At 33.7% G+C, this 63,511-nt stretch overlaps 5 protein-coding genes across 6 annotated transcripts; 2 read left to right on the top strand and 3 right to left on the bottom strand.

Moving 5' to 3' along the window:
• Positions 1 to 1,330: 1,330 nt before the first annotated feature.
• Positions 1,331 to 6,914, bottom strand: LOC109809556 (ATP-dependent RNA helicase HAS1). The gene is made up of 12 exons (XM_020372895.3): positions 6,369 to 6,914; positions 6,027 to 6,212; positions 5,432 to 5,617; positions 4,684 to 4,767; positions 4,371 to 4,412; positions 3,985 to 4,056; positions 3,605 to 3,904; positions 2,996 to 3,034; positions 2,782 to 2,886; positions 2,443 to 2,511; positions 2,226 to 2,351; positions 1,331 to 1,710 (listed from the first exon to the last, which is right to left on the bottom strand). Exons 1-12 carry the CDS (start codon positions 6,897 to 6,899, stop codon positions 1,537 to 1,539), a joined length of 1,914 nt encoding a protein of 637 aa, XP_020228484.2. The 5' UTR covers positions 6,900 to 6,914; the 3' UTR covers positions 1,331 to 1,536.
• Positions 6,915 to 19,781: 12,867 nt separating this feature from the next.
• Positions 19,782 to 24,137, top strand: LOC109807476 (kinesin-like protein KIN-8A). The gene is made up of 7 exons (XM_020370005.3): positions 19,782 to 20,709; positions 21,092 to 21,365; positions 21,585 to 21,635; positions 21,760 to 21,852; positions 22,160 to 22,525; positions 22,626 to 23,312; positions 23,751 to 24,137. The coding sequence occupies exons 1-7, from the start codon at positions 20,030 to 20,032 to the stop codon at positions 23,781 to 23,783; spliced, it is 2,184 nt and encodes a 727-aa protein (XP_020225594.1). The 5' UTR covers positions 19,782 to 20,029; the 3' UTR covers positions 23,784 to 24,137.
• A 9,500-nt stretch (positions 24,138 to 33,637) lies between these two features.
• LOC109807839 (MIZU-KUSSEI-like protein (Protein of unknown function, DUF617)) lies at positions 33,638 to 35,604 on the bottom strand. Its single transcript, XM_020370500.3, has one exon. The coding sequence runs from the start codon at positions 34,777 to 34,779 to the stop codon at positions 33,973 to 33,975; it is 807 nt and encodes a 268-aa protein (XP_020226089.1). The 5' UTR covers positions 34,780 to 35,604; the 3' UTR covers positions 33,638 to 33,972.
• Positions 35,605 to 35,825: 221 nt separating this feature from the next.
• Positions 35,826 to 40,331, bottom strand: NF-YB13 (nuclear factor Y, subunit B13). Of its 2 annotated transcripts, none has more exons than XM_020370501.3 (6): positions 40,174 to 40,331; positions 40,011 to 40,073; positions 38,731 to 38,820; positions 37,677 to 37,771; positions 36,653 to 36,721; positions 35,826 to 36,224 (listed from the first exon to the last, which is right to left on the bottom strand). In XM_020370501.3, the coding sequence occupies exons 2-6, from the start codon at positions 40,063 to 40,065 to the stop codon at positions 36,063 to 36,065; spliced, it is 471 nt and encodes a 156-aa protein (XP_020226090.1). In that variant the 5' UTR covers positions 40,066 to 40,073; positions 40,174 to 40,331; the 3' UTR covers positions 35,826 to 36,062. The 2 variants fall into 2 exon arrangements, with proteins under 2 accessions (XP_020226090.1, XP_020226091.1); XM_020370502.3 differs by having other exon boundaries at positions 35,826 to 36,221.
• A 4,572-nt stretch (positions 40,332 to 44,903) lies between these two features.
• Positions 44,904 to 56,641, top strand: TGH (SWAP (Suppressor-of-White-APricot)/surp domain-containing protein). The gene is made up of 16 exons (XM_083075575.1): positions 44,904 to 45,229; positions 46,002 to 46,092; positions 46,180 to 46,274; positions 47,058 to 47,161; positions 49,342 to 49,403; positions 49,484 to 49,558; positions 49,755 to 49,903; positions 51,285 to 51,360; positions 51,446 to 51,532; positions 51,659 to 51,736; positions 52,872 to 53,016; positions 53,258 to 53,744; positions 54,139 to 54,423; positions 54,504 to 54,632; positions 54,789 to 55,007; positions 55,288 to 56,641. Exons 1-16 carry the CDS (start codon positions 45,095 to 45,097, stop codon positions 56,140 to 56,142), a joined length of 3,072 nt encoding a protein of 1,023 aa, XP_082931701.1. The 5' UTR covers positions 44,904 to 45,094; the 3' UTR covers positions 56,143 to 56,641.
• The last annotated feature ends 6,870 nt before the right edge of the window (positions 56,642 to 63,511 follow it).

Below are 63,511 nucleotides of genomic sequence, written 5' to 3'. Positions count from 1 at the left end.
GAATGAGAGGGGAAGGGGCGTTTTTATAGAAAAAAGTAGGTCAGTACGGCCCGTATTGAAGTCAGTACGGCCGTACTGACCTTTCCGTTAATGTTCAAAAGAGGAGACCAATACGGACCGTATTGAATTCAATACGCCCGTATTGGTGGCCAGTACGGGCGTATTCAACTGGGTACGCCCGTACCGGGTTAAAGATATGTTCTTAACCCTATTTTTAATACGGGCCGTACCGAATTGGATACGGCCGTATCGGAGTTTTTTTTTTTTTTTTTTTTTTTTTTTTTTTTTTTTTTTTTCAATAAGGGTAATGAGATTCTCAAAACACACCTCATACATACGTATATATTTTACTAATGATCTGATATTATGATATATAGGACTAAATGCATCCCTCCATACTATTTTTTATTTTGTATTTACAAATTTCATTGTCAAGGTTATTGAATTGTGTTGAATTATAAAAATTTTTAAAAAAAAGGTAAAAAAAGCCTTTATACTCTAACAAATAATAGATTAAAATATTTCGTTTTATAATTTATTATATACAAATTATTTTTCAACACAATTCAATAAAAAAATTGTTATTTGAATTAACAGGCCTGGACAGAAATTAATTTTAACATAATATTTTAAAGATATTATTCATATGATCACTAAATTTTAATGAAATTACATCTGATATCGTTTTTTTTTTTTTGAATTACCTTATCCTCCCTTAATTCATATAAATATACTAAAAAAATGTTTGTGTAAATAGAAAACACAATGCCTGATAAAATAAAAAATAAAAAGGGTACATAATGTCATTATATAAATTAGGAAAATATTGCCTACAATAAAAGGTACACCATAAAAAAATGATAAATTGACAACAGCCTTCTTTAAATTCAAATGTTTTTTTATAACTCAGGTTATCATTTTTTCCTTAATTTCACCACTCACAACTCTTTATTACAAGAGAGGTAAAAGTTAGAGTCCTTCAGTACCATGCGGATTCAACAACCTAGCTATGTAGGTTCAGTAATTTTCCTTCGATTCACTAAAACGTATTAAAAAGAGCAAATATAAAATTACTTTCACAGTAGAAATTAAAATTGAAATTTCAATATGCCTCTGCAAGTTTGGTGAATAGTATTTCAAATTATCTTACTGTGGCCATAAGTTTCCTCCTGCATCCGGTGTGTAAAATACGTGTACAACTGATTCCCTTCTTTAAAGTACACATTACAATACGAGAACTAAATCTATCGGTTGGACGGCTTTTAGCAAAGTTCATAGTTCTTTCCAAAAGCTACTTATGAAAGTTAATGATAGAAATTACACAGGAGCATGATGAGAAACCAATGATTATGACTATTGCAGTTCAAGAATGCGCAGACAAATTTTCAGTTGAAGAACTGATCGCTTGAATAATCTAATGCTGTTACTTTAAACTAATTTACAATAGAATACGTCTGTGGCTACAAAATTAAGGAGTATTGGCAAAACTTTTTGTGGGTGTAGGAGATGCAAAGAAACCCACTGTCATGTCTACTGCTAGTACCTCACAAACTGGCGCTTGTCATCGGCATTTCTCTTTCCATAAGGATTGATATCGTCGAATCCATGCCTACTTCCATCAACTTTACGCATTTTCTTCCTTTGCTTACTGCTGTTTATGTTCAGAGTCACATTTGGTGGGTTTGAAAAACAGAACGAAGAAGCAACGGCCTGCTCAAGCAACAAAACTTGTACACATTATATGCTGCATGCTTTACAATTCTAATGATATAAACTTATGGCAATAACTCTTGCTTTTTCCCCTTGTACCTGTCTCAGCGTCTTTAATTATTAAGAAAGGAAAAAAAAATAATAAAAAAAATAATAAATAAGAAAAGGCTATCTATCAATAACATTAATTTTTCTTTCAAAATTTAGAGGATCAATCAATATCAAACTTTTTTTAATCTATATGATGTCTCTGATTATTTTTGCTCTAGTAAATTAATTCTTACCAATCAACCATTTCAATTTGCCCCCTAACCTGAATTTTTTGCTCAAAATGAACAGAGAAGATAAGAATTCACAGTGACATGATTTAGCTGCAGTGCCAGTGCACAATTGCATATAAAAATACAAAGTTACTTAGATCAACTTAGAAAATGTATTCCGCAGGCCTACATATTCGTGTAGTACTAAAAATAATTAAGATGAGAAAAAAAAATAACATACTGTGAAAGCTGTACCTGAAAATCAAGACGATGAACATTGAATATATCCTTCATGGAATGTGAATTGTATGCTAATAGGTATGATCTATAAGCTTCTTTTGCCATCTTGTTCAAATAAAAATTGTTGACAACCAACTTCTCCTGAATTATCCAGACAATCTTTCATAAGATAATCTGAAGTTGGTTACTATATTAATAAAATTTAATTAAGCATGAGGAAAAAGGAATGTACCAGGTAAGATTGTACATTTTCCACCTTCTTTTCATCATATGCATACTCTTTAACAGGAACCTTAGCTGCCTGAAATTAAGCATAAATATAAAATTATCATTAGGGATAAACCGAGAATAATTTAGAAAAATGGGGAAAGAGCCCTTGGGCCCGGGGAAGTAGCAACCACTGCTTCCCACTTTATATTCTAGGCATGATAATCACAAGATTTCCCAAAGTAAGCTATTTAGTAACCCTACTTTCTCAGATAAGTACATGCATGCAGTAGAAGCTTCTAATAAATTCTAATTAATCATCAGCCAGCTTACTAATCCCTATAGTTAAACTAAAGAAACTGACCTTCAGATAGCGAAGAAATTGCAATTCTTCAGGAATCAGGAAAAGCAAAGCATTTCCTTTTCCGCCTTCACCACGAGCTGTTCTACCAACCCTGTGGATATATTCCTGGTAGCAGCATAAAAAAATTATTATGATGAACATCAACGTATAAGACTGCCATGAAGCAAATGAAAAAAAAATAAAATTGATTGATAAATAGAACACCGGAAAGCACCTTTGGTTCATCAGGTGGATCATACTGCACAATCCAGTCCTACAACACAAATATGAAGAAAAATAAACAAAAATCTTATTATACATTTAATGCTTTTCAGTTAACAGAAGAGAATGCGGCATAAGTACATAATTTGTTCAAATATTGTTAATATTTTACAATATGTATAGAAGCCTAATTAAACATATAAATTTACACGGAGGATTAAAACAGGAAATAATCCCAACTTCTTGTCTTGCTTAACCCCCTTTGAAAATCTAGGTCCCCTTCTACCATTAGGTCTTCCATTTAAACCACAGTACTTAATACATTTAGCAAATAGTTTCTTGTAGGTTTGAAATCCAAACACAACTGTGCTTCCCTTATTCTGAGATTAGCAAGTTTTACCTCCATCTCCCTGCTGCTAGGTATTTGTGGTGTAGAAAGTTATTAAAACTTTCTCAAAAGTCATTAAGAGGTTTGACAGAGAGTAAGGAAGGCAAGATTTTTTGGGGAGCATTGTATTAGGGAATTTGGTCATGGTTAAGAAATGTTGATAAACTATACGTGGGTATGTCATGTTTGCCATTGAGAAATAGTCATGTAAGTTGATAAGGAAAATGAATATACCACTGCAGGTATGTCAAGTCCACGAGCAGCAACATCAGTACAGAGCAAGATCCCCTTTTCAGCTTTGCAGAAGTCAAAGAAGGTAGTTGTTCGGGTCTGCTGCTTTTGTTTTCCATGAATACTTGAGCAATTCATCCGAATGAGATTAAGAATGTCTGCGTGGAATTTGACAGAGTTGCATGAAGAGAAAAAGACCATCACTTTTTTTGACTGGTGCCTCTTCAAAAACGAATAAAGAACAATAAAGCGCTTGGCACAGGGAACAACAACGTAACCCTGAAGCAACCCTTCATTTGTGACCTGCATTCATGAAGGGTAATGATATTGATAATTGTTATTAACAAAATTCAGATGTTTAAAATATAGTGGGGAGACATCACCTTGGTTCTCCCGTCATCTACATCAATATAGATAGGAGTTGTCTGAAATGACAAGCGGGCAAGATCCTCAACCTGTATTAATATAATTAAGAACAAAAAAAATAGGTAATTAATATTCCCTTATTCTTTCTTTCAAGTAAACCACATATTATCAAGCATCATATTATAGTATATCAAACAAAGAACTACACATTCATAAGGGGAAAAAATGAGTGGAGAACTGCAAACTTATTATCAGGTAATGTATTATCAAATATCAACCTCTAGTATATACAAAAGTGTGTATGTGTGCATACATGTGAAAATCCCTAATAATTGAAAATTATGGAATAAGGATTTTATCTCAGAGAAACAACTTGGTGAAGGATGGAAAGTGAAGAACAGACCTTCTTTGTTTGCGTAGCCGAAAATAAAGCTGTTTGCCTATCCTGTTGAGGGAGAAATGGATCAATTAGTCAAGCCCACAGATATATTAATTAAAAATACATGCTACAAATAAACTTATTTATGCCCCTACGTAAAAATATGAGCAAGATTTATAGTTTTTGAAGTCCTTTTTGTTAGGTGTAGTCCAGCAAAACAATCCAATCCATAAGGGCAAATAGGGAGGACCCAAAGTAGAATCAGGACACCATTATAATTTCATAGGCTCATGTATCACTGAAAGGGAGAGGAGAAAGAGAAACAATTTATATATACCTTCGGAAGGATCTTAATAATCTGCTTCATTTCCTCCTCAAAGTTTGCTTCCAATATCCTGTCAGCTTCATCAATCATGAGGCACTGCCAAATCATGAAGGAAGTCAGAGTAAGCAAATAGCCTGAACCTGCACTTACATGTGAATCTAATTATGTAAGCATCTACTAGAATTCCAGATATCTCAATGAAAGACCCTTAATCCTAGATGCTAGAACCTTCAATCCAAAATGGAAAATAGAAAAGCCTCTAAGTCTCTAACACAGAAATTTATTTATAATATTTCAGCACTAAATAGAGATTCATGAACTGAAAATATGCAGGCTTTTTTTCCATCTCATTTTCTGGTTTAACCCAAAACAACAGGTGACAACAACAAACAGCAAGAGTAAGGACATGAGTAATGTTAAAATGGAATGTGAACATAAAATATCAGCCAAAATATAAGATGAATAAAGTTCCAATTGAAATATAACAGATATTTTGTAACGAAGAAGTCCGTGAGAGAGGGTTCCAAGGAGCATTTGTTAAACACTAAAATTGCTTGTTGTCAGTAATGACAATTAAACATGTACATGTTATAGTGAAGTAAAACAAATATGATAAGATTACTGATGAACATTAAAACACTGAAAAACCATTATGACCACCTAAAGACATATTGCTTGTTGTCAGTATTGACAATTAAACATGTACATGATATAGCAAAGTAAAATAGAGAAACAATTGTACAAACAATGCACAATTTACCTTCAAGTTTTTATATATGAATCCTTTTGTATTTTGCAGATGATCTAGAAGACGACCAGGAGTTCCTACCAATAGATTTATACCTTTAGCAATGCGTTCAGCTTCAATTTTTCTAGTTGAACCTCCAATAACCAAACCAAGAGTTTGTGAGTGGTACTTGAGAAGCTCCTTGGCCACAGCATGAGTCTGAATAGTGAATCAACAAATAAGAAAAATTATTTTAATCAAACCTGCAATCAAACGAAAAGAATAAAGCAAAGAAAATACTATACCAACCACACGGTTTATGACCAAGGACATGCTTGAGTAAACTTCTCCGGAAGCACTTCTAGGATAGAAAAATAGGAAGAAAAAAATGAAATGATCTTCTTCTTAAGCTAAAATTAGTGAACATATAAGCTAATTTGTAGAAGTTCTTTCCTATTAGCTTTTCTATAATCTTATTTTTACCTTATGTACAAGCTAACTTTAGTTTATGAAAAAGCTTATTTCAATTTATCTTTCTATTTTATTTTTTTATTTTTTTTTAAAAAAGTGCTTCCAGAGAAGATTAACCGAACAGTGGTAAAGTCCGCAAACTATCATAATGTTACACCTGTATTGCGAGCTCTCTAGTTGGGCATATAACAACAACACCAGCTCCATTGCGAGGTTTAAATTGCACATTGTACAACAGCTCCACAGCAGGAATTAAGAAGGCAAGAGTTTTCCCAGAACCAGTCCTTGCAGCACCAAGAACATCTTTTCCAATCAAAAGTGGCGGAATTGCTCTTGCTTGAATCTGCATTCGTGATTTAGAATCAACTACAATGTGTTACTCATAAAAAGCATTATCCTAAAAAATAAACCAAACAAAGGTTTGCTCAATAACTTCTATGATCGCAGAAGATAGAACAATTAAGCACCACTGAAATTTCAACGCACACAGTAGCATTACCTGAGTCATGTGGTTGAATCCCATATCCATAATGGCCTTATAAGTAGGTTGAGACAATCCAAGAGAATCGAATGACTCAGTGCTCATAATTCCAGACCCACCGTTATTCTTCACCTTTTTCTCTTCCACTTCGCTCTCTCCTTTCCTCTTCTTCTTCTTCTCCTTCTTCGAGGATTCGCCATCGCTATCTGAATTATTCCCATTCTCTTCTTCTTCCGGAAGCTCCTCGGTAGCAATATCGCGAGGCCTTTTTTTGTCGCGCTTCTTCTTATGTTTCTTAATCTTGTTTTTGGTTTCGTCCATGGGCGAGGCTTGAAGAGTGTCTTCTACTTCTGCCATTGTCAAATTCTGCAACACCTCAAACCCAATCGCTGTTTTCTTCTTCTTCTCCCCCTTGTTAAACCCTAGTTTCGCACACGTGTGTGGACGTGCGCGGTGGTGGGTGTTCAAATAGAATTGGACGGGTCGCAGAGCGGATCGGGACATTTGGGCTTTAACTAGGCCCAAAAAAAGTAGGCCAGGCCAGGCCATGGTGAGCCCAATATTGGTGGATTAAGTCGGAACTAGTCTTCTATGGGCTACAGGCTTGCTAATATTGAGTCCAATGTTATTTTTTTTTTTCGTTCTTGCTTTTTGGTAATATAATAAGAGTTGATCATCAATACGACAACCAATCATATCTTTTAATAGTATCATGTCAATTGCTTATTTAATAAAATAATAATAAAATAAAATAAAATAAATAAATTTATATAATAAAAATATTTATTTATTTATTTTACTCTATCTAAAATCATTGCTATCCTCTACATAAGACAATTTAATTTACATTAGAAATATTCGTGATGTGATAGATTTAACTCATAAAATTTTAATTCAATATCTTATTTAAAGGAAATTCGAAATGTATTCAACTACTTGTTGATAATATGATTTTGATTTGCAGACAAATATACAGTTCTAAAATGATAAAATGTGCATTAAAAGTAAATTTCATCTTTTTAACATTTTTTTTATACACAACTAAAAATTGAAGCCTGATAGAGATGCATAAAAGACCAATTATTAGATTTTGTTGGTAAACGAAAAAAAAAGGCATAAAGTATGACCTTCTTAAAATATTATCAATGCCATGTGTTTTTTTTAATATTTATTTTTCTCCACAATGAAACTTAAAAGGATATATATACTAGTATTTTACACATTTCTTTGTTCTCCTTTAATCATTGACATTAATAACAGGAAGAGACATGTTTCAGCAGAAAACTAGAGCAACGTGGGAAGAAAAGTATAAAAAGGGGAACATTATGATGAAGAAATACACAAACTATCATAATCGAATTGCCTTAGTTCATGTCATTAAGTTGAATTTGGTCACAACCCACAACCATCATTATTACCACTGTCCACTGCTCCTAATTATATTCAGCTCACTTCACAATAGGAACCAAAATGCAATAAAATATGGAAAAGAAACAAAAAAATAAAGAGGAAAACTAGTCAATGTCGAAAATATATACATATAGTGGTGAACAACATTGTAGGCTTGGCCCATTACATTCAATTGCTCTTGTTTCTTAGAAGCCGAAAGGAAAACAGTGTTTGGCAATGAAGGCCCACCAGAATACTAATTGATGCATGTTCAAATAATTCACCACCAACAAAAGAAATTCATGTAATTAATCATTCTTCAATGGATCAAAATATCCCACTAACAAATTATGTTGTTTCATTGAATTTTTTTTTATTTTTAAAATCACTGCATAAGCATTGAAACTAATAACTGTATTGTCTATATTATTATGATTATTTATATTATTATGTTTCACTTCCCAGATAAAGTTAATTATTTAGTTTTCTTAGAGTGGAAAGTACATATACATTTTCAGTGCATTATGTTTAAATTATTACATATTACTAGTTTTTTTTTTTAATTGTGGAGCCCACAATTAATATTGTACCACCCCAATATTAATCATGCATCACGAATTGTCAATTCACCGAGAACCTCGATAATATGCCCAGCGGAATGAATGCCTTTGTCAAATAATTTATAACTCAATGAAAATTATGCTTTTTAAAAAATATATATATATAATTAAATGCATTGCTTAACTTTGAAGTTCAATGACACACTTTCAAACCAGGTTAGGTGAAATATTCATTAAAGTTTATGATTTCTTGTTTGTGTGTGAAAAAAGAATACTAGTTTAATAGAGTTCCCATCTTTGGGCAATATAGTTTTTTTTTTTCCTTTTACCGGACAAATTTGAAACAACTAGGTTTTCTATTATTATGATTTACATTATCCATGCACGGAAGGGAACAAGTGCGTAAGGTAAGGACTATGATTAAGATTTATGATTGCTTCAATGTCTAGTGACTAGAGGAAAAGAATAAAGACATCTCCTCAGAATTAGGTGAGTGACTAAATTAGACCATCTCTCCTATTATCATCCAAACTATATTTTGAACCCAATAGAAATTACTAAGTAACTGACATAATTAAAAAAAATATGGAATTATAATTTTTTTTTAAGTTTTTAAAATTTATTCTATTAAAATAAAATTAAGTATGGGTTGTTTAACATGACATGGTATAAAAGGATCACCAATCATAATTTTAAATGTATTAAACAATTTAAGTGAATTATTCTTATTGGAATTGTTTTAGACATATGTTAGCAATAATTTATAATATATAATACCATATTTAGTTGTGCAAGCAATCTTCTCTTCTAATAAGTAATTTGTTATTAATTGCAATTACTATTTAATAATGATTTGTTTGGGTAAACAATAAAGTGTGACAAAAAAGTAGGGTAGAAAGAAATAGGAAAGAAGAGAGGATGGGTTAAAAATGGATAGATTTTTAGGATGTTTAAATTAAAATAAATAAGAGAAAAATAGAAGAGAAGTAGATAAAAAATATTATTATTTTAATAAATCTCACAACATTCATAGATTTTTATAAAAGGCTAAAAATCTATTTTTGTCCCTTATAATAATTGTTTGTTTCAATTTAGTCTCACTTTTATTTTTTGTCTCAATTTGGTCCCTAATAAATTAATTGATTGCAATGTGGGACTTCCGTCTAAATTATTTAAACGAAGTTAACTGTTGGCCAAGTGGATGCCACATGGATGCCAAATATTTTGAAAACACCTGGAACTAGAACGGTCCGTTCTGAAACTGGAACGAGCCATTTTGGGTGCACACTTGGTGTGTTAATTTTGCATCTGAAACGGGTCGTTCCAGATGCAAAATTAACATACCACGAGTACAAAAGAACGACCCGATTTGAAACCAGAACGACCCGTTCTGGTTTCAGCACGGGCCATTCTGGATGCAGAACAGCCCGTTCCAGAACTATAATAATTTTGAAAAATATTTTTTTATGATAAAAATTTTAAAATTACTTATTTTTATAAAATACAATTGTCTTATAAATAGAGTGATAACTTTTCCTTTTTCACTTTCTGTTTGAAGAAATATTTAAGTGTCACTTAATAATTTTTTGCAACTTATTTAAAATTAAAGGAATAAAATAATAAAAATTAATAGGATAAATATAATAAAATTATTAATTTGTTTTCTTTTAGTGTCATCTAAATCTTTACTCATTTAAAACAAAAATATTTTATATGTTATTTTGAATTAATTTAACGAAGTATCATATGATTTTTAATTTTTTAAAATTTTTTATATAAATTTGATCAATATATGAAAAGATTTTTAATTTAACAATTAAATTTTTAAAAATTTGATATAGAACATTAATTATTAAGTAAAATAAATCTATCAAGACTTAATCTTAAAGTAAGTAAATTTTTTCTTCATTAAAAATGAAGATAATTTTACCAAAAAATAAAAAACAATTAAACAATAAAATAAAATATAAAAAAAATATTAATGTATTTATTATATTAGATATAACAAGATAATTAAAATATAATTAATAATATATATTTTATAAAATTATTAATATTTTATATATAAAAAAAATAATGAAAAAAATTTTAGTGGGGGCAAGTGCCCCCACTATGATTAATTTAGATCCGTCCCTGCATGTGGTTGTGTGGTGAAATGTTAGTTCTGTGTATCTTATTCCTTTAATTCAGGTTCTACCTCTTCAAAAACAGGTTGTTATTGTTGGGGTACATCGTTAATGACTTCAAGAAAAAATACCATGTCATTTTATCCTTTATTGTATAGTGTCAATTTGGTAATAAGTGGTTCACTCCAGTTTGACTAACAATGAAATAAAATCTGTTGTTACCATTGTCTTTAGTGATACACTGCATTGTCCTTAATGATATATTGTATAGCCCAACTATTTAGCAATTGAAGTTATCAATTTCCATTGACAATATTACCAAATCCAGTGTTTGAAATACTTTGTACTTTGGGTCTTTTTCCTTCCACGATTCACAACCGTGAACCATAATCATTGATAGTTTGTGTTTAACAGTGTGGAACCAGAACGACCCGTTCTGGTTGCACTTTTAGTGTGTTAATTTTGCACCTGGAACAGGCCGTTTCAGATGCAAAATTAACACACTAAGAGTGAACTCAGAACGGCCCGTTCTGGTTTCAGAACGGGCCATTCTGGTTTCAGATCGGGCCATTCTGGTTCTAAGTGTTTTCAAAAAAATTGGCATCCACGTGACATCCACCTATGCATATACGTGGCATCCACGTGTATGCCACGTAACCAACAATTAACTTCGTTTAAATAATTTAGTTGAAAGTCATACATTGCAACTGTTAGGCCCATTACTGATACCACAAACGTGGAGCCCAGCATAGAAAATCAACATGCACAAGAAAGCCTAGAAACCGGTACCAGAACTCAGAGAATTAGGAACAAACCCTTTTGGCTCAAAGACTACGTAACCAATTAACCACGTGGCAACCTTGCAAGGAGCAGTTAGGCAATATAGGAGCACGACTAACAAACGTTGATTCCTTTTTTATGTTGCATGTAGTGCGTATGGCACTTTATAGGCAGAAATGATGATGGAATAAGACAACAATGATAGTTTTTGCCTCAATTCTCTCTGATAATCTCTCTTTCTTCTGATTATTCCATTTTCTCTTTCTGTGCATTCCCCTTTCATTGGTGCTTTCGTTGAGCCTCCTCCCATGGCTGACTCCTCTGACTCCATTTCCTCTCTTGAAAAAAAGCTTGAACAAATTCTCCTTGCCCAAGCCAACTTCTCTAATACCCTCCATGACATCGCTGCACGCACCTCCTTCATGGAATCCAAAATCACCTCACCACCCCCACCACCACGCCCCATCAAGTTTGACCTCCCATCCTTTAACGGTGAAGACGCACTAGGCTGGATTTTCAAAATAACGCAGTTCTTTGATTTCCACATGACACCACCGGACCAGAGAACACAAATTGCTTCCTTCTATCTTGAAGGTCCAGCACTTGCATGGTACCAGTGGATGCACAAGAACGGTCTCCTCACGTCATGGGATGCCTTTCTTCGCGCCTTGGAACTGCGTTTCGCACCATCAAAGTTTGAGGATCCAATCGCTGCCCTGTGCAAGCTTTCCCAGGTCCACTCTCTCACCGCTTACATCTCAGAATTTGAATCCATTGCTAACCGCATTTCCGGTTACCCCGCAAGCTTCTATCTCAGTTGTTTCATCTCTGGCCTCAAGCCCCATCTCCGCCGAGAGGTCACTGCCTTACAACCCACCGACATGCCACAAGCGGTTGCATTCGCTAAACTCCACGATGATAAGTCTAAACTTCAACCATTCCCATTCTCTAACTTTCCCAGACCACCACCTTCCTCACCGATGACTAAACCACTTCCTCCACTCCTTCCTACACCAACCACCAAACTTCCCATTAAACGTCTTACGGAGACTGAAATGCAGGCTCGTCGGGATAAGAATTTGTGTTACAACTGTGATGAACGATATACACGTGGCCATCGTTGTAAGACTCAATTCCTTCTCCTTGTCGGGACTGATCAATCTGACGACATTGATCCTCTCCTTGACATTGATCCGGAGCCTGACCCATTGGCTGACCCACCTCTGGAAGCGGGTTTGATTAGCCTTCATTCTTTTTCGGGTCAATGGACCCCGCGAACCTTCAGAACTACTGGGTCCATCAATGGCTACGAGGTTCAGATTATGGTTGATAGTGGTGCTACACATAATTTTATCCAAACTAAGGTGGCCCAGTTCTTAAATCTCCACTTGGAGCCCACACCTTGTCCATTAAGAGTAATGGTTGGCAATGGAGATTTTTTGCCCTGCACCACCTTCTGCCCTAAAATTCCCATCACTATTGCTGACCTACAATTCCCCATTGACCTCTACCCCTTGGACCTCTCGGGCACTGATATTGTCCTTGGTGTTCACTGGCTCACACAGATCAGCCCATTCACCATGGATTATAATGGGCCTTTCATAAGATTTATGTGGGAAAACAAGATGGTGGAACTTAACGGAGACCAAGGACCGAATCCCACTCCAATATCCGCCCATCAATTAAAACGCCTGCAACACACCAATAGAGTGGAAGCCCTTTTCCAACTCATTCTAGAACCAAACCCCAGTCTCCACTTTTTTTCCATTTCCTCAACACCTTCTTCTGACGCACCTCTACTTCCTTCAACCTCTATCCCACCGTTACAAACATTAATCACCACATACTCGTTCCTTTTCTCCACCCCTTCCACCCTCCCACCATCCCGCTACACTGACCATTCCATCACCTTATTACCAAACACTTCACCCATCTCGGTTAGACCATACCGATACCCCCACTTCCAAAAGCAAGAAATTGAGTTACAGGTACAGAAAATGTTGGATTCAGGATTCATCACCCCAAGCACCAGTCCTTATTCTTCCCCGGTTTTGCTTGTTAAAAAGAAAGATGGAACGTGGCGCTTCTGCGTTGATTATCGTGCGCTCAACGCCGTCACCGTCAAGGACAAATTTCCAATTCCCACCATCGACGAGCTTTTAGATGAGTTGGGTACAGCATCATGGTTTTCTAAGCTTGATCTCTTCTCGGGTTTCCACCAAATCCTCATGAAGCCTAGTGATTCCTCAAAAACAGCTTTCCGAACCCATAATGGTCATTTCGAATTCAGGGTGATGCCCTTCGGTCTGTGCAACCCCCCATCCACTTTCCAGGCCACTATGAACAATCTCTTCCGCCCTCACCTGCGTCGTTTTATCATCGTCTTCTTTGACGATATACTGGTTTATAGCTCTACCTTGGAAGACCACATTCTCCACCTCGAAATTGCATTCAAGTTACTCCTTGATAACAAATTCCATCTCAAGGGGTCCAAATGTCACATTGGGCAGCAATCGATTCAATACTTAGGGCATGTGGTGTCTGCTGCTGGGGTTACACCTGACCCTATCAAGGTTCAAGCAATCATTGACTGGCCGATTCCGTCAAACCTCAAATCCCTACGTGGGTTCCTTGGGCTTACAGGCTTCTACCGTCGCTTTGTGAAAAGGTATGCCGCTATCGCCTCTTCCCTTACTGATTTACTAAAGAAAGATAGTTTCTTGTGGACAGATCATGCTACGGTTGCTTTTAATGCTCTTAAGACAGCAATTACGTCTGCACCTGTCTTGGTGTTGCCAAACTTCGATTCTGTCTTCGCAGTTCAAACCGATGCTTCCGGCACGGGCATGGGGGCCGTTCTATCACAACAGGGACATCCAATTGCATTCTTTAGTAAGCAATTCTGTCCTAAATTGCGCAATTCTTCTGCCTACATCAGAGAGCTCTGTGCCATCACCTCAGCAGTGCAGAAGTGGCGACAGTACTTGTTGGGACGCCATTTTATTATTTACACTAATCAACAATCCATCAAAGATCTCCTCAGTCAAACAGCTCTTACACCAGATCAACAATCCTACTTAACCAAATTACTTGGGTTTGATTTTGAGATCCATTACAAACCTGGCCGGTCCAACACTGTGGCTGATGCTCTATCACGTATCCTCCCAGAGACACACTCTTTTTTCATCATCTCCATCACCCAAATGGACTTCCTCGCAGATCTCAAACGCTGCCTTAGCCGCGATAATGCCTTCCTTGACCTTAAGGAACGACTCTTGCAAGCTCCTTCTTCATTCCCTGATTTCTCAATTCATCAGGACCTCATTCTCCACAAAGGAAAGATATGGTTGCCCAGGTCTTGCTCAATGATCCAACTGTTGCTCCACGAATTTCACTCCACTCCTTTAGCTGGTCACCCTGGTGTCACTCGAACCTTGGCTAAATTGCAAGCAAATTTTTTTTGGGAGAATATGAGAAAAGATGTTCTCACCTTTGTGGCCCAATGTACCACATGCCAACAAACGAAGGTCCCCACTCAACGCCCACTCGGTTTGCTACAGCCCATACCGCCACCCTCACGATGTTGGGAGGATCTGTCACTCGATTTTATCATCGGACTACCGCCCTATCAGGGTCACACTACTATATTAGTCGTGGTGGATCGATTTTCAAAAGGAGCGCACTTTGGTATGTTGCCACGCTCCTTTACTGCTGCCAAGGTCGCTGACCTCTTTACTCATATGGTTTGCAAATTACATGGCCTACCCCGTAGTCTAATTTCAGACCGTGATCCCATCTTTCTCAGTCAGTTTTGGAGGGAGCTCTTTCGTCTGAGTGGTACTAAATTGCGCATGTCCACCGCTTACCATCCACAAACAGACGGCCAAACTGAGGTCACAAATAAGATACTACAGCAATATTTGCGATGCTTTGTTCATCATCGTCCCTCTCTATGGGGAAAGCTACTACCATGGGCAGAGTGGTGCTTTAATACTTCTCTTAACTCCTCCACGGGTTACACTCCCTTCGAAGTCATGTTTGGCCGTCCCCCTCCTTCCATTCCTCAGATTTTGAACACGGAAACAACTAATGCAGCAGCTCATTTTGAGGTCCATTCTCGCGAGGAGATCATGACAAAGTTACACTCCAACCTCCTCAAAGCACAAGAGAACATGAAACATTGGGCCGACTCCCACCGCCGTGACCTCAGTTTCGATGTGGGTGATTGGGTTTATGTCAGGCTCCGCCCTCGCCGCCAAAGCTCTGTCACGGGCCAATACCTTGGCAAGTTGCAAAAACGGTTTTTTGGTCCCTTCCGCGTGCTTGAGAAGATTGGTGCAGTTGCCTACCGACTGGACCTCCCTCCATCTGCAAAAATACATAATGTCTTTCATATCAGCCTCCTTCGTCCTCACCAGGGACCGCTTCCATCCCCTCCACCACTCAACCTTCCTCCGAAGATTGAAGACAACCAACCCATTCTTACTCCAGTTGCTATTCTCAATTGGAAGATGTCCTCAGATACCCCCAACCCACAACAGTTAGTCTTGATTCAGTGGGAAGGACTTCCTTTGGAAGAGGCAAGTTGGGAGCCTTGGTCTCAAATTCAGGCCCAGTTCCACCTTGAGGACAAGGTGACTCTCGATGGGGAAGGAGATGTTAGGCCCATTACTGATACCACAAACGTGGAGCCCAGCATAGAAAATCAGCATGCACAAGAAAGCCTAGAAACCGGTACCAGAACCCAGAGAATTAGGAACAAACCCTTTTGGCTCAAAGACTACGTAACCAATTAACCACGTGGCAACCTTGCAAGGAGCAGTTAGGCAATATAGGAGCACGACTAACAAACGTTGATTCCTTTTTTATGTTGCATGTAGTGCGTATGGCACTTTATAGGCAGAAATGATGATGGAATAAGACAACAATGATAGTTTTTGCCTCAATTCTCTCTGATAATCTCTCTTTCTTCTGATTATTCCATTTTCTTTCTGTGCATTCCCCTTTCAGCAACCAATTAATTCATTATTTATTTTACTTCTTCTCTCACTTTTCTTGTATTCTAAACAATTAAAAAGTTAATTTTCTCCTACACATCTTTTATACTTCTTTCTTCTCATAATCACTTGAGATAAACAATGAGCAAGAGAGTAAGTTTCTAGCTTTCAATATTTTAGGCTTTCAAATATTTCTATCTTACTTTTTCATCTATTCTTCTTATCATCCATCATTACTTTTTCATCTATTCTTCTTATCATCCATCATAGTTATGTAATCTATTTCACAAGTTGTTTGTTATTTATTTTATTTATTTAATAAACAAACAAAGTTATAATATTAAACATTTAAAATTTGCATGTTCAAGTGTTATTCAAGTAATACTTTTACTTTTATTTTCTTTGACATTTTTTTTATCACGTCATATCCTTAATTATATCAATCACTACTAATGAACATATGCACCGACGGATCCATTCATATAATAGTGGAGGTAGTTGCCCTCACTAAAATTTTACACTTATATATATATATAAATTATATTTTAATTTATTACAAAAGAGATATTAAATAACGACACACATCTTATAGAAATATGATACTTGTTATTAAAAACTATTTTTACGTATATTATAAATACAATATATATTGATATATTATTAAAAAAAGTATAAATATAAACTATAATAATATTTTTTGTATGCGATTATATGTAACATTTTTTTACAATGATTATTTTTCTATCTATTATTTAAAATATATTAATATTTTATTTATATTTTATTCTATAATGTAATTTCTTTCATTTTATGATAAAATTGTCTTAATTTTTATCATTATTATTATTATTATAATATACTGTTTTTTACTAAAAGATTTATTATTTTTTTATTCATTAAAGATGTTATAATTTAGTTTACAAATATATGTTATTTTTTAATTTTTATTTTAATTTTTAACCCTTTTGATCTTATATATGTACATTATGTATTGGTAGTAGAGAATCCAAATTAAGAAAAACGAGAGTAATTGGCACACAAAATTTTTATTTTTTATTTTTACTTAAACATATTTAAAATTTTTTTTACTCTTATAAAAAAAATAGGCATTGTTGTCATAAAATATTTTTGTTTTAAATAAACATAGAAATTTAGAAAAGATACAAAAAAAAAATAAATAATAATTATATTATCTTTATCTTAATAATTTATACCATTTTGTTCTTCTAAAATTAAATAAGTCACTAAAAATTATAACATCACACTCAAATATAATATTAGATGGAAAAAAAAGAGTATTTGTCATTCTATTCATGAGAAAATTTTAATTTATAAAAATAAGTATATTAAAAATTTTTATCACAAAAATATACTTTTAAAAAATTATAATATTTTAATAAAAAATATTATAAAATATTTTATTGCCTCCGCTTAAAAAATTTTCTAAATCCTTCACTGAGTATATGAATTAGTTATACATATTTATTTTAGTTTAACCAATAATTTCATATTTAAATCTTAGATATATAACTATATATAATATTCATAAAAAAATCTGCAATCCTCATGATTCTATTCGCTTCGAACAAAATTATTTTTATTTGAAAATATTTTTGTTTATATTAAAAAAATATCAATTATTTATTTATTTTTTCTCTATTTATTTATCAAAGTGTTTAAACCAAAAAGTGTCCATTTTTTTTATAAATAAATTAAAAACAAATTTATCTTATATAAAAATTTATAATGGAAAATCTTATAAGTAATAAAATGTTTTTGTAAAGATTATATTTTTCTTTTGTAAAAATGATTACATTTGAATAAAAAATATTACAACAAAAATCAAATCCAAAATCTTATTTAACAACAGTAATTTTTTTTTTTTGGTAAAGAAAGGGGCTAAGAGCTCAAAACAAACTCAGAGTCCGCCCGCCAAATCGGCGGCTAAAGCACGAAAGATGAAACTAGGAGGAGAATCGTAAATAATTAGATTCTCCTCTCCTATATTACATTGTTTAGCTAAAAGATCTGCCACTAAATTGGCCTCCCTACCAATATGCAGGTACGAAACTGTCTCACAGGAAGCCGCTAACTCTGATATCTCTTGAACTAGATCAAAGCATTCATTCTGTCGGGGGCAGCCATTCCTTAGCAGAGTGATTGCTTCTAGTGAATTGGATTCTATTAAAATGTGCGTACCCAATTTTTTAAGGTGAATTAATCGAAGCCCTTGGGTGATGGCCCACAGCTCAGCTTTAATGACAGAGCAACGGTCTAGCTTTCTTGAGAAAGCCATGATGCACCTCCCATCTGGGTCTCGAATTAAGCCCCCACATGAACTTGTCCCCGAATATGACACAGCCCCATCGCCATTTAACTTGATAAACCCCGAAGGAGGGCAAACCCAGTTCCTTGTGATAAGTGTGCAATCTGACTGGTCTCCTGCGTCAAATGGATTATTACTGTTGATTATAGACTTCGCACAGTTCATTACCTTGAGTACTAGTTGGCTTGCCGATAGGGATGACTGCTGAAACACAACTTCGTTTCTTCTGCTCCATAATGCATCAATTGTGATTGCAAAGGTTAGGGGTCAGTTCATCAGCTCTGTACGATTCCTGGTTAGGTGGAAGATTAGCCACTCTTGGAGGTTACTTCCCGTGGGTTGACTGATGTGGCTTCCCCTGGGTATCGAACTCCATACTTGGCGAGCAAAAAAGCACTCTCTTAGAACATGCATGGTATTTTTCACGTCCCGCATGCAGATAGGGCAAATTGGGCTGGTCGTTAACTCTCTGCCAAAGCGAGCTTCATTCGTCATGAGACTCTCGTGGGCCACGCGCCAGAGGAAAAGCCTGATCCTCTCTAGTCCTTGCCATTTCCAAAGGACTTTGAAGATAGGGGCACAGGGGGTTGAATCTATGCGGATCTTATGAAGAAAAGTCCATCAGTAGTAAGTCTCCACTGAATTTCATCAGCCCCAGCGCTGATCGTGGGGGGAGTTTGGGTTTCAATGCTGTTCAAGGACTCCTGCGGGAGCCAATTAATAATCTGATCACTCTTCCACGCTCCTTGATCAGTCACGTATTCTCTGACCTTCCGAAAAAGTTCAACGGGTGGAACGAACGTAGTTGCATACTGAATGAGCGGACCCTGTTGTGGCAGCCAAGGGTCGTACCACAACAGTAAATAAGACAATATGTATCATCCAAATTAATCATATATGGAAAATTAACCAATAAGATGCAAGTGTACATTTTTTTTTTCAATTTTTAAAAACCAGATCAATAAGACACATTCATAACATAAAGAATGTTTCCTACTAGTAACACAAGATTACACACCTAAGCACATAACATCAAAAAAAAAAAAACAACATTACTCCAATTTTCAATTTCTAATTCTAACATTTATGACTTTGGTTATTAAATTAAATTGGTCATTTATGAAATAGGTAGGATTCTCGTGCACCAGGAAATTTCGTAACAGGGACCACACCACACACAACTCAACAGGTAACCGTTTGAATGCTGACATTTGACCGTTACCTACGTATATTTCAAAAACATCCCATACATCAAACAACCCTCCTCTTTTCACTACTTCCACTCCCTAAAAGTCAACCTATATCCAAACCCAAAGCTAATACCCGGTGTGCCATTAGCACAAATCTCACTTCCCAATATCACCATTTCCCTCCCAATCCAACGCTTCAGATTCACCCAAAATCAAATTTCCAAATCACACACTCTTCTTCTTCTTCTTCCTCCTCCAGCTGAGTTCAACTCGGTGACTCTGTATGTCTAATTAGCAACGAAAACGTGACAATGCCGGTTTCAACTCGGTCTCAGATCTTCGTCACCAACAATGGCGAAAACGAACCGAATCCCTCGACGGCGACGCGGCTGAGGAACCCGCACCACGGCCTCAAGGAGAAGCTGAAAACCCTAACTCTCCTATACGAGCAACAGAAGCAAGCCTCGGTGGCTCTCAAGAGCCACGCCTCTCTCAAGCTTCAAGATGAGAAGACCGTGATGCGAGAAAACTCGATGCCTAACACAACCGTCACAAGAACCTTCGTCTTGCCCCAGCCTCCCTCGCACCACCACCACGACGCAAAGGAGAACGCTGTCATCGGCGCGGATCGAATCGTTGGGTTCTCGTGTCCAAGAAAAACCGCGACGGCGATGGCGGCGGCGAATAATAATGTTTCGTGTTCCGCCGCCGTGGCGCGGAAGCTCTCGATGGGGGCGGAGGCGGGTTCGGAGAAGGCAGGGAAAGTCGGGAGCAGGATTCTGGTGTTCGTGAGGCTGAGGCCTATGAATAGGAAGGAAAAGGAAGCGGGTTCACGGTGCTGTGTGAGAATGGTTAATCGGCGTGATGTTTATCTCACGGAGTTTGCCAATGAAAACGATTACCTCAGACTCAATAGGCTTCGTGGACGCCACTTTACCTTCGATGCTGCGTTTCCAGATTCCGCTACTCAGCAAGAAGTTTATTCCACCTCGTGAGTTGTTTTTGGGAATTGTTTATGCTTGTATTGTGGAGATCTATAAAATAGAATATATATAAGTGGAGAAGAATTTTTATAAGTTTGAATTGGCGTTTCTCATAGTGTATTCTAGTAATTTCAACAAGAGGAGTGTGTTAGAGAATAAGCTAAAAATAGAGTATATAAGTGAAAAACAATTCTTAATTTTACTGTTAATTTGAACTTATTTATGGAAAAAAGTTTAATTTGTTTTTAACTTCTTAATTTCTATTATGCTTAAGGAGAAGTTTATGTAGAGACAGTGTTGATGCATATGTAAAACATTGGTCACAAGGGTGCTTATAAATTATGTGTTAATAATATTCTGCTTCAGTGAACATTGAGGTTGATTTTTCAGGACTTCAGAACTTGTGGAAGCGGTTTTGCAAGGGAGGAATGGGTCGGTTTTCTGTTATGGGGCGACGGGAGCTGGGAAGACTTACACAATGCTGGGAACGGTGGAGAGTCCGGGGGTGATGGTTTTGGCGATTAAGGATGTTTTCAGTAAAATCAGGCAGAGGAGTTGTGATGGAAGCCATGTGGTTCATTTGTCCTATCTTGAGGTTTATAATGAAACAGTTAGGGATTTGCTATCCCCTGGAAGGCCGCTGGTTCTTAGAGAAGATAAACAGGTATCGTTTCCAAGTTCTCCAAGTTGGGTTGATGTGTTCAATTCATGACTTTTGAAAGAAAGTAGATGGTTCATGCTGTTGCTTGTGTAAACAAGTTTAGTCTACTAATATGTGATAAGCTTTTGATTGGCAATAGCATTGGGAGATCATGATGTTTGCCTTGAATTTGAATTTCTAGTTGAAAGATAGCTGATGATATTTTGCTCAATTGTGTTGTAGGGGATTGTGGCAGCAGGTCTTACACAATATAGAGCTTATTCCACAGATGAAGTATTTTTTTTTTATCTATCCTTTTTAGAAGAATATAACTTTTTTTAGACAGTTGTTTCAAGTTTGAATTGAAACTTCCCTTAGCATTTTTAACTCTTTTTTTTTTTTTTTCTTGTTGATTCAGGTGATGGCATTGCTTCAACAGGGAAATCAAAACCGAACCACTGAGCCAACTCGTGCAAATGAAACATCTTCCCGTTCCCATGCAATTTTGCAGGTAACTAACTGTCAAGGGTTTTGAGGAAAAGTGAAGTATCCATTAAATGTTTTGAACAAAACTTAAAGTGCACTACTTTAAGTGCTTTTGTTACTATTTTCCTATTTAAATTAGTTTCACCTTGATAATAGCACGCGCGATATCGAGGCTGACAAATCTAATCAACGTGAGTTACTAGTTTGAAATTCTAATTATGATTAAAAAACGGTACTATAACACATGGTATTGCATTATGTTTTATCTTTTATGTTGCGACTGTGACATGTTATTCTTACTAACCCAGTGCTCCTTATTTTGTTATATCTAGGTTGTGGTAGAATATCGAGTTAGAGATGCTGCAATGAATATTATTAACCGAGTGGGTAAGCTCTCGTTAATTGATCTTGCAGGATCAGAGAGAGCTCTTGCCACAGATCAAAGAACACTTAGATCTCTTGAGGGTGCCAATATAAATCGGTCTCTTCTCGCACTAAGCAGCTGCATTAATGCTCTTGTAGAAGGCAAGAAACACATACCATATAGAAATTCAAAACTCACACAACTTCTCAAGGATTCACTAGGAGGAACTTGTAACACTGTCATGATTGCAAACATAAGCCCAAGTAACCTCTCATTTGGTGAAACACAGAACACAGTTCATTGGGCTGATAGGGCCAAGGAGATTCGGGCAAAGGTTGGATCATCACACCGTTTCAAGCTAGTGATTCTTCAAATGTTGAGAAATAAATTTTTGTGAAGTTGAATAATGCCATATGTTGTATGTGTGGACACAGGTAAGCGATGCAAATGAGGATCAATTACCAGTGCCTGAGACAGAAACTGACCAGGCCAAGCTAGTACTTGAGCTGCAAAAGGAGAATCGCGAGTTAAGAATACAGCTAGCACAACATCAACAGAAGTTGTTGACTCTCCAAGCACAATCCATAGCGTCGCATCCTTCCTCAACGCCACCTTCTGCTGGAGGACCTCTTTCCAGTCCTCCAACTTCTGCTCAACCAATTGAAAAACGAAGGACTAGATCCTCTTTCTTGGCTGGAACTTGTTTCACTCCAGAAACCAAGAAGAAGGGAGCTGATCTAGCTATCAAGACACTTCAACGGACCGTGAAAACACTAGAGGCAGAGATGGACAGAATGAAGAAGGATCATAGCTTGCAGCTAAAGCAAAAAGATGATCTTATTCGTGAGCTTTCACAAAAGGGTGGAAAACAAACAATAGCAACTGGGGAAGTGGGGAAGGGAGTCACGACCAGGGCTAGCCGACAGCCAAAGGAACAAAACAATAGTGAGATGAAGAGTCCAAGTCAACGTTTCAGATCACCAGCCCCAACTGCCAAGAAACGAAGCTTTTGGGACATAACCACAACTAATAGTCCATCAGTTACTACATTAAATGGTAGAAAAACTAGAAGTCATGTACTTGCTGAACCTACTGTACCTCCTCCATCCATGCTTCTTCAGGTATACTGATCCATGCACTGTCCTCCTTCTAACTGATGTAGATGACTTTGTTAGAATTAATTGGATTAATACTAGGATTTCCAAGAATGTGATAATGCCAAAAATAAGATTTTCTATTCCTACTCTTATACGCACTTGATGATAAAAGTACGCAATCAGAATGTTATGAGTTGAGTAGGGAAGGATCCCGACGTTATATTGTAACGATAATCCTAGATTTTCTACCCATCACGGGTGCTGCCTAGGTTACTAGGTCTTTATACTATAATCCAGCTACTACACTTACCAATTGGGCTTGAACGTAATTAACACATGTATATAACATGGATATATAAAAAGTGACAGGCTATTCATTCTACTCGATTTTACACAACAAATTCACTAATAGAAATCTAAATTAATCTAGAAAATTCTAACAAACTTATCATTTTTTTTCAGCCTGGTTTCGCTCGTCAAAAAGCCAACATTTAAGTAATTTATGAAGCAGTGGAAAAGGAAGTTGCCAGAGCACAGGAAAGTACAATATTATATAGAGATCATTGCAAACTTGATATGCTCCTTCTTTGTAGCCACTAGCCATCTTTTTATGTAATCTAAGGATGATTGTATAGACTAGAGTTTCTTTTACCTGTTTTTTCATTAATCACCTCCCTCACCCACACCAATTTCATTATTGTGGGCTTAGGGAGAAAACTCCAAAACCTTTATCATATATGTACATTCATTGTTTTCTCAATCTAGATGCACCTGTATTCTTGTACGAATTTGTCTACGGGCTGGTACTGCTCCTTACATGAAATTGTGTTAGGCTTTGATGTTTCCAAATTCTTCTGTTTTGGACCTCTTTGGTCGACTCTTGTGAAAGTCTGTTGACATCTCACATCGATAGAGTGTATGTGGATTGTTAACATCTCACATCAGTAGGGTCTATGATAAAATATGATTTGAGAAATGTTATATTTGTGAACTAAGAAAAATCTTTATATCAAACAAGAATGAGCCAAATAATTATAGTTGTTGGATGTGAAATGATCCCAAAAAAATCCTTGTACGTGTGATGTTAAGACAATAATCAAGCTTAACCTTAGAGTTAAGGAAGTATCGGGTAGAAAGGAAAAAAACAGAATGGATAGAACTTGTAGAAATGGAAAAAGAAAAAAAAAAAAAAAAGAATAACGGAAACAAGTTCTATATATTACATTTTAATCAATTTAATTTTAATTTTAATCAATTATAAGTTCAGAAATTAATTATGAAGTGCAAAAATATATAAAGGAATAGTAGCTTCGCATTTCTTTGCTATTTTTTGGAAATTATTTTGATCCTTACAATGAGTATATGGTTCAAATTTAGAATCTTGCATCAATTATTTCAACTTCATAATAGTTCAAAATATTGAGTGAGACCCATATTTTTTATTTCTTTCCGAAGTATTTCAAACATACCAAAATAGACTCTCTTTTGCTACTTCCCTATTTTCACACCTCATTTTGTTGTTATCTCTTCACCACCAAATACATTGCAAGAGTTCAGAACTTCAGAATTTCCACACAAGGGCAAATCAGATAATTTACATTACACTGGTGCTCACTTGGCCCAAATTCATACATGCAAATCTTTCCTCTATTAATTTGCTATAAATTTTAAATAATGAAAATATACGAAACTAAGCAATATGGATTTGCCATCCACAACAATGATTATAGTGTACGATATGTTGGGGACCTCTAGTTCTAACCAACATTAACATTATGAAAAATGATTGAGCCTATGCTGAAATTCATTCCGAATGAATAAAATAATATTTTAAATTATAAAATATTAAATTAAATAATTATTTTATAATAAATTTATTAAAAAAATATATTAATATTTTAATTTTTCGGATCATGATTTGGACAAAATTTCGGAGACTGTAACATAACTCTAACATTATTTGTGTACATGATGGAGACTTAAACATCTAATTATATTTATGATAAAAAATGGAAGTTAGATAAAACCAACATGCATTTATGGTGGATACATCCTGCAAATTCACATAGATTATAGGTTGGTGTGATTGTTAAAGGGAATTAGTTAGGAAAAGACAATATAATAGATATTAGAAAAGTTAGCTCAACATCCATAAACAAAAAGGAGAGCGTGGGATCAAATTCATTAATCAAATGCTGCACTCACTAAAGATATATACGGATTTACAAAGTTTGTAATAAAAATTATGTTGCTATGATACTATCGATCAAGACTTGTTGCTTAATTTTAGAGAAATTGTAGGTGAATCACGATTTTCCCATATTGAAGCTAATTAATTTACTTTTGTAAATTTGATTCCTTGTCATCAATAAATAAACATCCATTTTAACCATTAGGGTCAGCTGGTGAAGGGATTTGGATAATATGTATGAAATCATATGCTTATATATTTGTACGACTATTGTATAAAAAAAATAATATCATCTATTTAATTATTTATTTAATATCATACCAGAATTTACTTACAAATACATGAGTTTAAACAAGTTATTTGTGTTCCAATAAGGTGAGGAGATATTGGTCTACTTTTACATTTTGATCTAAGATCGGTATCAATTGATAATGTAATCAATCTACAAGAATATGTCTTTGAAAAAAGAAAGGAATGACATACAAAAATTTACTCATTTAGATATTATTGTTGGGAAATGGCATCATAATTTCCCTTCTCTGTTAACTCAAAATGGGCACTGAGCGGAAACGTAAAATTATCACACAAAAAATTTTAGCGTGGAAAATCTTTCTCAAGAAAAACCACGGGACCAGTAAGCCACTTAATCTTCCACTATAAAAATAATGGGAATACAAAATACAATAATATTGTATCCTCAATTTGTGGATGACACTCACAAATTGGCTCACTATTTTTCTCTCTTAGAGAAACTCTCTCTAAGGCTCTCTCTCTATTTCTTCAAACTATGAGTGGAAATGCTTCACTCTTGGATGATTAAGCCTCCTCTCAAGCCTCCTATATATATACTTCAAGAATGCATCATGGCCATTGGATATATGTGACTAGAAAACACCACAACCATTGATTTGATACTTGGTCATTATTAATCCACACCTACCTCACCTACCACACTTATCACACCTACCACAATAATTTTTTTTTTTCTATGGCTGGACCCATCAATTCTCCCCCTCCAGCCATAAAGAGGGATTATCCTTGGATTAGTTTAGGGTTGATGCTAAGCCTGCAACTTCTTTACAGACTTCTATCTTCTCTCTTGGTAGAGATTTTGTCATCATATCAGCCCCGTTGTCTTTGGTGTGTATCTTCTCAATCTTGAGCATTTTACTTTCTAACACATCACGGATCCAGTGATACCTTACGTCGATGTGTTTCGACCTTGAATGAAATGTCGAGTTTTTGCTGAGGTGTATGGCGCTCTGACTGTCGCAGTAGAGAACATAACTTTCTTGATCTTGTCCTAATTCTTGTAGGAATTTCTTCATCCACAGGATCTCCTTACAACCTTCAGTGATTGCAATAAACTCTGCTTCTGTGGTGCTTAAGGCAATGCACTTTTGTAGTCGTGATTGCCAAGAAATAGCTCCCCCTGCAAAAGTAATCAAGTATCCTGATGTAGACTTTCTTGAATCTACATCTCCAGCCATATCTGCATCTGAATATCCAGTGAGCATTAAATTTCCATTGCCAAAACACAAACAACTTTTGGCAGTTCCTTTCAGATATCGTAGTATCCATTTCACAGCATTCCAATGCTCCTTTCCTGGATTTGATAGAAATCTGCTTACAACTCCTACAGCATAAGCAATATCTGGTCTTGTACAGACCATTGCATACATAAGGCTACCTACTGCAGAGGAATAGGGAACCTTGCTCATTTCTTCTTTTTCTTCATTCACTGGGCATTGCTTCTTACTCAATTTGAGATGACCAGGTAATGGAACATGCACAGATTTGGCGTTATGCATATTAAACCTTTCAAGAACTTTCTTGATATAGTCTTCTTGTGACATCCACAACATTCTTTTGGAACGATCTCTAATTATCTTCATTCCAAGAATTTTCTTCACTGAGCCCAGATCTTTCATGGCAAAGGACTTGCTTAATGCCTTCTTGAGAGCAGCTATTTTTGTTTTATCCTTTCCAACAATTAGCATATCATCAACATACAACAATAGTATGATGGACTCACCATTCTCATAATTCTTCACAAACACACACTGGTCTGCGGAGGTCTTTTTGAAATTATGTTGGGCCATAAAAAGATCAAACTTCTTGTACCATTGCCTTGGAGCTTGCTTCAGACCATAGAGGCTCTTCTTCAGGCGACACACAAGATGTTCTTTGCCTGGTTCTGCAAAGCCTTCAGGTTGCTCCATATAGATTTCTTCCTCTAAGTCTCCATGTAAGAATGCAGTTTTGACATCGAGTTGTTCTATCTCCAAGTCTAGCTTCGCAGCTAGGCCGAGAATTGCTCTGATGGATGTCATCTTCACTACTGGTGAGAAGATTTCTTCAAAATCTATTCCCTTTTTCTGGTTGCACCCCTTAACAACAATCCTTGCTTTGTATCGGGGTTTTGTGTTGTTCTCTTCAGTCTTGAGCTTGAACACCCACTTATTTTTCAATGCTTTTCTTCCTTGTGGCAACTCCACTAGTTCATAAGTTTCATTCTCCTTCAGGGACTGCAATTCTTCTTCCATTGCTTGCAACCATTTTTCTTTATCATTCATCTCAATGGCTTCTATAAAGCTTTGAGGTTCTCCCTCATCAGTAAGATTAACATAATCATCTGAGAGATACCTTTTTGACGGTTGTCTGACTCTCATTGATCTTCTAACTTCAGGTTCTTGTTCTTCCTGATTAGTCTCCATTTGTTCTTCTTGCATTGTTTGACTTTGTTCTGACTCAGGCTGTTCTGTCTGATTAGGTTCATCAATTCTTTGAGAAATCTCTCCCCCTGAATTGTTTATCACTATGGGGCTTGAATCTTGAACCTCCTTTTGCTTTGGCTTCTCAGGTTTCTTGATATCTTGGATCGTTTGATCCTCAAAGAATATCACATCTCTGCTTCGAACAATCTTCTTGTTTACAGGATCCCACAATCTAAAGCCAAGTTCATCTTTTGGTGAACGAAGGTATATACACTCCTTCACTTTAGCATCTAACTTTGTTCTTTCATCCTTAGGAATATGTACAAAAGCCCTGCATCCAAAAACTTTCAGGTGACCATAGTAGGCTTTCTTTCCAGACCATACTTCTTCTGGTATCTCTCCATTTAACGGTCTTGAAGGTGACAAATTAATCAAATCAGCTGCAGTTAATACTGCCTCTCCCCAGAATGACTTGGGAATTTTAGCATGAGAAAGCATACTTCTGACTTTCTCTGCAATTGTTCTGTTCATCCTTTCAGCTACTCCATTCATCTGAGGAGTCTTGGGAGGTACTTTCTCATGTCTGATCCCATGAGTCTTACAATAATACTCGAATGGACCTAAGTACTCTCCACCATTATCTGTTCTTATACATTTCAACTTTCTTCCAGTTGCACGTTCAACTAAAGCATGAAACTCCTTGAAAGCTTGAAGAACTTGATCTTTTGTCTTTAATGGATACACCCACACTTTTCTGGAGTGATCATCAATGAAGGTAACAAAATATTGAGCACCGCCAATGGATCTTTCAGATGTAGAGCAGACATCTGAGTGAACAAGATCCAGTATATGCTTTCTTCTTCTTGCATCATCTGGTCTTCTAAAAGATACTCTATGTTGTTTGCCTGCTAGGCAGTCTTCACAGGATTCAAGTGGCTGCCCTTTAATATTTGGAAGATGATCTTTTGCGAGAATCTCCAAGCCCTTCTCACTCATATGGCCTAACCGTCTGTGCCATAATTCTTTGGATGCATCTTGAGCAACATTCATATCTCCCTTACATATCTTTCCCTGCATAGTGTACAAGGAGCCTTCCTTCTTGCCACGAGCAACAATCATGCTTCCTCGACTAAGTTTCCATCTGTCGGCACTAAATTGATTTATCATCCCAGCTTCGTCTAACTTACTTACTGAGATAAGGTTCAATCGCATGTCTGGAACATGTCTTACCTCCTTCAGCATAAGCTTGTTTCCATTTTCAGTCATTAGAGCTATTTCACCAATGCCAACAATTTTACTTGTGACATGATTTCCCATCTTCACCATACCAAAATCTCCTTTTTGATATGATGAGAAGAATTCTTCATGAGGTGTGACGTGGAAAGATGCTCCTGAGTCAATTATCCAAATGCATTCATCAAATGCAATATTCAAATAATTTTCTTCTCCGACAAGAAATACATCATCTGAGGTTACTGCAGTAGTAGTTCCATCTTCCTTCTTTTTTCTTGGGTCGATTTGGTCAGGATGGACTGTTCCAGCCTGTTGGTCTTTCTTCAAGAATCTGCACTCAGACTTCCTATGGCCTGGTTTCCCACAATAATAGCAACATATTCTTGTACGAGATTTGGATCTACCTTGTGATTTTCCTCGTCCTCCTTTTTCACGATTCTTGCTCTTCCCTCTATTGTCAATGACATTGGCTTCAAACTGATTGTTTAAGCCTCTTTCTCTTCGTCTTGATTCTTCATTTAGCAAACTGTCTGTAACAGAATCTAGACTGAGCTTTCCTTCTGGAGCAGAATTGCTGAGAGTGATAATTAAAGTGTCCCAGCTTTCAGGTAGAGAACTGAAGAGCATAAGAGTTTGCACCTCATCATCTATGTTTATTTCTGCTTTCTTCAGTTGATTCACAAGACCTTTGAAGGTATTCAGATGTTCGATCATGTTTTGACCGTCCATGTACTCCAACTTTGCAAGTCGTCTGTAAAGGTGGGCTTTGTTCCTAGGTGTCTTCTTTTGAATTAAAGATTCAAGTTTTGTCCACAACTCATACGCATTGGTATAAGTTGATACATGCTCGAACAAACTTCGATCAATATACTTTCTGATCACAGCTACAGCTTTCCGATTCAGGATCTCCCAGTCTTTATCAGTCTTCCCCTCTGGCTTACTTTGTTGGGTGATTGGCTCATACAAATCCTTGCAATATAAATGGTCTTCCATCATCGGCTTCCAATATGAGAAATTATCAGCAGTTAGCTTGAACATATCTCCATCATGAGTGGTGGTACTCTCCATCTTGAATTATACAGGCTGAATAGTGTCCAACCACAAGAATAATCTTTTCTGATGTGGAAGATCAGATAAAACTGCAACCACAGAGCATACTAAGAATTTTCTTATGAGAATGACACCTTAGTCTTCAAGAGCTCTGAGAGCTCTGATACCACTGTTGGGAAATGGCATCATAATTTCCCTTCTCTGTTAACTCAAAATGGGCACTGAGCGGAAACGTAAAATTATCACACCAAAAATTTTAGCGTGGAAAATCTTTCTCAAGAAAAACCACGGGACCAGTAAGCCACTTAATCTTCCACTATAAAAATAATGGGAATACAAAATACAATAATATTGTATCCTCAATTTGTGGATGACACTCACAAATTGGCTCACTATTTTTCTCTCTTAGAGAAACTCTCTCTAAGGCTCTCTCTCTATTTCTTCAAACTATGAGTGGAAATGCTTCACTCTTGGATGATTAAGCCTCCTCTCAAGCCTCCTATATATATACTTCAAGAATGCATCATGGCCATTGGATATATGTGACTAGAAAACACCACAACCATTGATTTGATACTTGGTCATTATTAATCCACACCTACCTCACCTACCACACTTATCACACCTACCACACTTATCACACCTACCACAATAATTTTTTTTTTTTCTATGGCTGGACCCATCAATTATTTTATATATAAATTACGAATATCTTTTATTGAAAACAATCATGTTATTCATACCAAATAAAACTATTATGAAGGACAAAATTCTCTTTCTAAATATTTAACACAAAGATTTGAGCTTATTTAGTTATGCTAAACATACTTATCCACACAAACATGCTACTATTTAAGTAGAACCCCCAAACAGCTTCTAACCTGGAGGAAAACACATGGTACCACCTTGGTGCCATTATTTGGGGTTGTTGTTTTGTGACGTACCATGAAAGGGTACCTGTGATTCTTTTGCTCACTTGATTTACATCAAGTGGCACCTATGAACTCTTTGTTTGTTACTCAAGTTCAAACTTGGTAGTAGAAAAGTCTCTCCTGCCTCATCAAAAGAAAACATACACATCATATCAATCTTAAGTGACTTCAATTTTAATTAGTCTAATTCACATGCAGCCCCACGTTCGTACACCATTACGGATCACACATACTTTCATTCGTCTCATTTTATTCAAATAAATTAGTACCCCATTAAGCTCATAATTGGATGACATGTAAGGACTGCATAACCCTACAATTACATATGTTAAAAGATGAAACAAGTTGGATTTTGTAGTGGCCTTGGTCATGCACCATAGACAACCTGAATGTGTTCTTCTGATTTGTACTACTATTTCTCTTCTCAGTGGTGGGTTGAGGAAGTTTTGGTGCACTAATTAGAGCAATAATGATGTAAATCAGTGGTTCAACTTTATGTGAAGCCACTAGCTTTTATATCTTTAGAAGAATGATGAATAGATGATTAAAATAAACCAAAAGAACTTTGGTTTCGGTGAAAGACATCTCAAGAATTCTATTGTCCTAGCTGTAAATCACATATGTTGCTCATCTTCAACCTTTTCTCTTGTAAGTTGCAGGGAAATAGTAGGAATTTTTGAAAGCTTGAAAACTAGGAGGGGAAAGGTAAAAGGAATGTTCACTATTATGATCAAATTATCCGGGTAAAGGATTTTCTTTTGGGGTTTAAATAAAAAAGGTAGTACAAACAAGAATTAGATATGGCAAAAGAGTTTAAACTCACACAATATGACAAAGGGTCTATTTAAATAAATTTCTTTTAAAACATTTCTAAGAGAGAAAAATAAAAATAAAAAATAAAGTAATTTTTTTTATAAATTAAAATTAGTTTATGCACAAGTTAATTTATAGAAGTTCTTTCCAAAATCTTATTTCTAATTTGTATATAAACTAGTTTTAACTTATATGAAGAAGTTTATTTTAATTTTTTTTCTAATTTTTTCTCTTAGAAGTGTTTCTAAAGAAGTTTATCTAACCAAACTCCAAGATTAAAATCTTCTTTAGAAACTGTGTTTACAATTAGTATTGGACCATAACTCAAACAATATTTTCAGAAGATACATGTAAGACCAAAATAAAAAACATAAAAGGGTAGTGGTCTTAAATGTTGAGAGTAATGGGCTATATAGTCTATATACAGTTTGCGACTTAACCTGCACAAATTACTATGACTCTCAAACTCGTGAGGTGAGTGTATATTTCAGATTTGAATTAGGCCAACAAAAAAGAAAAGCAGTCAACAAGAGGAAAAGCAAATGATCGAGTGTATAAACAAAAGGTAAAGTGAGGAAGTGATGGGGTCTGTTGTCAGATTGTTAGTATCTGAATATGAATTTTCTTTTTCTTTTCTCATGTTGCTTTTGATGACTTCTATGATTAGGCATTAACAAAAAAAACTCTCGGGATCACTTCACAAACAAAATTGTGCATAAAAAGCAATCATTGGAACAATCTCAACTTTTAGACCCAATACCGAAATTGTGTTGGATTATAAGATTATGCTGATAAAGGATCCTAACTAAACAGGGAAGGAAGAGCATAAGGAGACAAATGAAAGAGCACTCAAACCAAATAATAATGAAGTTATCATCCAACACACACAAAAGGAGAGGTAATGAGATTATCGTATGCTATTGCAATCCTCCTCTACCTCAAAGCAAACAAAGTATCACTTACAGAATTTGTAAGAATAGAACTGTCATTTGACTTGTTTGTTTTTCGCTTGAGAGGTCCTAAAAACACTTTCATTAGAAAGCTACAATTTGTTGCTTTTCACTGAACAAAGCATTAGAATGTGAGTATGTGGATTATAACGTGTATCCAAACATGATAATAATAGTTTCTGGTAAAATGTTACACAACGTAGAGTAACAACCTTCTATGGGAGATAGAAAGACCGATACAAACTCCAACTATAGGCGTGGACTCTTTAGTTTTACAAGTCCAAGCAGCACTCAATCATCAAGCAAATAAGCACATGAGCAAAAAAAAATACATGAAAAAAGAAAGCGTGAGGTAGCACAGTACAAAAAAGGCAAACTCATCAAGTGGAATCGAATAAAACAACACGGCGCAACGAAGTTGCAAAAGTTAATAAACCAAATAAAAATAGGAAGACAATGATGATTTGCATTAACCTCCGTCTCATATCACTAATTAAAGGATTGGAAAGGAAACTATACATATACACCTTTCATGACCCACCCACCATCACCCTGTAAAGTATCGGTTACCCACAATTTTCCCCCTTTCTGCCTTTACCCTACCCACCTATCCTACCCAAAAAAAAAAACAGAAACCCCACTTCTTCTTCCACAGAAGAGGGGGAAAAAAGGAAAAAGCTGAGAGAACTAGGTCTCCATGATTAAGGAGCTAAACAAGTAGTAGTATAGGAATACCCTAGTGTTTAACATTCTCAAAGAACAAACTTTAAGTATAAAGAACTAAACAGATCAGTGGTACTAGACTCTAAGCAAATAAATACTGAGCTCAGGTGCTCCATTGCTGTCAGGATTCATCATGTAGAAAGCCTCAGAGTCTCTAGATCCAACAATTCTCTCAAACCTAGCCCTCATGTACATCACTTCACCATCAGACCCTGCTTCAGCCCCATCACCATTACTCACAGGCAAAACACCTGCACCCATTGAAATTGGCTCCACAGCCTTTAGTATGTCCCAGTCTTTTGCTCCACATTCTCTTCTTGTTGCAAAGCCACACTTTTTACCGTTGCAATATGTCCTCCACACTGACTCCTGAAGCAGCCTCGTGGTCTTTTTTTCTGAGTCCTTCTCTTTGTCACATTCCAGCGCAATTCTAACCAAGCCAGAAGCCATTTCTCGGACCAAACCACTGATGGGGGTTGCAAGCTCTATGAGGAAAGCTGGTTGGGAAGTGGGGTCCTTCTGGAAGGCGAAATGAACATGGCCACGACGGTAGCCGAAGAGGGTGCCAACAACTCGAGAACCAAGGCCAAAGGGGAGGTTGGAGCGGTTCTTGCTGAACACAGTGAGGACAGAGCGAAGCCTTGCTTGAAGCTTCTTCCTTGTTGCCTGAGAAGTGGCTGCAGGGCCTGGAAGTGGAACAGCTTTGTCATTTTCTTCTTCCTCTACGATTTTGGACATTGTTTCTGGGGTGGGGACTTGGCCTTGGCTGTCTTCATTTCCAACCTTGTTGGTCCAGTGGAAGTGCCTCTTGGAGGAGGATGAGTCTTGAGGAGGAGAGGTTGGGGTTGGGGTTGGGGTTGTGTCCATGACTAGTGTCTTCATAAGGGAAAGGAAAAACAGGCTTTAAAAGCTGGTGGGGTGGTGAAGAGAGAGACAGAGACAGAGAGAGGGAGAGAGTATGAATCTGGTTTCTTCTTTTCACTGTTGGGGATAGATATGTTGGGCTTTCAGGTTTATTTTATTGTTTCTTTGTTATTCTAGCCATCTCGCACCCTTTGATATAGTGAGTGCAAGAGAATCCTGACAAAAGAAACATAAGCAGTCCCACCAGCTGATATAGGAAATCAGAGAGAGACTGGGATAGAGTGCGCTTCAAATAGAAAAGAAAGGAATCTGAGGAGACAATGTGTTTGTTATTTCACTTTCTTGTGGGGCAGGGTGAGAGAGAGAAAGAGAGAGAGGAAGAGCCTTGTGCCATTGTGCTTGACTAAACTCTTTTGACTTGATGCCCAAAACGGTAAAAAAGGATTAAAAAAACCTAAAGCAAGAACAAATAAAACACAAAGCCATCACTGTTGAAACTCGACATGCACTTAGCACTCTCTTCTGCTGCATCCATGTCTTCTAGCGCAAAGGTGCACCATGGTGACATCAGATTAAGAATTACTGAATTCTCGTGGCTCATGTTGGCTACAGAGACTACATTACACGTATCTGTTAACTGACACCTTATTGTAGGTTAGTCCCTAAGCCCTCAATCCTACTACGCAGGTCTTAAAAATGACATTTAAGGTTTAACTCCTTGTGAAAATTATCTTCAGAGTTTAATTAATTAGATTTAGGTTGCTAGAGCTATTGTTTATGGGGAATTGGGAATGAGGGAGTAACCTACCGTGTAAATATATTATTTGAGGAAATAATTTCCCCTCAAAAGTCATGGAGACTACCATTATCAAACTTGGTTATTATCGTTCACTTGTATAAGAGCAACTGAGCGAAGTTAAACTAACATGCCTCAGTTTAGGATAGCATTTCGAGCTTTTAAGATCTCATATTCACCAAGGTAGAAAATAAAGAGAACACAATTGCTTCTACATATTTAATATTTTGTTAGTAATATACTAGCTACTGCCAGAATCAAGCTAGGATTAGAAGATACAAAAAGTAAATTAAATAATTACAAGTAATGCTATGAGGGAGGGTTTTCATGATCTCTCACTAATTACATTGACTTACAAATATGGATTCATTGATAGAATACAAATGGAGAGCACATCCACATGGGCCAGCAAACTAGTGAATGGATTTTGTACACAATCGAGCTCATTAGAAGCACAGACAGGAGTCAGGGATGCTTTGCCTATGCTTCAATAAAGATCCTAAAGTTAGCTATCTAAACTTTGGTCAGCATCTGGCTGCTTCGAAGAAATGGCTCCACCATTCATCCGAGCACGTGCCTCTGCAAACATCCTTTGCTGCTCTGCTAATGCTTCTTCCTCCGTCATCTCAGCTCCAGTGCTCCATTTACCACCCTTTAAAGAGTCCTGCTGAAAGACAACAAAATCAATCAGAAAGTAGTTTTCTTGTTTCCAGAGTAAATTCATATACAAAAGGAAATAACTTGTTGAAAATTCACTTTCCCAGCCTCTTAATAATCAGTGGGTATCAATGTAATGAAACCCGGACCATTCATGAACTCAATAGAGAACCCGGATGGATAATCTTTTGCCAGATCACAAAATCACCATTCTTATGCCACAGCCTTAGAACACCCAATTATTTTCTTCAGATTCCACAAGGATAGTTCAAGATGGTCAGATGAACAATGAAACATGGTTCATCTGAGGAAGCACTCCACATTCACTTTTATGAAGAAATTAAAGTGATAGAGTAGGGATAAAAGAAAATGAATATGATATTTACACTCAAGTATTCAACACGCATATGGGGCATCAATACTACTATTAATAATTACCATGGTCTCCAGCTTGTGCTGTTCGTATGCTGCATAAACCTCTTCAATGTAATCACCAAATCCAAGAACCTGAGGGGAAAGGTGCAAATCAATTAACAAAATAAAATCAGATATGCAGTATGTTTAAAAACATCAAATAAACCCATGATTGACAACCCCATACAGTTGTGTTTAAAAATAAGCCTATGCTGAGTTTGGAACACTTCTGACTTCAGAATTGAAAGAAAAAAGAAATCATTTTCAAAGAAATATTCTTTTTTTGAGGCATTCCTAAATCCTAATGGCTAAAATATACATGTAGAATATATAGCAGAAAACACGCATATTGCTATGATCTATTATCAAAAGTCTGCAGGAAACCAAAATATATTATTTTTTCAAGGAAAAAGGCCAATAACTACTTTGGCTTCAGGGTAAGCCACAAATAATTTTAAACCTTACTGCAACATCCTCCGACTTGCTAGATGAAGAAAGCATTATTTTCTTTATATTTCCAAATTCCAACAAAATAAATGCATTTACTTTTTCCATTTAACTCTTTTATAATGTATTAGGAGGATATAGCATTATTCATAAGATAATATCTTATGAGTATTGAGCGCACACATTTTATTGTCTGGTAAGTGGAGAAACAACATTTAGTAAGATCACTTAATCTGTAATCAACAAGGATGGCCTAATCAGGTATCAAGTATTTCAATTTCATACGATGGTAACTTATGCTCATTGTCAAGTCTCATCATAGATAAGAATGCAATGGCAATTTTGACCATGAAGACGTGATTTTTTCCACGAGCCATTTCCTCAGAGAAAGAAAAAAAAAATGTTACTATTAAAAATTAATCTTAAACCCTTTCAACTCCGCTTCCTTAAACTGTGTCACTAGGAACCTTTGTCAGATGAAATATTTCACAGCAAACATAAAGCCATCCAAGATAAATGCATTGTGTCATATGAACACACAAATATAAACTGGACCACATCCACATGCAGAGCTTTAGAGATACAAAGGACGGACAAATACCTGTAGAGCCTTCAACACATGCTCTGGTGCGATTGTCCGTTTTTCCTCTCTGTTACAGACTTCATTGGATTCTGACGATATGAGATTTATAAACTCTACAATGACAAATCAACAACCAACTTTTTAATCCTTAAGAAAAGTAAACTAAGAATATGAAGCAGGAAACACTAATCTGAATCTCAGACTAAACTTTCAAATCATATAAGCAAAGAAACACATGTTTTGCATGTCTATAACATAGATACACAAGCAAACAATGATGTATTTCAAAGGCGCTTGTAACATAATGATATTATTACACATGAGATTCTAGTAATTCACAGCTCATATGATATGTTTGGGTTGGGAAACAGCACGCAGAGATGAAACCATGACAGACTTCTGTGGGGTGATGCAATGGGCAGAACAAGGTCTAAGAGAGAGCAGGGAACAGTGAGAGTGAACAGAATAGAAAGAACAGAATAGAACATCGGAGATAGTGCCAGAGAACAGTGAGAGACTTCGAAGGTGCCGGAAAACATCAAAAATGGCCACAGATGGTGTCAGAAAATAATGAATTATCTTTCTAAGACACAAGGCGCACATGATTGTTTCAGAATATGGTTTTGATTTTGAACCCCAAAGTAGAGAAGCGAAACCACATAATTGTCCCCCAAAATAAACCTCAGACAACACAATATTGTGGGGACAAACAGGGGCTTTCAATCACTAATCAAAGTTGTGCCCCAAATGCGGCAGTGATTCACACTGCCCCAGAACAACAGCTAGCTGCATCGCAATGGGCTCCAATGCAGTGGCCCACAGCCACGACACAACAGTGCTATAGCACTGCCATAGTGTGTGATTGACAACTCTTTATAATCCATGCCAAATGCTTGGCAGTTAACCTTAACAGACATCAGAAAAATAGCAATAGCACAATCATCAATTGTGTGCAACTGAGATGCACGTTTAAATTCAGATTCTATATAAAAGCTTGAACTAAAAGCATTGAGACAACAAATCAAACACAATAAAATGGCAGCAAAATTGTTATTGACAGCAAAATTCTGACCTACACAACACTCAATCAAAAGATCTTGGGCATCCCTTGCAACACGAACATCCGGGGGTAACATCTCTTTAATAATTTTTGTCATTGTTGCTGCCAAAAATTCAGAAATTCGGTAAGCAATAGAACAATGATGCATTACCAACAAAAAGAAAACATTGAGATTGACTATCAAATGCCACAAATATTAAAGGAACCAAACATCACTATTCATTATTAATTAGCAACATTTCATCAATTAAACCTTTCTTAAACGAACATTAACTATCGGTTTCTTTTAATGATTAATGAATAACTAATAACGTTAAAAAGTGAGCATTTTGATATGACCACAAATCCACATTACACTTTTAAGAATTGATAACAAGAAAAACACGTAAGAAATAGTAATTATAATAGCAAAACCAAAATCCATTGACTAATAGTACAACCTTCATGAAACTAACGTCAGGTTATGGCTATCAAATCAATGCCGTAAAAAATGACAAGAAAGCCATCTTTAAGATCAGAAATGATTACCCAAAATCTGTTAGCTAATAAGTAAACACTTACTGAAACTAACGTACTATTGCTGGCTATCAGGTAGCTTGCAAAAACCGACAAGACTTTTTTTAATCAAAAAAGATAAACCGTAAAAAAAACAGATTGAAACACTTCGACATGATCAGATTTCATTGGAAATTAACTTTTCTTTGGATCCATCCACGTACCATCAAGCGAAACCTATCAATAAAATACCTAATCGATCACCTTTTGAAACCCTTCATACTAAAGAACAGTGGTTTTTTTTCTATAAACCTTACGCCAGGTCAAACTTTCAACATTCCATAAAAATGAGATTTCAAAAATCATTAATTATCATTGGAAAACGCCATCGCAGGCGCACACAACTAAGCTAGGCAACACGTCTATGTTTTGCTGTATATGATATACGACATGCAGAAATGCCAATGTCTACTCATCAATCAGAAACATAGCTTCAGGTAGTAATTATGATCTCACTTGGAGTGCAGTCTAAAAACAGTTTTATCACGTCCCTTACTTTACCAGAAACCCATTTTTCATCATTTCCAAAGGAAAAAAAAAAATTGCATCACGAGACATTAGCCCTAAGATGTCACAAAAACCTAGACACATAGTATTTCAGACAATTTATGTTCTTTTTGTCAGCAATCACCAGAGAAACAAAATTCAGCTGTGCAAAAACCAAACTAAATCCAAAGAACCCGATAAGACTATACTATTGAATTAAATTCACGAAAGGAGGAAGGCGGGAAAAAAACCTTTAGGAAGCGAAGCGTCTTCCTTTGATTTGCCAACGATGTCCATGGGCTCCATGATTCAACCTAAAATCGAAAGAAAGGAATAATTAGGGCAGAAATACATAAAATAAATAAATAAATAAAAATGGCAGATCTGAAGGGAAAGAGGGAAAAGCGAAGTCACCTATAATCGGAAAAGGAGAAGCTGAAAAGGTTGGAATGAGAATCGACGTTGCGCGGAAGAGAGAGAAGGTGCAAGAGCGAAGACATGGCTGAGGCTGATATATGAATTTATGAAGACGGTTTCACAGGATAAGAGAACCAGTTCTCGCTCGTATCCGATTAGGGCAACCCACATTGCCCAAAGCGCGTTTACCAGTTACCTTTTCTCACGCGCTCTCATCAGCGCGTAAAACTCATATTTCCTAAGTCAGACTCTTTTTTTTTTTCTTCTTTAAACAAACATATAGTCATATATCTAGTATAATTAATAACTATTTTTTTAATATGTATCTTTTTAAATAAATTTTATTTTATTGATTAAAATTTATCAAAAATGTAATTATTAAATAAAATGTGAGTTACAAAACTTTGTGTTTTTCAATTTTGTAAAAGTGTAAATCAGTTGAGAATCTAACTTGTCAAAAGAAAAATGAGTTGTTACAATTTGACACCATGAGCTCATTCTTTAATATTATATTCATATTTTTATATTTTCTTATATTTACTTGGAAAAAAAAATACTTTCTTTTAATATTATCTGCTCCTTTAAATTCTAACTCTCGCCAAAAAAAAAGCATATAAGTAACAAATTAAAAAATTATGTAAATTTATCATTAAAAATCTTGTAAAAGTGTTTACACAGATAATGATGTTATTTTAATATATATATATATATATACAAGGAAATATTTTTTTAAATTATTTTAATTTCTATTTTTTTATCATTATACTCTTTTATTTTAAAAATTAGAAAAATTATTTTTAATTAAATTTAAGAATTTGAAACTAATAAATTATTTTTATAATAAATATTTTTAGTTTTTATTTTTACATGAATCATTTTATTCTTTATTTTTACATGAATCATTTTATTCTTTATTTATTTTTTAATAATTACTTTTTTATGAGTAATTTCTCTTTTTTTAAATTTTTTTTTAATATAATACAGATACGGAGTGCCTTTTTCTTGCTAGTATATATTATATGTTTGAAACACATATACATTCGTAAATAAATTATTTACAAGTTGTTAATATCAAACTTGTTAAGTTTAATTCCTTTAAATAAATCAACCAAATTTTAAGGTTGAGTTTGTTTATTCAATTAAATTAAATAAATGAGTTAATAAATTTATATACTGAATTAAGTCTGCAATGTGTGTTAATTTTATTATTATTATTGTATATAATTTTAAATAATTTTAGTTAATAACTACAATAATTAACTTATTCTTTTCATATGTTATAAATGGATCAAATAATAATAAATTTATATATTATCTTGTTTTAATATACATGATCTTAAAGTTAAATCATGTTACGTTATTGTAATTTTAATAAATAATTTTATGTTGCAAGTTTAATCTCGCACACTGATCTTATACATGAGGTTTAAAAACATTTGTCAATAAATGAAAACATAGTATTTGTGCTTTAAAAATAACTTGTGATGACTTATTTTATATTTTGATAAAATAAATTATTGTTAATTGAAAAAAATATTATAATAAAATTAAATAATTAAACAAAACGTTTAATCTCACCGAGTCCACAAGTGGTGTTAGAAATGTTATGCATGTTTAGTGTGCTCCTAATTTTCAGAAACAACATTTTGACTGACATGTCTATCAGTTTCTTTCCAAGTAAGAATTAACCACATTTTTCTATTATTGGATATAAACACACTCACACAAGAAAAAAAAAAACAAATTTATAAAATATATATAATCTTCGTTCATACGACACCTTTTAACCATAATCAAATACAAATCTACGAGAATTTATGTTCAAAATGATATTATTGTTGTTATTATTGTAATATATAATTTTAAATAATTTTATTTAATAACTACAATAATTAACTTATTCTGTGTATATGTTATAGATGATTCAAGTAATAATAATTTTATATAGTATTTCATATTTTTTCTTTAAACAAAAGTTAAAAGAATATCTAAGTCATATAATTTCATGAAATGTTATCTGATGCTAAAAATTAAAGTAGTATATGATTGTAATTTTAATAGAAAAAAATCATATAATTTCATGTTGCAAGTTTAACTACCTACTTTTCGTACACCGATCTTATACATGAGGTTTAGAAACATTTGTTAATGAATGACAACATAGTATTTATGCTTTAAAAAATAACTCGTGATGACTTCTCTTTTGTATTTTGATAAAAAAAAATATTGTTAATTGAAACAAAATGATTATAATAAAAATTAACCTCAACTCCTTTATTATTGGATATAAACAAAATATCGCAAGGTATATAAAATACATATAATTTTTATTAGTACAACATTTTGAATGGTGACCAAATATAAATTTATAAGAGTTTATGTCTAAAATAGACTATTCTACTAATATAAAAATGTGTGTGTGAACCTCTAATACTAAGAGTAATTTTAGAGTTGATAGTTAAACTAGGTAACTAATTAAGACGAGTATTTAACTATGAAAAGTAGTGGATCTAAATGCGAAATCTCTTTGGTCAAAGTTTGACAATAAAAAAAACTCATTCTTTTATGCGCGAGAATGAGAACATAAACAAGATAACACTATAAAGAAATATAAAATTATAACAAATTTTTTTTAATATGATTTGACGTTCCATGTCTATATTCACAATAATGTTCACTACTCTAATTGTTTTTTATTATATAAAAATAATAATCTCACAAATATTAAGAAGATTAGTTGTTTGAAATAAATTTTACTAATTTTATAATATTCTCCCTAAATTATACTTGTTATTAATTTCACGATAAAGTGATGTAATTGAAAGGTGGTGCATTAAAGATATTTTAGAAAAAATATCATAAAATGAGATAAAAAATAGTTAAAATTTGTTTATATTTAAAAATATGTTTTATGATGCTTGTAATGGAGAACAAAAGGAGTATCTTGAAATATATTACATATGTTTCTAAAAAATCTGTCTACAAATTTTATGGATTATAACTGAAAATTCATTCTAACGAGTTTTATGAATGATGAAATTTAAAAACTTTAAACAAAAGTTTCTGGTAAACCTTTTTTCACGTGGCCTCTTCCCTTATTTAGGATGGTGACCTCTTCTACAAGTTAAGTTATTTTTATAATTTCAACAATCTTTATCTATTGTCTTAACACCATAATCTTTAAAAAAAATCCTTAAAATAAAACATAATATATTTCAATTTTAAGCAATAACTTAAAAAAATATTTTTTAATTTAAACAATATATATCTTACAAATTTAAATTTTAAAAAATTTAAATTATTTTCCAACAATTCCTTCCTCTATGAATTTTTTTTTCAAAAAATATAAAAATAATATAAATAAACAATGGTTGAGAGGGAAAAATGATTGTAGTAGAAATGGGAGAACTTAAGTTTGATGTTCATCACATAATTATAATATTTCTTACATAAAAAAAAATTGCATACATATTTATATCTACCTTCTTCAATTTTTTTCTTGAGGAGTTGTTGTAATTATTATTGTTGAAAGATAAATTAATGAAAATTTGGAATTAAACAATAACATTTATAAGAATATTTAAAACATTTTAGTAAAAAGAAAAAAAAATCATATTAATAAAATTGTGAATAAATTTCTATCATTTATGTTGTGTTCGACAATATATGTCCATAGGACAAAACTAATATTAATATCCTGAAAATTGTAAATTACCTTAAGCCTATACAATGTTTATTATGCATTACTTTTGTTGTATATACATTAATGAATAATATCATGATAATTTAATATAACACGAGCTTATACCACATTTGATTATACTTCATGGTTGAATTTGATAAAACCAAATATGCAAGAAAATAAATATAGATAATATGTGTGTATGCAATTAAATATTTTATTGAGATTACAAAGTCCTTGTTTAGGCCTAATTTTTAATCATCACATGACACAATCATTATCTTTGCATTAGTTAAATATCTCAATGATTAAAATTTAAAACTAAAGTAAAAAAAAAAAACATAAATTTTATCACGGATTCCTTTTGTCATGGTATGAGTGAATTTGTTATAAGTAGAAATCAAAAAATTAATATTATTTCCACTCATGTATGAATAATTAAAAAATAAATAAAAGTGCATAAAACCAGTTATAATAATGGAAACTTTGAAGTCTTCATCTCTAAGTAACAATTATATTAAGAAGTAGATGGATGATGTTGTTAGCAATGAACTAAAAAACAAAGCAAAATTTCAAAAGGATTTAAGATCAAAATTACTAAATTTTACCTCTATCTTTAATGTATAGAGTCACAAATTTAAAGTATGAGGTCATACAAATTTGATCAAACCAAAGTTTAAAAACTTAATTCATCTAATGAAAAACTTGATTTTTAAGTTAAAATAAACCAAGCTCATAATTAAAAATGGAATTAAAAAAATATCCTTTAGATTTGAAAAAAAATCAGCTCAATTTAAAACAGAGCAATAGATTATGAGGATGGAATATGTTGTTTGGTAAAAAATGGATCTTCATGTTTTAATTGATTATCATGATATAGTGTATTTTGAAATTACATGTTTTTCAAGATTATTTGATTTAATCAATTACCATTTTCCATTTTTACTTAAAATGAAAACAGAAAATAGAGATTCTAAACAGTTCCCTTTATCCCAAGGGACTGTCTTGCAATTTAAAACAAATACCATCGTGCTATAAAATGTCAGATTATCTTTCCATACGGAGACGCACCGAGCCGAGCCATGTTCAGTGTCCCTCTGCATGTCGATGAAATTTGCACCCTCAATCCCAGTTTCTGAAAAACCCTAATTTTCTTTTCGGCATTCACTATGAGTAGATACGTTTGGAATTGAATTCGGCAATAACAACCTTCCAATTTCTCTAATCAGCGGATAAATGGAGTCCGACGAAGACGATTTTGTTTTCTACGGAACGCCGATAGAGCGTGAAGACGATTTAACCAGTCGCAAAAAGAAGGCCATTGCTGAGGCCTCTGGTCAGCTCCGAACCCTCCCCGCTTGGAAGCAAGAGGTCAGCGTTTGCTCTTCCCACCTTATTTCTGTTATGCTTAAGTGAATTGAATGCACGTGCGAAAAGACTAAGGGAAAATTGAAGTTGATTATGAAGTATCTAGGATGGATTGAAAAATTTTGTTTCTTACTGTGGAATGAAAAATTATAGTTGATTATGAAGTATCTAGAATGGATTGAATTTGACTAGATTCTGCCACTGGGTTCAATTTTGTTTCTAACAACTATGCTCCTAGAGATAACCGGTTAAACATTGAAGTAGCTAGTGGGGTAGACAATCTCTTATTTGAGCCCAGTAGGACCACTATGGGTGGTAAAACTCTCCCTCTGAGTATTTAAGACTCGAACTCGAGACTAACTCGAGACTTCCGGTTAAGTTGGAACAATCCCCTACCATTTGATCCATGTGCTTCGTTGGTAGTGGGGTATTAGTTTGAACATTGAAGTGTTTAATTGTTATTGTTTTCTTTTTCTGCACTGTAGTAGTTATTTTGGGAAGTTTGTTTTGGTTGTATAGTGCATTTATATTCTGAATTAACATTTCAACTTCTGTTTTGAGTTTGAACCCTATTCAGGGTAATGTCGGTGACTGCTTATGTAGCTGTGAAGTGGTGTGATATATGTGATTTATAATTAAAGTTGGTCCTTAGTTTTGTTATTTAAATTCATGTTGAGGACCCTTTAAAAAAAAAGAGAGAATATTTTTGCCTTGAATTAACTCATGCTGCCTGTATCCTAGTTTCCATTACAAATTTTCATTTCACTCTCTCCAGGTTCGAGATGAGGAAGGGCGGAGAAGATTCCATGGGGCATTTACAGGAGGTTATTCTGCTGGTTACTATAATACGGTGGGCTCAAAGGAAGGTACAAGTTCGTTAGGGAATCATAATGCTGCTGTTATAAATTTGAATTTTTAAAGGTGGTGGTGTGAATTTATGAATGAATGTGCAGGGTGGGCACCTCAGTCATTTAAATCATCCAGGAAGAACAGAGCTGAAGTCAAAGAGCAGAACATACTGAATTTTCTAGATGAAGATGAGAAAGCTGTATGCTCATTATTACATGCTACCTTAAGCTTTTGTCTGATGTATAATTTTCAACATATTTATATGTTTCAAAGTCCTACTATAAGTTCACTTCTTAGGCAGTGTAGATGTAAAAATTTGAGGTGTACAGTGATACCAAGCAGATCCAGCTTTTTACTTAATTTCATACAGGATCTTTCTGTAAATAATAAGTATTGATCTAGTTGTCCTTTTCTGAGCTTGGTATATCTTTTTTATTCATTTATGATCAATGATCATATTGTTGTCACCTTTTTCATTCCTTCTATTCATTTAAACATACATGTACCTTCTTGAGATTTTGAAATATTACAAATACCCCACTAAAAATGGAAAAAGAAGCATATCCTTTTAAAAATACGTAAAGGATTTAAATTTGTTATGTTAAAATTCTCAAATTAAGGAAAGTCTGTTCCATTAGAATTTAAGCAAGGAAGTTTCTTGTAACTTTAGTTGGAAGTAGAGTGGATGACTTATGTATTATTTCAAAATCTTAGGAGAGAGCTATGTATTTGTCATTAAACAATATGATGCTTTTAGGACAGTGCTATACTCTTCTTTGCTTGTCTGAAGGAATCTCAACTAAAAACTATGTTGTAAAAAATGGTGATACTGTCTATCATTATTGACCCAAATATAGCATTTAAATGATGTGGATGAAGTCAAGTAGGCATGTTACTTACTCAATTGGCGACTAGTGGATCAATTTTTGTTAGTAGATTAAGTTTTTTATGTGTTCTAACATACATTTTACATGTATTGCAGGAAATGGAAGGTCGGTTGTTGGGGACAACTTCACAGTTTGACACATTTGGTTTCACAGCTGCTGAAATTGCTCGCAAACAAGCAGAGAAGGAACAGAAACAGAGGTGCATTTTATTTCTCCAATTGTTATTGTGGTCCTATGATGTGCATATATCAATTCACTTCTTTTAGAGGGGGAGTTGACTTGATGCTCCCAGGTTTGATTTCCATCTATGTTAAACTAATACTTGGCCAATGGAAGTCACACTTTGTGAGTGCAAATTAGTTCTTTGTTGTTAATTTTGGAACATATCATGTCCATGAATCTAAAAAAATAGGGGGGGGACCTAATTTTCCATCTATTCATGCTGTCTTTTTTATTTTTTATTTTTTATTTTAATTCCTTGTTTTAGAGTTTTAAAATGCTCCTGCTTACCTTAGTGTTTGCATTATATTATGAGGTTTTACATGCAAACTATCACTCTGCATCTCTATTTTTTTTGCCAGTTGATTCTATTGTATTACAAAAATTGTGAGAAGTGTAGTATTATTCAGTATCTATTGATAATTGACACATGGTAATTATTTTTTTGGGAAAATCCTGTTATAAATATTAAAGAGATTGGAGAGCTTGGTTGTATTGATTTTTTACTCTGGTATTTTGAATCCTTCTTCTGTTAAAGGGCATGCTCCCTTTCTATTATGTTCTTCTTCTTTCATCTTTAGTCAACAACACAACCACAGAAACAACCACTGCCAAACCTTTTCTGATAGAGCACTGAAATACGAATATTATTGGAAAACAAAAGAAGAGAGCCTTAGCTCTTACAATGGAAAAACCAGAGCCTCGGCTCCTCAGAGAGAGTATATCTCTGTCAAACAAACAATACCAAAATGACTAACCACCCTCTGCTGTCCCACCTTGCCACTATTTAAGTTACTTGGCATAACAACCTTGCTAACTCAGCAAGTTTAACAAATCTCATTATTCTCCTCCTCTAGCAACATTCTTTTTCTTAAGCACAGACACTTTCTAAACTTTGGGCTTCTCATGACTTGGGCTCAACAATGCATCTCTGCCATTTTCCCACTAGGTGAAGCCGATTACATGGATTAAATGATACCATAAAATTCCCTTATAAATCATTTTAGCCTTGATTCTGTCTTTAGTAAAAGAGATTGTGAACCTTGGTGAAATGTTAAGGTTGCTATGTTAGGACTTGGAGGTCATAGGTTTTCCTGTAGGGCTAACTCGCTAAGGCTATGTGCATTTATCCTCCTTTGACCTCACTAGGTGGGAGTGAGCCTCATGCACTGGGCTGCCCTTCTTTTTCTTTAGTGATGAGGTGGAAAAAAAGGTAAGGCATGCTAGATATCTGTGTATATGATTTTTGGCTTTTATGCCAAATGTTTGTTAGACATGCCTTTAGTTTTTCATGTTTCCGGAAATATTAAACAAAAGCTTCACTTTTTAAATTCTTTTCCCTCTCTGTGGTGGCGATGGCGAGAGTATAACTTTTGAACTTTGTAGAACACCTTAATAGAAGTAATAAAATATTGAACACTGAAATCACACACAATACAGCAATACACTTGCTGCCCAGAGACAAAAGTCTCCTACAAAGAGTATTATCTGTCCACAAATTACACACTGCCGATTTACACTACCTAGAATTCGATACATATACATTCGATACATATACTCCTAATACGTTGACTACCAGCAGTTATTTTTCTACACGCAACTGCCTTCTTCCAGTTTCTACAGCATAACTAATTACCACTAGTTATTTTCTACACATAACTGTCATCCTGAGTTTTTAATACAGAACTGATTTCTAAAACAGTTATATTCTACACCTAACTGTCATGACTGCCCCTAACTCTCAGTTTCTATTGGAACTTCTGATCCTTTGAATTTTGTTGCACTGTTATCATTTGAGTTAAAAGAATTTCGAAACTTGAAATTTCAATGTATTTGTCCTGGTCTCCTTGAAATAATCTGATTTTCCTTCTTTTAATGAAAATACTCCCTTTTTGTGTGTCGTACTCTTTATTCTCCATTTTTATCAAGCTGAATATGTTAACAGAACATGGATGTTTGTAATAACTAACCTATCATTCTACACTTTGGGCAATCATCAATCTTATTTGTGCAAATTAAAGCATTTGCTCCTGAAAGCAAAATGCAAATTTATAGTTTTTTTCTCTCTTTATTCTCCATAGTTTGTCCTTTTTTAATTTTTGTTATTTTTGTAATTTTTCTGATGGGACTGCCTTGTTTGTGTTTTTCTTTTCATTGTAGGCCATCCATAATTCCTGGACCTGCTCCTGATGAAATAGTTGTTCCAGCCACCGAGTCTGTTGGTCTGTTCCACTTAATTTGAATAGCATCTTCTTTATAAAAAAAAATACTTTTTTTTTTCTTACCTCCCAATGTTTTTTAGGGGTAAAACTGCTCTTGAAGATGGGATGGAGTCGTAGTCGCTCAATCAAGGATTCACATTCTGATGCTCTGTATGGTAGGCTTCCCATCATTTTGATTTTGGTAAAGATTATATGAACCATTTATCTTGTTGCATTATTTTTTCATATCTAGGAAAGATATTAATCTAATATAAAATTTTATATAAAATCTTTTTATTAATGTTTTTGTCAGATTGCTGTCTAGTTAACTAGGCTTCCATGTCTCAATTCATGTAATTGTACTGTCTGTAGATGCCAGGAGACAGGCCCGTAGAGCTTTTTTAGCATTTTCTTCTGATGATCCAGCAGTAAAAATTACCGAGTCTGAGCTTATCAAGGGTGATAGTGAAAATTTTCCTGAGCAGCTTGTAGATGATGATCAGTTTTCTAAGAGCACACCGGTGAGGAGGAGTTTCTATTACCAATCATACATAAGTGTTGTATATTTCTTATATGGTTATATTCTTATAGCATGGTTGAATGTTTATTTCATTTTCAATATGCTTTTTGGGGATTGTAATGTCTAGGGGTGGGTATACGGACCGGTCCGGCCCGTTTAAGGCCCGGTCCGTAAAACCCGTGTTTTATACAAGCCGGATAAGTCCGGTCCGTATATTAAATGGACTTATTTTTTAAGTCCGTATCCGGCCTGCCAAAATCCGCGGATAACGGACCAGTCCGCGGGCCTAAATAATAGTTCAAAAAAATAAATTTTAAAAAAATAAAAATACATAAAATTGGAAGAAAAAAATATTTTTTTATTTATAAGCTAAATTTTATCATACTAAAATTTATCAATAGTTAAAATGGTTTAAAATACTAAATATTAAAATAAAAATAATTACAAATATTTAAATAATAGTACCAAACTTTTAATAATAAAAACATCAAAATGTCATAAAAATAATTTAAATGACAAATACATATCAACTAAACATAATTTTAATGACATAATAATTTAAAAAATTAAATACACAACTTAATATTAAAATCGTAATATGTAAAAATATTAATTAGTGAAGTCCGCGGACTAGCCTGCGAGCCCGCAAATTAAATCCGCCAAGTCCGTGGACTTCACGGACCGGGCTCAAAAATTAAACATAGTCATACGGATTTAAAAAAACGGGTCCGTTATCCGCGAAATCCGCGGGCTTACGGACCGGTCCGCAAACCCGGCTCCATCTACCCACCCCTAGTAATGTGTGATGTGATTTTGACCCATCCAAAGGCACACCCCAAACAGTTGCAATCAGTAGACAACCAAAACGATTACGGCCTAGGACACCTTCGACCTACATAGGATAGTTGCAATCAGTAGAAACCAAAAATCAGCTTTATTACAGATAACAAAACAGCTTTTCTAGCAAAAATGATTTCTATTAGCCTATTAGGCCTTCCCTTTAACAGTATAACGATAAGCAGTTAAGCACTTATCATATAGATTTTGCTTGCCAAATTTTGGAATACTCAAACAAGAATAAATGTGTGATCAGATCAGATGGTTGCTATTTCAATATATTTGAAAGCTATTTTAGTGGTAATTGTAAGATGTTTGAATAGAGTAGAAGACAATCTTGAATTTATGTGAATGTTTTTGGATGATGTGCATGTTATGTATGAAATACAAACTTCCAATTCAATGTTGGATTTTGTGAATATATATACAAACAAATGTTTTAATTATCTTGATTAAATTCAGCAACTGCCTCATATTTTTCTTCTTGTAAATACATTTATATTGATAACAAACATATGTCTTATATATATATATCTTATCTACAGGTATTTGTACTCAACCCAAAAGAAGACCTGTATGGATTAGGTTTTGATCCTTATAAGCATGCTCCTGAGTTTAGAGGTTTGCATTTTGTTGATCTATATGCGCCACCTGCTGATGTGATTGCTAGAAATTCATATTTAACTGTGTTATCTTCTTTTTATAGAGAAAAAAAGATCACGCTTATCCAGCAAGAGGGGACCTGGGTATAGCAAGAACTTTTCCACTAGAGATAGTCCTTTTGGTTTGAAGTGTAAGATACTTAAAATTGAGAATATGATAATAAACAATCTTATTTTCCTCTTGCTGATTTATGTAATTCATTGTCACAAAAATATCTTGCTCTAAGTTGAATTAATTCTCGGTGTCCTTTCATCAGCAGGAAAGGCTGCCCCTGGTTTTGGCATTGGAGCCCTTGAGGAGCTTGATGCTGAGGATGAGGATGTCTATGCCACTGGTTAGTAGTTCTACTCTTTCATGTTGGGAGTGAATATGATTTTATTGGGGCATACATGATCGGATAAAACCTAATGAAATTTTAATACTTTTTAGTGTTTAGTGGGACATTGTATATAAATTGATATTCTACAAGATACTACTGTGTGTTGTGATGCACTGTATAGACCAATTATTTAAAAATTAACACTTTTTACATAGATATAAAGAAATATATTATATTCATCTAAATTCAAAATGTTGTACTAATTTCTGGAGAAATAAAAGTCCCCTGGGTTGGAAAAGAAAATTCCAGTCACTGTATACATTTGATAAAAAAAAATTTGAGTCAGCACACAGGAATACAAAGCCCATTATCTGAGCAGGCTAACCATTTTCAATCAAAACAACAGTATAAATGATATCTTTAACAGGGCATTTAAAAAGAAATGGATAGGAGAAAGAATTCTCCTTGGAGCTATATGTGTGAAGAATATCTAGGCAGAAAGAAGGTTAAAGGGCATAAAATCAAGAAGGCTCTATAATAGCCTTTTCTATTTCTGAGATGATAATTAGTGAAATAAAAGCATAAAGGGAGAAAAAAAAAATGAATCATTGAATTGCATGATTTGTTTAGATGATACAGAATCACATCGATTCATGCATGTGCTGCATGATTTTCAAAGATATCTCCATTCAGCACATTACAGAAATTGTTGGCTTACTGTAGCAAATGGTGTTATTCTAAAATATATGGCTAGGGGTATTGGGGTGTTTAGGGTTGAAACAGAGAACTTCTACAGGTTCCAATACATCAGAATACAATCAAGCCTAATAATCTCAATCTGAAGGCCTGAATATGGTATTCATTATGATGTATAAAAGGTGTTTAATGGATAAGCTTATGCAATATATCACTTGCACCAAACAACTGATTAGGTCATATGTTATATTAAGTATTAACTTATTGCTTGTTTGGGCTTAGTGATACTTCTGTCTGTAGAATTAGTGCTTCCTTCTGTGGACCCACTTCCAGCTTTCATGTTTTAGATAATGATTGTTTTCCTCATACAGATGTGAAAAAATATCTTTGAAGTTTGAGAGTGCAATTTTTCTCCTATAAAAATGTGAAAAAATAGGCATAATTTTTTTTTAAGGTTTCGAAATTGAAGAGGCTTATGTTCAAGAAGTTGAAGAGCCTACAACGATGAGCTTAGAAAACCAGAGAAAGAAAGAGCAGAAGAACCAGGGTGATCTGCCTGGTTTTAGAGTTGCATCTAATTCTGACTATAAAATGGAAAGGTTATTGCTAAACTATTAAACTAATATGTTATTTTGTTTTTAATATTCTATATTATTACTTTTCTTGTTTCACATTTCTAATAACTCTGATTTGAGTTAAATTTTTACAGCCTAGGGATCTAATATTTGAACAGTTTTTTTTGGGATCAGAAGACTATATGTTTGTCTTTTTTATTCTTTTACTTGTTTTGTATTTATATGATTGCACTTTAAACCATAATTGTATTAAACTGATTTTCAGATTCGATTCTCCTCTGATTCCCAAGGATTTTGTGCCCCACCATAAATTTTCTGGACCTCTTGAAATTAATTGCAAGAGCTATGAAGTTACTCCGCCGGAGGTTTCTCCTCCCGAGGATGGCAATTTAAAACTACTAATTGAGGGGGTTGCAAATCTGGTTGCTAAATGTGGTAAATTATATGAGGATTTATCCAGAGAAAAGAATCAAACAAATCCATTGTTTAGTTTTCTTTCTGGAGGAACTGGACATGATTATTATGCAAGGAAATTGTGGGAGTCACAACAAAAATGCAATGATCAGACTAGTCGGCAATTGGATGGAAAAATGCCTCCCAGTGTGCAGAGGCTAACCGCTGAGAGCCGAGGTCAGATATTAGGGGAAACACCTCTAGAAAAAAGCGCCCAAGATCCATCCTCAACTATTGCTTCTACAGATATTCAACTCCAATTTAATCTTACTGATACATTCACCAAGTCTACATCATTTGTAAGTAGTATAATCTTCTGTGTTAAACTCCTATTTGGATAATTAGAAAATATCTCTATTGCTTCTAGTAGTTTGGTTGGCCGACCAGATTCTGGCTTCAACCTGGTTTATTCCTTTGACGTGCTTTTTAGATTCCTTTATATGTAAACTTGATGATAAGGGTATAGCTGAACCTTTAATGGCCAGACTTTTGGCACAATGGCCAATGACCATACCATTAGGCTTGGGGCTATACTGGTTTGTGTACAAACTACAAATCCAAAGAGAAGTTAAAATGTGATTTTATTCCCCCCTCCCTCTCCTATCTCTTTTTGCAGAGACCAGTGTTTCTCAGACTGTAAATACCCAAATAAACTTGGATCTTCTTACTCATTTATTTTCTATTTTTGAGCAGAATGAGTTAATGGATGAAGAAAAGCCTTTCAAAGATGATCTTGCAAAGCAAGAAAGATTTGAGCAGTTTCTTAAGGAGAAATATAAAGGTGGATTACGCACTGCAAGTTCTAGTTTAGCTGGTGATATGTCAGAAGCTGCTCGTGCTCAAGAGAGACTAAGTTTTGAGGCTGCAGCTGAGGCAATAGAAAAGGGACGACAGGGCAGGGGAAGCAAGTCTTCAATTCTGTCTTCCATGGATTTCATCCCAGGTGGTGTTATGCAGTTTACTTCTAGTGAAGTAGAGGTATGACTAAGGTGATGTTACTTTTGTTTCTTATTCTATATAGCTTTGATTAATTTATTTTATGTATCCTGTGCTAACAGTCAAAGAAAGACCCGCTAGTTGAAGATATTTTGAGGAAAAAAATGTACCCTAAGAGGGAAGAGTTTCAATGGCGCCCTTCACCTCTTCTGTGCAAACGCTTTGATCTTATTGATCCTTATATGGGGAAGGTACATCAAGTGACCTGCTACATTTGAAGTTATTCTTAAATTGATTTTCTTGCTTGATTTGGTGAACATTTTTCACTTTTTATGCTCAGTATTTAAATTAATTTCTGAAATGTCAAAGAATGTTTCTAGCTTAGACATATTCCTTGCTTTTTGCAGCCTCCGCCTGCTCCACGGATAAGGAGTAAGATGGATTCCTTGATTTTTACATCAGATTCAGTCAAAGTTACCAAAGTGGATGAAACTGTTTCTTCAAAGAAAGACATCTCTCCTTTTCAACAATCTGCTAATAAAGACGTGACCAAAAGTATCACTGAAAATGAAACTGAAGTGGATGTGGAAGTCGAAAATATTGAGAGGCCAGTTGACCTATACAAGGTAACTCCCTATTTCTAACCCTTTCCCGTCATTCTTGTCATGGTTAATACTTTCATGCGAAACAGTTTGTCCTTTACATGTTTTTTATGCCTTTTATGTCTGACCATAAAATCGTTGGGGTAGCTTTTTATGACAATACAGAATTAATTTGGTTTGAGTATCAGAACTAAGCACATATCCTAGGAGCAGGAATCTATTTTAATGAATTCTTATGCTCATTTATCACATGGATTTTTAATATGATGCACATGGCTACCTATAACAAATTCATATATTGCAGGCTATTTTCTCCGATGATTCAGATGATGAAGGTGAAGACCCTAGTATTAAGAGAATGGTGAATCAAGAAAAGAAAGCTGAAGTAGCCAATACAGCATTGAGCCGTTTGATTGCTGGTGATTTTCTAGAATCATTGGGCAAGGAACTAGGAATTGAGGTTCCTCCTGATGTACCTTATCCTATGCAAAAGTCTAGGAATGTTGCATCTCAGAAAGAAATTGTTAATGAAGATGCAAAGACCGACATTCTGAAGAGTGAAAATAATGGTGTGATGTCCTTAAATCATGATTTGCCATATGATCAGCACATTGCTCACGAGGGTGGACCATCAAAAGGTGACACCATTCATGGAAATATGCAAACCAAGGGAACCGGTATCATGGGCAATAAACCAGGTAAGTTTAACGGGGACAATATTGAAGATGAAGGGAAAATTAAATCCCCTTTAATCCGCAGCCAAGACTACGACAGCAGTTCAGAAGAGGAAAGGAGCAGAAAGGGAACTAATAGGGAAAAATCTGAAGAGTACAAGAAAGTTAAAACCTCTGGTACACGCCGCCGTGATTATAGCAGCAGTTCTTCATTAGAAGAGGAAAGGAGCAGAAAGCGTTCTAGACATCATCGACGGAAGAGGCATGATGCAGGAAGTGATTCATCTAGCGATGATGATAGAGATAGATACAGTTCAAGGTCAAAAGGGAGAAGGACAGGTTCTTCCCGAGAAAAAAGCAGGGGAAGTGAAAAACACTCAAAACACCACAAACACAGAAAGCATGAATCTCCAAGTAGATCCTCTCGATATATCAACGAGAAGGACAGTTCACATTCCAAAAGAGAGAAAAAACGGAGGGAATGAGGGAAATACTTGTTTCTTATGTTTGAACTTCTTGGAATTATGTTGGAGGATATCATTGCTCTGCATTACACTACTATATTACTAGGTTTTGGGGTTGTGATGCTAAGGTGCACCCATGGATTTCATTTGGTCCTGAGCGAAACTCGAGCCTCTTTCTTGCATAGGTTGCTTTCTTCACCGGTTTGAAGTAATGCTGCTTAATTCAGTACCCAAGCTTATCATTTCTTGGATCAGATGTCAGGAAATGAAGAAAGTTGAGATAGTTCTTAGTCCTAAGGTTCAGTATATGTCCTTTGTACCTCTTTTTACATCAATATTACAGATTATGTCACAGGCTATTTTTCTTTCTCCATCAAACTTGATAAAGGGTTCATCAGCAAAGTTAAGAAAAAACTTGAATTGGAAAAGATAATATTGCGGTGGGAGAAGTGCCCTGTAAGAAAAATTATTAGATTGGAAAAATAGTATTGTGGTGGGATAAGTGCCCTTTACGGCTTTACTAGTGTACCATTTCGTTAAGGATAACGTTAAGGTAGTTGTGTATACAGGCCACTTTGCAAAAAAAAAAAAAAAAATGAAAAAAAAGACAACTAAAATTATAACTAATTTAAAAGTAAAAATACTTTATAATTTGTAAGCAATAAAAAATATAGGGTGAGCTTGACCTGCAGAAAAATAAATAAATGACTATATAATTCAAAATAATATATATTATTCATTTAATTTTATAAGTGGCCATAGAACAACACTAATTGGGGATAGAAAATAAGCAAAAATCTATAATTGTTACTTTGTAAAATAAAGGACAACTTTGTCTCACACGTAACATCGCTATAAAGTCGAAAATACCCCAATTACTCCCTCATATTCCAACATGATCATAATCACATTACGAAATAGAAAGGACAGTTTCAAAATAAAATTTAAAAAGCATTTACTTGTTCACTCTGATTCTCAAGTTATGAGACCGACACTTTTTTTGAAGCCATTAAGTTTCATTTATGAAAATTACATTCTTGAACTTCTAGAAATCGTTGAAACCGTATGGGGATAGTGAGAAAAAGAATTTGGAGTGCCCCTATATTGTCGTGAAAAAGTTTGAGTAAATTTGTTAAATACGTTAAAATTTTCAAAATGAAAATCAAACATCGGAACGTGTGATTGTGAAGTGTATAGTAATTTTCATGCCCCATGAAGATAACGAAATGACGCTGCCTACAAAGTACAAACACTGGAATATTATCCAAATATTTTCTTTTATACCGTGTCTTGTAAAATACTTTTTTACAGTATTTTAAATATAAAGGATGGGAGATAAAAGAAGAAAAATGTGTGGTAAAATCAAATGCAATGAAAAGAGATAATAATAAAAATAACAGAAAAATATTGGATAAATAATATAACTCCTCTATTGCACGAATCTTGAAATTCACGAATATTTGTACTTTGCACTGTAACTAATAAACACGGTTGGTTAATCTTCACTTGTTTTTTCTTTCTTCTTAAAGTTTTAGAAAATTAAAATACCGACATTATAATCAACTTTATATATTAAAAATGAATCATTATTTTATACAACAGTATTTTTTTTAAATTAATAAAAATTCTTTAAAGTTTTTATCTAATTCAATTTTATTTTTATAATTATTTATAAATTAAATATTAATATTTTAAAATAAATTATCAATAAATAAAAATATTTTTACAATATAAATTATTTATCATAAATTTAAAATATCATTTATATATTTAAAAATATATAAATATTCAAAATTTAAATATTATTTTTATATTTAAACATAATATTTAATTATATATATAATTTATTATATATTTTAGTTATATATAATATCATATTAAAATACTAATACCTTTAAAATTTTTATTAATTTATATATTAAACACAAATGACTATTTTGCACAAAAATATTTTTAAGAGTTATTTTTCAACAAGAACATTTTTAGAAATGTTTTTTTTAACTTTTTTTATATAATTCAAATTTATATTTATCATATATATATATATATATTAAATTTTAATATTTTTAAAATGAATTACTAATATTAAAAATAATTTATACTATAATGTAAAATATTTCTCTTAAATCTAAAATATAATTTATATTTTAAAAAAATATTTATTTATAAAAATTTCTGATATAATTTATATATTTAAACATAATATTTATTTTTATATATGATTTATTATAAATTTTAATCTATACAATTAATAAAAAGAATTATTCCATTTGATGTCCACTTTTATAATTTTTTAATTTTTTAATAACTACTTACTTTATATAATTATTATTATTTATTAAAAATAATCACAAAAATACAAAATATCTTTTACACTAATTATATATAACAAACATTTAATTTATGAAATACACACGTTAACCTACTAATTTAAAAATAACTTTTATTCAATTCACTACGTTTAAGTATATATGAAAGTTAAAGTCATAATATTGATGGTATGAATAACACGATTAATGTTGGTAGTCACATACTATTACTATGTGTGTCAATCGTTCAATAACTGCGGCATTGTCGAAAAGGACAAATTGGATCGTTAGTTGAAATTATTAACGAGCCTCATCATTGCATTTGAACTTTGAAGATAGAAATTAGAAAGAGAGATATCGGAAAAAAACATTATATATTACACTTTATTACATTAAACCTTTAGGGTGGGCCCGATTGCCATCATGTAAATGATTAATTTGCTAATTTTCAACCGTCCAACCTAGGGTTTTTCAGGAGTTACTTATCTTGGTGCAAGAAAAAAGTTAATTTTATATTTATATTTATATAATAATTTTATAATTAATGAAACAAGATATCAAAATATTTTTTTTTAAAATTAATTGATATATTTAAAATTTTAATTTAAAAATTAAATCGTTAAAATTTAACATTATAAAGAGATAATTTAATAACAATGTTTTAAGTAATTTGATTGTTTCCTATATATATATATATATATTTCACATTATGGGGTAGATAAATTTATTTATATTTAAAAACAAAAAAAAGTTTTTTTTCTTAATTATGGAGAGAGTATTTATTAATTTTTAAAGATACTTACTACGGGGTAAAAGAAATAATATCTTTCACATTGGTATTTAATTATCTTAATTATTTTTATACTTAGTTTTGGCCTTTTGGTTTCTAAGTTTCTTTCATGATCATTTTTACATAAAGGTATAAAGAAGTGTTTTAGACTTTTCAAAGTTTCTATGTTAGGCATTGGGTCATGAGTACTCGCACGGATTCAACTTAGTAGACTTTACTAATTTTCAGCCTTAAGTGTTGGAATTTGACGTGAAGAGTTGAATTTTTTTTTTAGGGTTTAGAGTTTATAATAAGATATAATATCCATCTTAAAAATTAAAAGAGAAGAGAGATAAGAATAAAAATGTATAATTGACTTGGCAGGAAGATTCGGAGTTTCTTTCTCCAAATTATATATGTAATAATTTACGATACAAGAATAAATTTTACAATTATAATATTTTAATTTATTGATGTTTCACTTGAATATTTATGTAAAAACATTGCTATTAAGTACGGATAGCTCATGTACAAGTACAACTGATATGAAAAATGGTGGGGTGATTATTATTTTCCAAAGCAATTACATAGAAAAATAAATGAAAATGAAGAAATAGTAATATTACAAAATTCATTTTTCAGTGTCAACTTTCCTACAAATTTCTTTTATCATAGTCCTTTATATGATATACATAATTATATTTTAACTTAAGTTTACCTAGTAGTAAGAATTAATATAATATGCAGAGTTGAAATTATTTTGATGTTATATATTGTAACTTTTATATATAGATGATAGATCAAGTTTTTTTTTTCTTTTTTTTTTTTAACTCATCTAGCAATAGTATTAATTTTTTTAGTAAATAAAAATTATTTATCTTGGCAATCAGTGTATATACATAATAATTTTTGTCAAGATTCATATACTTAATAGTACCTTATAAGTGAAATAATATAAAATAAAATAAAATGTATCTGAATCACCCCAATTAAGAGAGTTTTATCACGGGATCTTCTTGAAGGAGGAGGAAGTTTCTTTTCACAACATCAACTTTGACAGATCTTCCATTTTATTTTCTTTTAATTCCCATAGATTGTTGTAACCGAACGCTTTATTAGGATATTACTATATATAATCTTCTTTCATCTCTTGGAATTATATAATCGGATATAGTTTTTTAATTCTACGTTCATTTTCATCTGATTTGAGAAATCTAATTTTCTAGATATGCTGACTGCTTCCTTTAGATTAATAATCCTTCCGTTGATTTTGGACCCTTTGGTTGAGTTAGAAAGTCATATTAAAGGTTAAACTTGAAAATTTCTCCCTCCATTTGCTTAGATCTCATAATGACTCATAATTGGTGTAATTCGGTTAAATCTCCATAATTTTATTTTCTACATTTTCTTTCTTTAATTTTTTTAAAGACTCCATTCAATTATCCAACTGGTGTGAATTTAACAAAATACTCTTGCAAGTTCTTTTTATAAATCTTAATTATCTAACTTGCTATAATTAAAGAGATTTTGATTCATTTGGTGGATAATATTAAATTTGTTAAATCGTATTTTTTTTAAAAAAAAAATTATTATAACATTATTGAGACTCATATTCTACTAACTATCTTTGTCTTTTGTTATAAAAAAAATTAAATACGTTAAGTTCTCAAAACTCGTTAGAGTTAAAGACCAACCTCAAAATTCAAAGAGAGTTTACAAAAATATTTATAATTTATTCATTGACAAAAATTTTTATTGACAGCATAAATCAAATTCACGTCCTTATTAGACATGATAAATTCTTATCAATTGTATCAACCTTTGTTGATCTTTTAATAGGTGTCAAATTTGTTTTAATCGTGAGAGTATAAATTGAACATATATTAATTTCCTTTGACTTAATTCCCTAATTTGATATAATTTTATCTTAATTTGTTGAAAGTCAACTTTAATTTACAATTTATGCTTTTGGAAAATTTACAAAGTTTTATTATGTTAATTTGTAATTAAGAAGGGAAAAGATGTGAAATATTGAAGGAAAAAAAAAACAAGTGAAAAGACTAGTGAAACATTATGAGAGAATTAGAAATTTGCAAGTGTTTTATAATCTAATTTGTTTTGCTACAATTATCACTAAACATAAAATCTCACACTTATGTCAACCTTCTAAAATATTTTATAATCTAATTCATTTTGCTACACTTATCACTAAATATAGAATTTCAAGCTTACACTAACCTTCCAAAGTGTTTTATAATCTAATTCGTTTTGCATGCTTAACTCCACAACTCTAAAGTTAAATTTTTGTTCTACTCTGTCTCACACTTGTAGACACCCAATTTCGTCTGGGGGCATACAAACAAGGAAATGAACATTTATTATCAAGGAAAGAAGCTCCCGAAGCATAGAAGCAACAAAACATGACATCAGAGGGTCTTAAAGTCCAAACAAGTTAGTTTTAGTAGCACAGAACAGGCTGTTGCAAAACCAGAACGGGCCGTTCCAAGCTCCTAAAAAGGGCTAAAACCCTAGTTTAGAATGGGCCGTTCCTAAACTGAAACGGGCCGTTCCTAAACTGGAACGGACTGTTCCTAAACTGGAACGGGCAATTCTGAGCTATTAAAAAGGCCTGAAAATGTTAGCTTGGAACGACCGTTTCATCATACTCAATTATGTGTTAAACTTATCTTTGGAACGGGCCGTTCTAGTTTAAGAACGGGTCGTTCCAGTTACAAAATTAACACATAATGTTCGGACTAGAACGGGTCATTCCGGCCACTTTCTGATGCTTATAAATAGACAACTCGGGCATTGTTCTCAAGGCCTAAAAATTTTGTCCAAAACTCCTTAGAGCTCGAAATTTCCCTCTCTCTCCCTCCTATTGTATTTCTTGAGATTTGTGAGGTATTTGTGTAGTGTGAAAAGTTGCCACAAAGTACCTAAAATTTTCATAATTGAAGATCTAATAAAGCTTGCTACGAGGTATTACTCATCAATCTCTTGTTCCATATTTCTCTTCTTTTATTTCAAATATTGCTATAATAAACGCAATCATGTAGACATCTTAGAGTTCACCGTGTAATTTAAATTTTATGTATAAAGGGGATTAAATATTTAAACTATTAATTCTTATTACGCTATCTTCATCATAGGGTACTGATTAAGGGCACTGTAGGGGTGCTTAATACCTTTCCTACACGTAATCGACCCCCGAACCCAATTTTGGTTATCAAGACCATTATTGGATATTTAAAAACTTTTTCTTTTCCCAATGTTTTGAGTAAAACATTGGTGGCGACTCCATGAACCATTTTCAAAACTATTAGTTAAGGATTAGTCTGGTGTCTGGGCATTCCTTAATTGATGAGATCTTTAAAAGGATGTGAAGATCAGAAATTTTCAGGTTGCGATAATACTAAGTGTGAAATTTCATGCTTAGCACTAAAATGTTGACTTGTTATTAATAAGAAAAGACAAAATGGTTTATGACCTAATATATAGTAGATTCAAAGATACATATTGATTGGAACATTTTTTTTGGAGTGTGTGGCAACTGAAAAAGTTCTTATGGATTTAAGATCAATTTTCCTCGTTTCTTCACCATTTTTCTTGTACCCCATATCTATAGCTATATGTAACTAAGTTCACTTTGTTGGGGTTTGATGTAACCATACTTATTCTCATGTTTACATTCTAAGTTATTAATCCTAATTATTATTAAATATTATTTCTCTCTTATTTGTTTAATGTTTGTTATGGTTTGATCTCCTTTAACTTGATTTTGTGCACTTAAAGCGATTAAAAAATACTTGTAAATCTTTGAATTGAAGTATAACATCTAATGGCATTTATCTTTAAGAGTGGAAGAAATGTCATTAGTCCTTCATAGACTCTTGTTTTTAAAGCTAATTTCTTGACTAAGTTATCCAAGGAATTGATAACTTAGTCAAAAAGCTCAAACTATAACTTGTAAGAAATTAAGATTTGAGTATATTTGTGAGTTGGATGATGATTTATGAACTTATAACTAGATTAATACTTGCTTGGAACCATGAGAAGATTGTTTGGTAAAATCAAATCCTAATATTCACTATTGTGTTAAAATCAATTTTTGCATTTCAAGTATTCATAAAAATATCAAAAAGATTTCTTATAACATTTATCTCTAGTACTTTCTTTATCTTCACAATCAATCAAAATTTATATTTTTAATAGTTCAATTTAGTATAATTAATTATTTGTGACAAGTATTGTATAAGTTTCTTGGGGATGATATTCATACTCGTTATTAAACTATATGTACAAATTGGTA

Source organism: Cajanus cajan, chromosome 5, assembly GCF_000230855.2.
Source record: "Cajanus cajan strain Asha chromosome 5, NIPB_CcT2T_4, whole genome shotgun sequence".
NCBI classification, from domain to species: domain Eukaryota; kingdom Viridiplantae; phylum Streptophyta; class Magnoliopsida; order Fabales; family Fabaceae; genus Cajanus; species Cajanus cajan.
Note: the sequence above shows the minus strand (reverse complement) of the source record. Positions and strands in the feature narration are given on the sequence as shown.

Bases quoted from the DNA above. Each gene is read 5' to 3' on its own strand.
- LOC109809556 (XM_020372895.3), bottom strand. From the start codon at position 6,899: ATGGCCTGGCCTGGCCTACTTTTTTTGGGCCTAGTTAAAGCCCAAATG. The intron at 4,057-4,370 runs GTCTGTTCTTCA...ATATTAATACAG, and splicing joins CGGCTACGCAAACAAAGAAG to GTTGAGGATCTTGCCCGCTT. The intron at 2,512-2,781 runs GTCAGTTTCTTT...GCTTAATTTCAG, and splicing joins AATTTCTTCGCTATCTGAAG to GCAGCTAAGGTTCCTGTTAA.
- LOC109807476 (XM_020370005.3), top strand. From the start codon at position 20,030: ATGCCGGTTTCAACTCGGTCTCAGATCTTCGTCACCAACAATGGCGAA. The intron at 20,710-21,091 runs GTGAGTTGTTTT...TTGATTTTTCAG, and splicing joins CAAGAAGTTTATTCCACCTC to GACTTCAGAACTTGTGGAAG. The intron at 21,853-22,159 runs GTAACTAACTGT...TGTTATATCTAG, and splicing joins GTTCCCATGCAATTTTGCAG to GTTGTGGTAGAATATCGAGT.
- LOC109807839 (XM_020370500.3), bottom strand. From the start codon at position 34,779: ATGAAGACACTAGTCATGGACACAACCCCAACCCCAACCCCAACCTCT.
- NF-YB13 (XM_020370501.3), bottom strand. From the start codon at position 40,065: ATGGAGCCCATGGACATCGTTGGCAAATCAAAGGAAGACGCTTCGCTT. The intron at 37,772-38,730 runs GTCAGAATTTTG...TTGTCATTGTAG, and splicing joins TTTGATTGAGTGTTGTGTAG to AGTTTATAAATCTCATATCG. The intron at 36,722-37,676 runs GTATTTGTCCGT...CTTTCCCCTCAG, and splicing joins ATGTGTTGAAGGCTCTACAG to GTTCTTGGATTTGGTGATTA.
- TGH (XM_083075575.1), top strand. From the start codon at position 45,095: ATGGAGTCCGACGAAGACGATTTTGTTTTCTACGGAACGCCGATAGAG. The intron at 46,275-47,057 runs GTATGCTCATTA...CATGTATTGCAG, and splicing joins TAGATGAAGATGAGAAAGCT to GAAATGGAAGGTCGGTTGTT. The intron at 51,737-52,871 runs GTTAGTAGTTCT...TTTTTTTTTAAG, and splicing joins TGAGGATGTCTATGCCACTG to GTTTCGAAATTGAAGAGGCT.